Below are 72,089 nucleotides of genomic sequence, written 5' to 3' on the forward strand. Positions count from 1 at the left end.
ACAAGTATATCAGCACAAACACCTCATACCAAAAGATTGTAAGGTCTGTTTTGGGTTCTGTTTCATGTTCATGTTTTCATGCCTTTTATTTTGAAGTTTAGTCATGGTTCCTGTTTGTGTCATGCTTCCCTTGCCCTCATGTTTCTTTGCTATTGGTTACTTGGTTCTATGTGTCATGTTCTGATTGGTTGTTCTTGTCATGTGACCTACTTAGTTTTGTATAAGTTTGCTCGTTAGTGCAATTGTGCCTGGTCGTGTATTGTCGTTGTAACCTGCTGTCGGTGAGTTTAGTTTGTTCATGCTACGTCTGTCTCATGCCACGTCAAGCCTGTTGTCAAGTCAAGTCTGTATCTGTTTGGATCATGTTTGGACTATGGAAACCACTTTGTAAATAAACTGCACTTGGGTTCATACTACACTCGCCTTCAGTGGACTCCCTCGTTACAGAATACACGACCCCTACAATGAACCCAGCAGTTGGACGTCTCCTCTGCCTGCGTCAGGGCAACCGGGCTATAGAGGAGTATGTTGCTAATTTTTGTGAACTTTGCTATTTGGTGGATTTTAATGACGTGACCCTAAAAGACATTTTTCGTTCCGGTGTCGACGAACCACTTCGTTCCAGTCTGCCAGGGGGAACTATTTGTTGGTCACTGGAATGATACATTGACTTTGTTCTTGTGTTGGCCGGGTCACCACTGACTGTGGGTATTATGGATAGGGAGCCTACTAACGTCACATCTGCCATGCCAAAGCCTGTTAACGTCATGCCTGCTGCTCCAAGACATGCTCAAATCTTGCCAGGGCCTGATCACGTCATGCTGGCTAATCAAGAGATTCTGCATAACATGGCTGCCATTCAAGAGCTGCGTCGCAAGATGGCCGCCACTTAAGAATCTCTTCGGCAAATGGCCGCAGTTCTAGAGTCTGCTCACGTCATGCCTGCCCAGCCAGAGTCTGCTCACGTCATGCCTGCCCAGCCAGAGTCTGCTCACGTCATGCCTGCCCAGCCAGAGTCTGCTCACGTCATGCCTGCCCAGCCAGAGTCTGCTCACGTCATGCCTGCCCAGCCAGAGTCTGCTCACGTCATGCCTGCCCAGCCAGAGTCTGCTCACGTCATGCCTGCCCAGCCAGAGTCTGCTCACGTCATGCCTGCCCAGCCAGAGTCTACGGGGCCTGCTCACGCCATGCCTGCCCAGCCCGAGTCTACGGGGCCTGCTCACGCCACGCCTGAGTCCCCGGCCAAGATGGCCACCACCAAAAGTTCCCCAAGGAATTTTTTGGGGGGGGGCTATAGTACCGAAGCTCCTGCTAATGCGGAGCTTGGGTCTGGAGCTAATGGATGTATGGTTGGCGTATCTGACCTCCCATTGAATACCGCACTGTCTGTGATTGCGGTTGCCATTGGGTGCGTGTGGGCTGCACACTGTGCTCCTGAATCCTCGTCCTGCTCTGTCACGGCTATGGAGGCCGTGTGTGAATCCTTGTCCTGCCCAGTCATGGCTATGGAGGCCGTATGTGAATCCTTGTCCTGCCCAGTCATGGCTATAGTGTCCGCGCTTCAAGAGCGCCCTCAAGTGCCCGCTCCTCCTGAGCGCCCCGTCTGCTCTGCCCTGGTGGGCTCCGGTCCCGTCTGCTCTGCCCTGGTGGGCTCCGGTCCCGTCTGCTCTGCCCTGGTGGGCTCCGGTCCCGTCTGCTCTGCCCTGGTGGGCTCCGGTCCCGTCTGCTCTGCCCTGGTGGGCTCCGGTCCCGTCTGCTCTGCCCTGGTGGGCTCCGGTCCCGTCTGCTCCGCCCTGGTGGACCCTGAGCCTGCCTGCTCCCCATGGCCCCCTGCCTTGCCTGCTCCGCCATGGCCCCCTGCCATGGCCCCCTGCCTTGCCTGCTCCGCCATGGCTCCCTGCTCTCCCAGGCCCGCCATTGCCCCATGCTCCTAGTCCTGTTGCCCTTCACGGGCCTGGCCCACCATCCCTCCCCCCATTCTGCCTCCGCTTCACCACCCCCCTGGACTTTTTTGGGGTTGTTTTGGGTTTTTGTTTGGGCGTCGGGAGCCGCCCTTAGAGGGGGGAAAATGTAAGGTCTGTTTTGGGTTCTGTTTCATGTTCATGTTTTCATGCCTTTTATTTTGAAGTTTAGTCATGGTTCCTGTTTGTGTCATGCTTCCCTTGCCCTCATGTTTCTTTGCTATTGGTTACTTGGTTCTATGTGTCATGTTCTGATTGGTTGTTCTTGTCATGTGACCTACTTAGTTTTGTATAAGTTTGCTCGTTAGTGCAATTGTGCCTGGTCGTGTATTGTCGTTGTAACCTGCTGTCGGTGAGTTTAGTTTGTTCATGCTACGTCTGTCTCATGCCACGTCAAGCCTGTTGTCAAGTCTGTATCTGTTTGGACTATGGAAACCACTTTGTAAATAAACTGCACTTGGGTTCATACTACACTCGCCTTCAGTGGACTCCCTCGTTACAAAGATACACATGCTGGTGGAGGGTTGATGATTTTGGGCTTGTTTTGTAGCCACGGGACCTGGGCACCTCACAGTCATTGAGTCTACCATGAACTCCTCTGTATACCAAAGTATTCTAAAGTCAAATGTGAGGACATCTGTCCAACAGCTAAAGCTTGGCCAAGATTGGGACATGCAACAGGACAATGATATCAAGCACATCAGCAAATCTACAACAGAACAGCTGAAAAGAAAATAATCAAGGTTCTGCAATAGCCCAGTCATAGTCCAGACCTCATCCTGACTGAAATCATGTGGTGAGAGCTGTGTATAAACAAATGCCCACAAACCTCAATAAACTGGAGCAACATTGTAAAGAAGAGTGGGCCAAAATTATTCCAGAACGATGTGAGAGACTGATGAATTCATAAAGAAAATGATTACTTCAAGTTATTGCTGCTAAAAGTAGTTCTACAGGCAATTGAATCATAGGGGGTCCTAACTTTGTGACACATGGCTTTTCCATCTTGGCTTTGTTTTTGTTAATCAAATAATGACACAGTGTGATATGCCATGTGATATTGTTCATCCGACGCTTTATTTCCAAATTTTAAGACTTTCAAAGGACCAGATCATTTTTTATTATCTCCTGATATAGAGAATTCAACATTGTCCTAACTTTTTCACATGACTGTATGTATACACACACACACACACACATATATGTATATATATATAGAGAGAGAGAGAATATATATGAAAATATTAAATAAATACAAATGTAATTTTTTTTTACTTTAAGACCCAAAAAAATATGAAAACCAATTTTAAAATTGAACATATGTTCATATAGAATTCATTGTATATGATCATGATATAGAATTCAAATGTACAAATTGCATTTTTGAATAACCACTTATATATTTTTAATTCTAAAAAAATAAGGTTTATGTAATTGACCTACATAATACATATGTTCAATTTGAATGATTTTCTTTTGATCATCAAAGAGGGAAATGTAAGCCTTCTCTGTAATAGGCTAGTAATCTCATTGTATTGGATTTCCTACATTAAAAGGGGATTGAAGAGGCATGCTGTAAGATCATAACAATTAAAGGACGAGATGTATAGATGTGGGGGCACTGGCAACCGCATAGCTGTCTCAGGAAGTGCTTTCACACACAGGGTCATCCATCTCACACAGGGTTAAAAGGTTTAAGCTGCTGTGAACCTGTAGAGAGCAGCATTTGATATAATCACATGCTTCTATACCATCAGCTCGTCCTTACAGTAAAGTGGGTGGAGCGATTATAGTAAAACTCGTGTATTTTCCTGTTGTGGCAGCCGAAACCTAATCGTTTTCACACATAGACAAACAAAATATGTATTAACTGCCTTTAAGTGGATATATTCCGAATACAGGCTATTATTTTAACTAGTTCGTAGCGGTTTGAAAGGGTATCGCAACCCGCCGAAAGGCGATTCGCGACGAAGACGGCTGGTAAAGAAGACTGTTGGGACTTCGGTGGACCATCTCTGTTTTTGGAAGCAGTTTGTCTTTCGTCCTAAGGAAGTGGGTGAGTAACTGTCCTGCGGTCAGCTGTCGTGTTGAGCTTCTCACTTCAGAGGTGTCCACTTATGGTGCGCGCAAAGGCGCAGAGCTGTAACACATCTGCGGCGTCACTGCGCCGCTGCGCATGGTTTGAGGCTCTGCACTCTGCACGCGGCAAACGAGGACACCAAGAGAGGGATACTTACCAAGTTCTGGGTTAGCGCTCTTGTGGCTCGTGTCAAGAGTATATAACCATTGTAAAATGTACTGTTAATAGCATCCGAGATGACTGGCGCTGGAGGGCGAATTGTTCACCCTACTTCTCATGTAGAAACATTTACAATTTACAGAGGTAATATACAGTAAGGGTTTTCATTAAGAGTTATATATATAACTCTTAATGAAAACCCTTACTGTATATTACCTCTGTCCATATGGACGTGAAATATTAATTTGATTGGTTTTATCAAGTTCATTGTTGAGAAGGAGCAACTGTGTGGGACACATGAGGTGCCAATTATTATACAATGTTGGGAAACTCATTTTTCAGCAGAAATATTTGACCGGCCTGCAGTGACTGAGCAATCATATATTTAAATATATATGGAAGTGAAATATTGATTTGATTGGCATATATATGGACGTTAATTGTAGAGAAGGAGCAACTGTGTGGGGAACTCATTTTTCAGAAAATATTTGACCCTGCAGCGATTGTCATTAACCAATCAGAATCAAGTAATCCACAGAGCAGTGTACTTAAGGTGCATATTGAATGACTTGTCATTGCGTTTACTATTGTTATTTGTACATTATATGTTATTAGTATGTTATTTGGTGGGGCTTTTTTTTTTTTTTGCCTTATGATGGATTTTAGTGGCTTATTCATGGATGGCAAGGAATCAGTCAATCATTTCACCTTGATACAGGTTCAGTTATCAGGGCAGTTTTGTAAGTCTTAAATTTATAGGCCCCTTTGAAGAAAACTGTTATTTTAATATGCAAAGATATTGTTGCTGTTTCAACAGCTCAGTTGCAGTTATTACATAATCGCCTGATGATCTGTTGATCTAATTGTGATTCCAGTTGTATTTATTCATTGCTGTACAATAGAGGGAATTTTAAGTGAAGTGTGAAGTGACATTCAGCCAAGTATGGTGACCCATACTCGGAATTCGTGCTCTGTATTTAACTCATCCAACGCGCACACACACAGCAGTGAACACACACACACACACACCGTGAACACACACCTGGAGCAGTGGGCAGCCATTTTATGCTGCAGCGCCCGGGGAGCAGTTGTGGGTTCGGTGCCTTGCTCAAGGGCACCTTAGTCGTGGTATTGAGGGTGGAGGCATCCACTCACACTGGACATTCACTCCCCCCACCTACAATCCCTGCCGGCCCGAGACTCGAACCCGCAACCTTTGGATTACAAGTCCGACTCTCTAACCATTAGGCCACGACTTCCCCTTTTTTTTTTTTTAAAGTGAATTGAAGAGAAATTAAATATGAAATATTATTTGTAATATATTATTGAAATATTATTGTTTCTTTTTCCGGTGCAGTTGTGCATTATGCGACCAAACCTGAACCAAACTCACATATTTAAAGAAGTTCTGCAGTTCCACACTCAAGGCCCGTTCACACTGAAGAGGTGTCTAGATGTTATTCACTTGCAATGAGAGTTACTGATTTTTGGCAGCACAAGCAACGGAAGCATCAAAAGTTGAGTAGATATTAACTTTTTGCAAATGAGGGATCTGCCCAGATACAGCCTGAAACCAAGTGGCACAGTATGAAACCAACAGTAAACCACTTGTGACATCCAGTTATTTTATTGCTGTCATTGTGAATGGGGCGTAACAGTGATTAAAATGCTTTGCTTTTGGTTTCTCTTAGATGTTCCTACTGTGCCACTGTATCTGACTGCATCAGGGTGTGGCTCACTGTCTCCTCTCCCATTGCTATTTGATGCCTTGTGACCCAGATAACATTAGGTGACGCTGAAAATGACTGATGCCAGGTTGTTGTTTTTTTGCTGCAGTTTGCTGTCAGTGTGAATGTACACAATTATTATAAGACATAATAAGCATTGTAAATTAAACGTGTGGTGCTTTCTATTCAAGTTATTTTAAAGTTGCAAGGTTTAAGTGAATTAAATTATTTGAGAAGTCCTGTATACACCACTGGAGAGAAGTCATTTTCACTTTCACTGGAAGGTTCAGTCATGACATATTGATTACAAGGTCAAAACATGAAAAATGAAACATGCATGGTTGATGCATATACATGGTTGATTTGTTCACAATATTTTTAACTGTTGTAGGTCGGAAAAAAAATGAAAGTGAAAAGCTAAGAATTTATATTTGAGAAATATATTACTATTGCATATGCATAATATTAACAACAAATAATAGTAGTAACAATAATAACAATTTATATTATATTGCTGTCAGTCTAAATCAAGGGTGTCAGACTCAGTTCCTGGAGGGCCTCAGCCCTGCACAGTTTAGATATAACCCTAATTAAACACATCTGATCCAGCTAATATAATCATTTAGGTTTATTTGAAAACTACATGGTTTGTGTGTTGGAGCAGGGTTGGAACTAAACTCTGCAGGGCTGCCGCCCGGCCTCCAGAAACTCAGTTTGACGTTGACACTGCTGGTCTAAATGCAAAGTGGACTAAAGTGAACCCAAAAGAGAAATAGGCTATTTAAAACATTTCTTATTATTTTAATATTTAAAATTATTATTAATCATTCTAGTGGAATATTTGTTTACAAAGAGTTGCAGGAAATCATATAGCCTATTTAATTGTGGGACTTCTTGTGTATGGTATAATTAAACAACCAATCGAAATGATCTGTGACAACTGAATCATCATCAGCCAAAATGTCATAATCGCGGCAGCCTCAGCGGATGCAACACAGGATTGAATAAGAGCGCACGAGCTGATCTTGATGGTGAGAGGCTAAATAATTCAGAGCACGATGGGAACGCGCGTCCTTAAAGAACCTAGACTGTGGAACATATGTGATAAATAGTCCGCCAGCTCCAGTCTTCCTCAGGTTTCAGCTTCAGACAGCGAGGACGCTATTTACGAATAGGGAAGCGTACTTCAGTGCGACTCTGGGGCCGACGCTACCCAATACGACGTGTCCTGCATTTTGGGGGTGAATCGCCAGTGTGCGCTTATCGGGGAAGTAAAGTAGTTCAGTTGCATAACAGCGCTGACGTCCCGATCTGCATTCATTATATGTTGACGTCAGGCGGCAGGTCATATGAGGGAACTGCTGCTTCTCGCTCTCGCGCTTGCTCTGTCTGAACAGAATGTACAGAGGAGCTATTCGTCCATGTGCAGCGTTTCTGCGCCCTGTTTTAAACAGTCGTGGGCGCTTACCATACAAAATGGTGCCCTGTTTGTGTTTTATTTACAGTGCTTTATTTTTAGTGCTGTTTCTGGAGCGGGTTTCTGAGTGAACAGATTTAGCTTCCTGATCGTTTATAGCTCAGTGGTCATTTCTTTACGTGCCTGAAGCATGTAGAACATTGATTACAACAATAGAGACATAATGCCTGAAACTGTCAGCTGTTAGGTGTTGTAGTGGTCTAGGAAAAATAATCACAAGTAGCTTATCCTAATATAAAGTGCACACTTTCATATGCTAGACTTCATGTTTTGTAGGCCATTTAAAAGAAGATATTTTGAAGAATCTTCCATTAATTTCTAAGTCAGATTTTTGAATAGATTTGTCTGCATGTTGAAGTTTTTTATTTTATTTTATATAGGCCTAGCCTATATAAACAATGAGAAACGAGATAACATTTGAGCACTTTTGGTTTCACTGTCCTGAAGTCAATGGATTTTTTAAATGCCTGAAATAATGATAAATAATACAGAGGTTGTCAGGAACATAGAGATGCCTCAAAAGCTGTTTCTATTGGGCCAAAGCTGGTCCATGAACACTGAAGAGCATGTTAGCTGTCTGTATCCGTAGTTATGTACAGTATGCATATTTATATCTGCAATAGACTTCAGCAGGTGACTATGCTAAATTAACTCAATACAACAATTTGAAGGTGTTAGCTAACACAAAATTAGTATAGTTTAAAAACCTTTAATATTGAGTTAATACACATTAACACACAAATAAGCACATTCTCACCTGTGAAAGGTTATCCCATTTCTTGGGAAAGTCTTCAGTGGTTTTTACAATCAGAGAATGTGCAGTGTGGCATCTTGGAAGACACCTTGATTTCTCCTGTGAGTGATGTTATTAAAGTAACTTCTCATGTTAAGTTTTAAAAAGCTGCTGTTGTAATTTCCAGGTTTTATCCTGACTTCTGTTTGTGAAGACATATTGTCTTGACAAATTTCACTTTTAGGCTACCTCAGTGTTGCTCTGTTATTTTAGCCTAATCTTTAGATTAATTTTAGGCCTACTGTATCGCATGGTCAGACATATATTGTATCTCAGATGTTCTCTATTCAGTAGATCAGTGCTTCCCAACTTATCTTCACATGGGACCCTTTTTACATGTCATATGTTTCATAACATACCCCCCAAAAACAAACAAACAAATAAAAATAACATGCACTTCATTTTCACTTCATTTTGTGCACATATTTTATTGAATTACAAAAGGTTGAGAATTTATACTTTGGAACATTTTAATTTCTGCTCATTGAAAAGCCTTTGTTTTGATCAAAGCCAGTGTGCTGTGCTGGGACTTTTGCCTTTGAAAAGTATGGAGCTGCATTTGCTTTGCTCTTTAGTCCTTTTAATCGAATATTCTCTTCTTTTCAGTTAGCAGTTTTTACACTATTAGCTAATATGAGCTTCTGCAATTATTGCATGGATTAGTTGATATCTGTGAGTGAAGCTGTAATTGGTTTCTATGTTTTAGACACCATTTTCTCCCAGATCCTTTATAGGATCCATCACTATCAAATGTATTACGCATATCCATACATATTTCTGTACTGAATAAACAAGACCTATTGATCACTGCTGAGCAATTTATGGTGTGCCAAACAACAGGACACCAATGTTACTGCTAATTAGACTTTTTAAATGAAGTCAATGAAAGATGGATATGGTCCCATGGACACTAATGGCCACTGAGTTTCTCCTAAACCACAGAGGTCCGACCTCGAGACAAGACTTAATGAACAGCTATCATCAGTAATTATCTCAGCAAATCTTAATGGTTATTTTAACACGCTTGTCGTCACTACAAACAAGGATCTGTTGTAGACATAATTTGACATGTGGCGCATATAATTGATTTAATGACTTTGATTTAATGAGAATTTATTGTTATATGAAAACACACAATACTGTTCAAAAGTTTGGGGTCGGTAAGATTTTTCTTCTGAGTCTTTTCTGCTCACCAAAGCTGCATTTATTTGATCAGAAATACAGAAAAACTGTATTGTTGTGAAAGATTATTAACAGTTAAGATAACTGTTTTCCATTTAAATTAATATATATTAAAATGTAATTTATTCCTGTGATGGCAAAGCTACATTTTCAGCAGCCATTACTCTAGTCTTCCAGTCTTGAAAACAGTTGTGTTGCTTATTTATTTATTTATTTATTTTTGTGGAAACCGTGATACTTTTTTTCAGGATTCTTTGATGAATAGTTCAAAAGAACAGCATTTATTTGAAATAGAAATGTGTTTGTAACATTGCAAATGTCTTCACTGTAACTTATGATCAATTGAATGCATTCTTACTGAATAAAAGTATCATTTTCTTTGTTACTGTAGTGTACTTTACTGTAATTCAAAATGTTGCCAAAAAGTCCATCCCAAAAACATTAGGCCAAAACGCCATTTTTAGCTTTATTTAACAAATAAAGTGGTTTTATGTAGAAATATATTTATTTTCTTTTACACTGGAATATCATCTTCACATTTTATAACAGTGAGAACTAGGGCTGCACAATATTGGAAAAAAATTACATTGCGATATTTTTTTCCCAACGATATATATTGCGATATTGAGAGCCATCAATCCAGGCTAAAGTCAATAATTACCATTCCATGATATTAATAATTTCACTAATAAGCAAGCTTCATTACAAGTGACAAAAAGGTCACTTAATGTTTTATTCCAAAATTAGAACATTTCTGTAAACACAAAAGCAGAACACATTTTTAAATAAAACAGCAGCTTTACACCAACCCCCCTGATTGGTTTACAACAATATGACTTAAAATAAATATATTTTTTATAAAACAACTTATAAGCATTTTGGTTCACAATCTTTATGTGAAAAATATGTGCGGGATGTTATAACATACCGCCTGTCAAGCGTTCGGATCATTTTCTTAAATCCCTCTTTGGCGACTGTATTTAATGGCAACATATCTTTTAGCGATATGAAACGTTATTGCGTCTGTTATTTCTTTCTGTCGTTGAGAGCCTTTCTGGTAAGGTGTCACACTGGCAAAGGCATCACAAATATTTGTTTGTTTTGGTTGACATCCAGATTTGACTTTGTATTCGTCATAAAGAGCTTTGTGGTGCCGTTTTAAGTGATCAGACAAATTGGTGGTGTTTCTTTGTTTTGTGGCCACAACTTTATGACACTCCATGCAAAGTACCTCATTTTGGTCAACATCCTCCTTTTTGTAGCCGAAATAGTCCCAAATAGATGATTTCGACTTTCTTTTTGGTACGAAATATTTTTTTTGCGGCGGATCCTCTTCGTCGCGCATTTTTAGCAGTGAATGTTGGCTGTGCGCGTGAGCGGTGAGCAGCGGCACAGCGAACCAATCAGTGTGCAGGCACGGGGAACGTGCATGTCACCCCAGCAACAAGCCATACAACAAACTCGTGTTTACTGTGTGCTACCCTGGTGCTACCGTTCTCTTAATACACCATGGGCTTCTACCCTTCACATCGCATGTTCCGGCGATGTGACTATCGCTCACGCGCACATCGCGATGTCGATGTCAAAACAGAATATCGTTCAGCCCTAGTGAGAACAGAAAGTACAATAAGCAGCCCAGCATGTTCAACTGCTTCAAGGTCAAAAATGCATGTAAATAAGACGTGATGGCATTCCTAGAGGAAGTTTATGAAAACGTGATGAAGGTAGTTGTTAACGGGGAGGAGATAAGACAATCTAGTCATAAGATGTTATTATGCTACTATGAAACATCAAAGACGTGAGGCCGCAGTGTTTTATGGGATAAAGCACTTATGGGATATCACTACTAGTGGTAAAGTTCAATGAAGTAACAGAACCCTGATAGACCAGGACAAAATCACAAATCTAAGCTGATATCTAAATTTTAAACATGAATAAATATGTTCCAATTAAGGATTTCTCATATTTCTCAGACATTTAATAATGAAGAATCACTGACTTTCTTTTCTAGATGTAATCTTTGTAACAGAAAAACATCCTGAGGTTTTACCTTGTTCCTGAAACTTCAGTTCTCTATACACAGTAGATCTCAAATATGTGGGATTATGGTAGTCAATTCACTTTGTTAAAATGTTTCAGATTTAATTTCACAACCTTCTTTTCGTGTAAGATGTATGTAACTTTTGTTGGAGATCTATGTTTTATTCGATCTCATATTGTAGCACACACTTGTTGACAGTTTGCATCAGTGTTAGTACAGCAGAAGCCAGTTTGACAGTGTGACTGGAGGAAGGAAGTGGTTGCAGAGAAAGTTTTGAGTTCTGCAAAATAATTCAAATAGCACAAAACAGAAGAAGTTTGTGCTTTGTTGCAAATCAGGTGTTTTACATCTTCATTAGCCGCTTCCCTTCATGCCTACTCATTAATCATCTTACTAATATATGCCATGTGCGAATGCATTTGTGTGTATTTGCAGCTACACAATGTTCTTATTGTTTTGCAGTTGGATTATTTAAATATGTTTGGACTTGTGGGCATAATGAGCCAATATTAAGGTAACTTCTCACTTTCTCCTGAGCCCTGTATAACTAGCAACCAATAAAAAAACAAGAACAATAGAGAGAAAGGGACATTAATGTGCTATGTTCTCAGACCTAAAATATGAAATCCAATATGAAACACTGATGATTAAAAATGACCCCAAGTATGGGCTGCAGGTAGGGATGCACAATATTTAAAATTGGAGGTTTGTGTCAGTTTTTAGACCTAGAATAGATGCTCATATAATACTAATTTAAAGGGACAATGACATATTATTGCAGTGTTTTCAGTCTACTATCTTTTGAAGAGCACTGTCTCTTTAAGAGTGTATGTCATGAGTGGTTTGTGTGTCTGGTTTCATCCCTAGATGTGGGTCTGTTGTAAGTGTAAAGTCTCATTCTGTTGTATTTCATATTAAACCGCTGGAGGTAAGAGGGACTGGGGAATCCAGACAGGATGTAGTTTGGCAGCTTGCTTGAGGAAACAGTTTAGAGATGTGAAGTATTTTGGCATGAATGGTTCCTAAACATTTTCCAGATGTAAGAAGTGCGAACAGACTGTGTGATGGATGATAGCAAAAAAACTGGGCCCACTGAACATTTGGACACCCTTTTCAGGGTTAACTGCCAATTAGTTACCTCTTTAGTGTGGGTGAGTTACACAAGATTTTCTGCAACGGCACATTAAATTGATCAGGTGACAGTAAAGACATTTATAGTATTACAGAAGATTCTTATTTCAAATAAATGGTGTTCTTTTGAACATTCTATTCATCAATGAATCCTGAAAAATATTAATATTTCACAAAAGTATTAAGCACCACAGCTGTTGATAATAAGAAATGTTTCTTGAGAAGCAAATCATTTCTGAAGGATTGTGTGACTCTGAAGACTGCAGTTGAAAATTCAACTTTGCCAACACAGTAATAAATTACATTTTAAAATATATTAACATAGAAAAGAGTTATTTTAAATTGTAATAATATTTCACAAAATTACAGTTTTTACTGTATTTGTGGTCAAGTTAATGCAGCCTTGGTAAACAAAAAGCAGACTTATTTCAAAAACATAATACATTTTTTACCAGATTATAACATTTTCACAGTTCCCCCACATCACATCATAAGCCACAAGCCAATAAAATCAAAGTTATGTATTGTTGATCTATCAAGCCATGTGTTATTAGTGTGACTCATGTTAAACATTCGCTATTAACAGTTTGTATGACATGCATCCATGATAAATCAGTTATTTGCTGTGAGTCACATCTGAGGGCTCAAATCACTGTTCTCCTTTCGTTTATCCCCTTTGGCTAGAAAAGCCTCTCAGATGGCATGATCAGAACATATGCCTGATGTACAGAGAAAAAGATCATATTTCTTGACTGCATTGCTCACAGATGATGTCAGAATATCAGTATCAAACAGTTCTGTAAGCTTGCCAACAGATGACCTAATTTTTCTTGTTTGCTTTATATTTGCTTTCGCAGTATACATTCGGTTAGTTTCGTAATTCCTTGTGCTGTCTACATGCAGTCGACAGAAATGCACAAACCCCTCTTTTCCCAGAAAGGCTTACCAAGAATGCTTCGGTATATTAAATGCAGGTGTGGTACTCTGTGCCATAAGTGTATGAAGTGTCAGTGACTGTGGCAGCTTATGTAAAGAGCGGCACAGGTGCAGTGGAAATGTCCCCCTGGTCGGACCGTGACCCCTGCGTCTCCCCAAAAAGCCATTTCACATTACAGCAACAGCACTGTAACCAGAAGATTGAAGCGGATCGCGTTTCACTGGCCTCTGTCTGCCCCCTTTTTCACCTTGTGCAGATTGTTGATTCTGTGCGAGTCTGCATGTATATGTGAAAGAGGAAGAGAGCATGTATATATATATATTCCAGTGGCGTGATTTATGTGATTGTCAGGTTTGTTGTGCCCTCACCTCCCTGTTTTCCCTCGCATCTATGTGTTTGTCTTTCTGCTATAGTGTGACATGTGTCTGTTAAGTTGGCAATATAACTATGTGCTGCCACACTTAAGATGGTGCCACACCTTGAGCTCCATGGAGACACAGAAAAAAAAATAGGCTGACACAAGACAGACATAGAAACACATAGAGTACTCATTCATTATGAGTAACACAACTCCTAGATTGAGTTTACACTCATTTGTTTTTTATAATTGCTGTAACATAACAACAAAGTGCCACTTTTAGCAATTTTGAGCTGAATGACTGTGGCTATGTCTATCCAGATAAATCTGAAAATGCATGTTTTCTCTACATTTTGCCTTTCACACTGAAACTGCGTTTTTGTTTAGTGAAAACTGAGCTTTTTATTTTAAAACTTTTAAAAAATTTTACCCACATATATATCAGCCCGATCTCACGGCAATTCGTACATATTTTACGAGGTGGCTAGTTCGTACAAATTTGTACGACCTCATTTGTACAAATTCATATGATTTTTGCTAAATTGTACGTATTTTACGAGTTGCCAATTCCCCCGCCCCTAAACCTACCTGTCACTGGGGTTTAGACAAATTAGCCACCTCGTAAAATATGTACAAATTGCCGTGAGATTGCGTTGTATATATCCATGTTGTACTCCATAGAGCGCTGCAGTCGTGACGTTAAAAACGTTAAAAACCAGAAGACTAATTCACTGCTGGTTTACTCAAGTTTTTTCTTAAAGGTTTTTTTTCAATTCACGAGTAAAATAAAGCCTGTGGTAAACATAACTTGACGATACTTCTTGTTCTACGACGTAGACTGCGCACACTCACACCCGAAACATTCTTATCTAGCTGCTTATACATACGTTTTTAAAAATGAACATGCTTCAAAATGTGCTTTTTTGGTATATACAAAACGTCAAAGTATCATTATTTTAAGTTTACCAGGCACAGGCTTTATTTTATTCATGAATTGAAAAATTTGAGGTATCCAGCAGTGAATAGTCTCCCAGGTTTCGACGTCACTACTGAAGCACTCTATTGTTGTGCCTGCTGTTCACGTCAATAATGTTGCTAAATATATATTTTACTTTGTACAATCTTCATATTACATCAAGTCAAGTCTGCTTTATTGTCAATTCTTCCACATGTACGGCACATGCATACAGAGAATTGAAATTGCGTTACTCTCAGACCCTTGGTGCATACAGTTAACATTCAAGACACTGACAGTAGACGTTCTAATACAGATAAATACAGTTTAAACATATGTACATACAACTATACAGATATACAAATGAGGACATTGTAGAAAAAAAAAAAAAAAGAGATAAATAAAGTGGCATAAGGCACATGGCAGAATAGATAGTGCAAACCAGTTAAATAAAACAAAACTGTGCAGATATATGTGTGTAGTGCAAGAAGAGCTTATCAGTCTGTTAAAGTGACAAGAGAACGGTCTTTTTATCAGACTATCTGAAGAGGTAGTTTGCAGTCAATGCTGATATCAGGTCCACAATTTCTTTCCTGTGGCATGAGTTGCGTTGTAAACCGTGTGTAAACCAATACTTTCACTTTTGAGAGCTAGCGAGAGGATATTTTAGGAGCACATGTTTGATTATTACCTCAGTTTGTTCGGCTGTAGAGCAGCGTACACAATATAATATAACATAAAACAGCCTTGTAGAACTACTTCTGTGAAAAAGTAGCTTGTTATAGGAAAAGCTACACTGCTTTGAAAAACAGAAACAACAGGGGCTGCAAAAGGACTGAAACCCACCTGGGATGTTTACTGCTCAATGTGAAGTGAATTTAGTGTGTCCCCTTGTGTTGGTTTGTGTACATCAAGGTCCCTGCAGAGAGCTGATATCTCCCTATAGATCCATTTACACTGGTTTGTGCACTGATCTATATTGACCCTTAACCATGTTTGCTATACTGTGTCTCTAGAGTAAGAATATTGTGTACTGTACAAAACAACACTAGACTTTCACCAATTAGCAGAAATGTGATTTGTGTTTTTACCATGGAAAGTGTGAATATGCTCCTGATGTGATCTGAATCAAACATCCAATCAGACATGCACGTGAGACAGCAGAAAGGGAATGTGGTTTTGGTGATTCTATACACTAAAAACTTCAAAAAATTCTAAAATGTTGCATTATTCTGCAGTTAAAATATAAAATCTAACAATTATTTTGTTCATAAACTGAAAAAAAAATTATAACTTAAAAATGGTAACATAGCTAATTGACTGGTTATTATTTTTAAGTTGAAAATATTATTTAACATTACTGAATCAACATTTATAAATTTATATGAACATCACTAATTTATTTAGATTAAAAAAGTTATTGATTAAAAGTTGAGAATTTTTTTTAGAATTTTTTTTATGTACAGAAACTTTAAAAAACATTATTTGTTGTAATTGGTCTTTACTGTCAGTTTTGATCAATTTAATGCATCCTCGCTGAATACAAATTTTGTAAAAAACATAAAATAAATATATATATATATTGTTATATGGGCTCTTTAAGGTAACATTTAGTTACCTTTTCCCGTATGGCATTGGCACAGTTTGTATCTTGTTTACTAACATTTTTTTTATAATTTTGCAAATAGTCATGTGTAATTGACAAGGATCCCATACTGCAATATTTCATATTCTGGAATATGTTGGAATACACATCATAATATTTTTATTGGAATACAATACAGTGTCTTTCTCTTTAGTGCTGTAACCACCAAAGTGAACCAGTTAGTATGTGAACTTTCACCATAATAATCTTTCACATAATCTCCACTTTCAAATGAAAGACTAAAAAGCATCATGGCACTTTTGAACTTAAGAAGGAATGATCTTTATTATATAGTATATGCCAAACTGATAAAGCTCAGACATATTCAGCTATTCATTCAACTACAGTAATGGTTTATGTTAACTATTATAAAGATGAAATGATTAGTGTTTAACTTGTCAAAAAAAGCTTTTAGGCTATCATTGAGTATTCATCAAAACTCATTTTCATTTCTTAGTGTAAAATGAGGAATGAAGAAAGATTTCTCCCTTAATAAATACTGCTGTTTGTCACTATGTTCGACTATTTTTTAAATTATATTGTTGAATATATTTTAGAATATATTGCCCTGTTTGTGTGGGTTTTGTTGGAGCTCTGCGGGTTATAATAATTGATGGAACAAGTTAACAACAGTCCTGCTCAAGTTGGCTGTGAATCCGATGTTTACTGTGTAACCCAGGGTCTGTTCTTTTTTTACCTCTGTGGAGCTCTTGGGATATTGCCAGAGGACCTAAATTCAACACCTGCCCATCTATGCATTTGCCTAGAATGTTTTAAGCATGAACCTATTCCGGCAGATTATGTTTGTAACTTTGTATTCCCTAGGTTGCTCCCCCACGTGCTCTCCATTTCTTCCCCAGGAACAACAGTCCTGCTAAGCCCCAGCTAACCCCTAAATCTAATGCTTAGCTTGCTGCCATGGACCTCATGGACCTAATGCCTGTGTTTTGTAGACTTAGAGGGGATCAGGGGTTGTTGTGAGAGCAAATTCAAACATTGGATTTATGTTGCATTACCGCCAACAATCTGATTTGTCCTTTGCATCGTTAGCAAACAGAAACTCCGTGGCAGATTTACTTTAGGGTTAGCTGGCACTGCAGATCAAGGTAAGGTAAGGATGTGTTCCTTTACATCGTGAAAGGCTTTTACAATATTTATTTTAACTAACATGATCTGACACAGACACTTAATGCAGCTCTTTGCATTTTCTTACACAACCCTGTAACCTGATGGGAAATAAGGCCACACTGTATGTGACAGGTTAACTATGCTATTTCTTCTTCTCAAACTAGGGGCTCGGCAGCAAATTTTAGAGAAAAAGAGTAAAATATTACAAAATCAAATACAAAATCAAACACAAATGTTTTCATTCTGCTTTCAAAAGACACATGAGATTATTCATTATTTTATTATTTTTTTATATTGACAGCCATAGTTTTATTTAAATCTAATGGTAAATATAAATGGAAAGATAAGTAATATAAAATAAAAATAAAACATTTATTTAGCATTTTCACATTTATTTATTATTCTAACTTATTTGCTAAAGAAACTGTTTTGCTGCTTAATATTCTATAAGATATTATAATAAGATTCTGATTAGTAAAAATAACCATTTATTTGAAATATAAATTTTTTATCACTTTATAAATCTCTTTTACTATCACTTTTGATTAATTTTAAGCATCCTTGCTGAATAAAAATATTAATTTCCTTCAATAAAAAAAATCGTACTGACTTCAAACTTTTGAACGGTAGTGTTTTGTTCTCAAGTTCTTCATACAGTTACGAAAATTGACCATAGTATCATTGTTATAGTGTGGTTATGCCATTTCTCATTTGGTATTCAAATTGAGCAATTATATAGCTTATGATTCATATCCAGCTTAGTTCCATGACCTAATGCTAAAGGTCAATACAAGATGCTGTCATCATCATACACTCAAAAGGTTGTATACAGACAAATGCACCTAACCTTAAATCTCTTCTAGCTTTGCCATAGCTATATGCATCAGCCGCAATCATTTTGCAGAATGTATTATTTGACATCAACATTGTACACTGTAAGTTGTTTTCGCCATTTGCTATGCAATTAAAAGTGCAATCTTAAAGCACGCAATAGGTCTTTATATGATGTGACCGAAGGCCTGGTTTATTTTTTTGACCCAAATGCAGGGTTGAGCCTTTTGGGGCCTTTTTTTGTGCTATTTTTTCAGTGTTTGGGTAGTTTTTGTGTTACCCATCCCCTGGATCAGACATAACAACCTAATGTTTGGGTAGTTTTTGTGTTACTCAGATCCTAGTCTCGTGTAGCCAGACCTTCAGACTGACGGCTGAAGGTCTGGAATCTACGGTAGCTTTCATTGGCCAAGGCCCGCCCATGAGGCCATTTATTATTATTATTTTAATAATATTTTATAGCACTTGCTATTCAATTCTTTATATTATTGTTTTTAAGGAATTATATGTAGTTGTTTAATTGTATAAACTTAAATATTGCCCTAACCCTAAACAGACCCATTGGTAAGCCTCTTGAAATATTTAACCTCATTTATTTCAGTATATTCTATATATTCTGGTTTTAAATTCAGTTTTCTTGGACAAAATACTTGTGTCTGTACGAGACTTCAGTTAATTAGCCGCAGCGCATCTCGTCTGATATGCGACCCACTTGAAGTGCAGTAAACGGTAAAACAATTGCGGTACAAATTAGTGTGATTATTAGTACGTCAATAAATGTAAAATAATTTCAATACAAATACTAATTTACAACATCCAGCAGCACAGTGCACTGTTTTGCACTGATAAAAAGGCTAAATGGAGATTGCTGACGCCCCCTCAAACAGTTTACGCTAGCTCTTACATCATAAATAAGATGGAAAGATAACAAATGAATAGTTTCCATGGATCTAGTCTTTGCATCTGTTTGTTTGATGTTTGAATCAGGTCTCCTCTGTTGGAATAGATGGCGCTGTCCCAAAAAGTAGGGTCCTATGTAGTCCTAGAACTGCAGCCTCCGGTATTGCAGGAACATTGGGTTGTTTTTTGTTCAGACCAATGCGAAAATTGACCCATGTTTTCACCCTGCAAACACGCAGAGCTGTAAATGTGAACTGGTGGATCGACAAGAAGATAATTCATTGTAAAAATCTAAACAGTAAAATGTGTTTGTATGTTATTTAATTAATATAATAATTTATTGATAAATGTTTAAATTAATATAATAATTAATACTTTTGACTCATCCATTTTCTTAAAAAAATGGTTTAAAGGCTGAAATGTGAAGTGTATCAATAAAACTTTTTGTTTTTGTGAAAACTTTTTTCTGAACTGTAAATTATGCTTTTTACAGTCATTTTACAGTTTAATAGTTTACCATAGACATTGCCCTACCCCGCTCATATGGTATTGATTTTATGCAGGTCTTAAAAAAGGTCTTAAAAAGTCTTAAATTTGAGCTTAAAAATCCTGCAGCAACCCTGAATGAAGGCAGTCGCAGTACATTTCGGCGATGAGTGAAACGCAGGGTGGCGGTCTTATCCGTGAGTAGTTCCCCACTGAACACAACTCCAGCTCGGGTGCGAGAGCCAGCGCCGTTACGGTGGAAACAGAATTATAGAGAGTGGTCGATTTACTTGTGAATTGCTTCTGTTTAATGGTTAATTTTTTCTTCTAATGTTTGTTAAACGAGATTAAATAGGCAATATGTATAGCCTACATAAAAACGATATAAACAATGCTGTAAATGAGAAATAAAGGAAAATAAAGGAAGTTATCATGCAAACCAGTGGTTTTGGAGTATTTTACAAAAGTTTAGAGGATTTAAATTAATCTGTAAACATTATTTCATGTATAAAGTAAAAAATAATCTAGTATTATAATAAAAATGAATCAACCCTTTATTATTGGTTAAATAAACAACCCAATTTGCTGGGTAAAATTAACGCCAAATGTGTTCTGTCCTATATTTACCCAGCCCTTGTCTTAAAAACAACCCAAATTGGGTTGTTTTTAACCCAGTGTTATTTAGAGTGAGTGAATTTATACTGCAATCGCAAGTGTCTCATTGAGTTGCTGGTTGTCAGCTCAGCTCTGCACTAGCAACTTAATTAATCACAATGTCAGGGATAAATCGGATTCTTCATCGCGCTCGTCACATTGCCTCCTCGTGAATTTTACATGCTGCTCTGACTCATGCAAGGGTTCCAGTGCTCACAGTCACAGCAAAGACACAGCAAATTGTTATGGACAGTACTTAGAGGGGATCGAGCATACATTTCATTCATTTGTTTTCAACCCTCTTGACCTCAGTTGCCATTTCCTGAAATAATCGCTGAAACAACAATATTCTGTTCTTCACTTGTTGTTGAAGGCCAAATAGGAGAACTGTTACCATGGTAACAAGCTGTAGATTTGATGGTTTAAGAAGGCCTTGTAAAGACTGTTTTACTCCATCGGTAAGGCACATTATAAGCATTCACACTGAAAAAAAAAAATATATTTGTCTTGTTTCCAATAAAAATATCTAAACATAATTCAAATAAAACAAGTTGAGAAGCAAAACTATGTAAGATAATAAGACTTAATTAAAAGAATAGTTTGAGTATTGTCAGTTTTTTTCTTGTTTCAAGATCTTCTTTAATTTAGCTTTTCAAATAAATTGATCTTGTTTAAAAGATGCGGTTTAAAAAAATACTAATTATTATTATTTAAAATACAAAAATGGTAAATGTAAATAAATCAAAATAAAGCTGGAAATAAAGACATTTTGAGCTTCACTCATAGTTTTGAAATATATTAAATCATGACAGAAATGTAGGGCCCTATGATTTCCGTGAGGTGGAAAACCTTGCAGAATCCAGTCATAAAAATGGAATTTATTGTACAATATGAAATGTCACGAAATTTACTAAATTTTGGATGAATACATCAAAAGTAGGTTTGTACACTTAAAAAGTGATATAGTATCTGTGAATATTTAGACGCAAAAAAATACTATTTAAATATGTCCTGCATGTTCTGCGTGTCTCTGTGTGAATGCAGTGTTTCGCTCGCAGTGTCTGCCGCCTCAATATATGAACATGTAAACAATCTCCAGAGTCACTTCATGAGCATTTCATTTTGATTAAAACCATCATATACAAACAGAAATGTAAAGGTTTTCACAGCAACTCAAAATAAATGTTTGGTTTCACTTGAAGAAACTGACAGAAATATTGCTTAATGTAACTGCTACTACTAATACAATTATTATTAAAACATAGTTTTAGAGTAATATTTACCAGAAAAATTATTGACCAAAATTGAATTAGCAGAAAAATGTAAATACAAAACAGAATAAAACCCCCGCCCCCAAAAATCAGTTAATTGGAGATGATTTTGATTATTAATATTTCATGAAACCATTAAAATGGAATCCAGAAAATTAATGGAAAACAGAATTTGGTCAAAATAATAAAAAAAAAATTTAACCATTAAAACAGAATGTAGAAAAATTAAAAGGGAAACCAGAAATGGAAATGAAAATGGAATTTGGGAAAAAATAAAGCAGATTTTATACGGCCCTAGAAATGTCACCCTTTACTAAGGGTAAATTCAGCTCTTGTGGATTTGATTGGAAAATGAGTCTTTTTCTCCTCTGTAATTGTGTTGCATGTACCCAACCCTACCCACCTTACGTGGACTTTAAAAACAATTCTCGTCCACACCAGAGCACCTCAGAGACGATGACTTGATTGATTTACATTTCAGTTTGGCAGGTACATTTACATCTCATTGCATGTCAGCAGTTTGCATTCTATGAACTGATGAATGCCTGATGAGGGACTGAGTCATCGAAAGCGCATGACACACACATTAGCATGCTCGTGCCTTCTGGCTCACTGCATGTTTCACATAGGCATCATTGCCAGATGCTTAAAAAGTCATTCAGTAAGTTTTGAGATAAAATCAGGCATGCCTTAAAATGAAAACATGTCCTTAATGGCTTCAACTGGTCATTGATTTCAACTGTTACAGAGTTATTTATAAATGTTGGTATTTTTTAATAGCTTGTTTATTTCATTTTTAAGATATGAATAAAAGGAGCTGCTGGCTCCATATTCTTCTTTGTCAGCAAAAAATAAATAAATAAAAAACAATCACGACTAAAAGATTTCCTAGCTGTTTCTTTAGTGTCATAGATGACATTTAATTTAAATAGATATATTTTTTGTCAAAATTTTGTTTTTAATCATTTTTTTACAGAGAGAAGGATACCCCTTCAGTTTTACAGTAGAATTAAAAAATTATGGAATATCAGCATTTTTTTTTTTTAAATAGAAGAGTTTCTGTAACACCAATTTCACACATCAAAGTATGTCGAAAAATATGTGTGACAGGATGGAAAGATAAATAAAACAGAAGGAATAAGGGAAATAATAGAAGTTAATTACTGACATCAATCCCTGTTCATACGATAGATTTTCTTTACAAAGGAACATTTTGCATACAATGTTGTTATTGTTATGAATAATAAATCCATTAGGCCATTAAAGAACCTACTCAAAAATGCCTCTTAAAACCTGTGACCAGCAACATTTCTATTTGAAGCACTTATGCAAATGATCTATTGCAACTTAAAAGTGCCTTATGAGACATGCTGATCAGATGGCTGTTATTATATCTCCTGGTATAGGTAATGCAAAAGAACATTTCATAGTCAAGAAGCTTTTGTTTTGATATCTGATTTTCTGCAGATTAGATGCAAAGATTTTGTTGCGCAGTGCATTCACCATAGTATACGGTGTTTGTTTGCTATAAGATCTTCTCTCATTTACTAAGGGCTTCGGTTGGCCAGTGTCTCAAAGAATGTTTTAAGCAGTGTGATCTCATTTCATCTGCTTTTGTAAATAGATAGAAATTGTGTTTTTTTTTGAAATTTCTCCTTAACACAAGTAGTTTTTGAGGTGTCTCAAACAATTCAGTTGTGACCACACAGGAAACTAAACCAATCCACTATAACGGTGTTTACAGCTGTCACGTTTTCTGCTTTTATCATACTTAGAAAGCTTAAACTCCCACACAGCATGTCAATACTCTGTTTCTCTCCTTCCTCTCAGTTATGTGTCGTGAGAGATGTAATGTTAAACTGACCTCAAGATAACTGTTAATTTCATCCCAAGTGTGAGTGTGAATCATAGTACCACAACATAATCCTTTAGAGTCTCTCTTTTGTGTGCCATTAACAACTTTTTAAGACTGTCTTTACTTGCATAGGGGAAAAATAAAGATGAAAGCATAGTTTTATGTGGACAGAGTTTCAATTAGATTGTCTTGCCTTCAATTAACTATAGTGAAAGACTCATCCCACATTCGTCCTTGACTTGAGACCAAGTGTCCCAGTCAGTGTGTTTGACTTTGCTTTTTTAATGGTTCAGTGCATTAAAGCATGAAGTAGAGAGTTTAAAAACATCTTCTTAAAGTGTATTTGACAAATCTGCCACTTTTCCGACATGGTTTTAGTTTTAATAACCAAAGTACAAGGATGGCGCACACCACTTCCCTAATGTACAGTACCTAAACACTCATCATTACGTGCAAAGTGTATATCGAGCAATATGCTTGTTCTCTTTTCCCTAATCAAGGAGAGAACGAACTGTAACTCAAATACACAGCCAACTAAGTGTTAAACACATTGCATCAAAGAATAAGACACAAAAGACTTAATTTCAGCAAACAAAGCGTACACAGACACACAGCACACCAATCAAGCACAAACGAGCTTCCTTCTGAAGTTCGCGGGAGGACCTTTAAACCAGCAGGGCGAAAGCAAATTCGAAGAGGACGACATCACATTGTTGATCAGCAGGTGACACGTCCAATCAGGAACCTGAGAGCAAGCAGCAGAGCAATAACAAAAGAGGGAGGGATGACAAAGAAAACAAGCACACACACCTATGCGCATATCACGTAACACCCATAAAATCATGAACGAAACAGACTCAGCACTCAAGGCACTTATTTTGGTTTCTGTTATTTAATTCTAAACACACAATGCTGGTTTCCTGTTTCTGCTCACTTTATATGCCCATTGAAAATAAATGAGAGATGGAAAACAGGGCGAGTGGTCCACTTCACCAGGGAGGAATTGAGAGAGGTCAATTTTGTTTTGCAAATACAGTCATTTTCTTGGCATCCCAAGAGCCCTCTTCTGCCAAAATCTGTTTTAGCCATATGGACTGCGTGGATGTGCTGTATACAAATGTATGTCCTCTGTCTGTAATTGAATGGTTTCCAAAGGAGCAGCATTGAAGCTGCTTTCGTTCTGCTTAATTTGTTACTGGTTTTACAAATAGCCATGTAGCTGACTGAATCAGGACACTGTGGTCATCTGAAATACTGCTACAGTTTTTTTTTTTAAGTTTTTTTTTTTCTGAATGTTTAGAGTGTGTTCAAGGCTCTATGCTTGAATCAATCAGATTTTAAGAATAGATTTCCTGAGGGAAGGTTATGTATGCAGCTGTGGCCAAGGCTGTTGCAATGCCTGCTACACACACACACACACAATCAGATTGTTCCATTAGAGTGACAATAGAAGCTATTGACCAGAACTATTGACTGGCAAAAGTGCAACTACAGTAGCTTGCTGAACAAAATCAGTTGATATTTTGATTCTATACAATGTGCGTGTAATGGCTGAACAAAATAAAACAATATATCCTATAACCTAACAATAAAAATTGTTTTGTCTAAATAAAAGCTTGTTTCTGCCATGTGATTAACAAAAACTTTTCATAGAGATATAAACTCGCAATTCTGACTGTTTTCACCATTAACTAACTATTAACTACGATTTGTGCCCCAATTAACCTAGTTTGCTGCTTTTTAGTTGTTAGTAAGGTTGTTGTTAAGTTTAGGTATGGAGTAGGATTAAGGGATCTAAAATATAGTCATGTAGAATAAGGTGTTAATTGCAGAATAATAAAGTATTTTATGTATAAAGTACTAATAAACAGCCAATATGCTAGTAATATGCACGATAAGCAAAGTTGTCCGAATTTGTCCCTAAACTAGTGTTTATATCTTAGTGAGTTTATATCTTGCAACTTGTTATGACTGGATTCCACAATTCCATCCACGTTTTCTGCATCGCAGAAGTCATAGGGCCCTACATATTATTTGTATTAATGTAGTATAACAGTGGTTCTCAAATGTTTTATACCAAGTACCACCTCATAAAAAATTTGGCTCTCCAAGTACCACCATAATGACCAACATTAAAATACAGAAGCGTGATTGGCCTAATTATTCAGCTACAGCTCTGCACAGTTAAAAAACGAGGCAGTTTTATTCCTAATAAGAATATTTATTATGGTCAGCCACTTTAAACATTGTAAATACAGTTTGAACATTAACACTGCACTGTGCTCACATACAGATAAATAAAAAACTTAAATGATTAAATTAAAATGTACTGTACCTAAAAGTTAAATAAAAATTGTACTGTACTTAAATGTAAAGTAAAAAATGTACTTGATCAAAAAAATAACCCAGGCAGCATTTAGCCACCTTGCAAACTTTAAAAAATGTTTTAACATTAATTTATATTTACAGTATCTCACAGAAGAGAGTACACCCCTCACATTTTTGTAAATAGTTATTATATCTTTTCATGTGACAACACTGAAGAATTGACACTTTGCTACAATGTAAAGTAGTGAGTGTACAGCTTGTATAACAGTGTAAATTTGCTGTCCCCTAAAAATAACTCAACACACAGCCATTAATGTCTAAACCGCTGGCCACAAAAGTGAGTACACCCCTAAGTGAACATGTCCAAATTGGACCCAATATGTCAATATTTTGTGTGGCCACCATTATTTTCCAGCACTGCCTTAACCCTCTTGGGCATGGAGTTCACCAGAGCTTCACAGGTTGCCACTGGAGTCCTCTTCCACTCCTCCATGACGGCATCACAGAGCTGGTGGATGTTAGAGACCTTGGTTCCAGTAATCCATGTCCTTAGTCTGCTTGTCTTCAGCAAACTGTTTGCGGGCTTTCTTGTGCATCATCTTTAGAAGAGTCTTCCTTCTGGGACGACAGCCATGCAGACCAGTTTGATGCAGTGTGCGGCGTATGGTCTGAGCACTGACAGGCTGACCCCCCACCCCTTCAACCTCTGCAGCAATGCTGGTAGCACTCATACGTCTATTTCCCAAACACAACCTCTGGATATGACGCTGAGCACGTGCACTCAACTTCTTTGCTCGACCATGGCGAGGCCTGTTCTGAGTGGAACCCGTCCTCTTAAACCGCTGTATGATCTTGGCCACCGTGCTGCAGCTCAGTTTCAGGGTCTTGGCAATCTTCTTATAGCCTACGCCATCTTTATGTAGAGCAACGATTCTTTTTTTTCAGATCCTCAGAGAGTTCTTTGCCATGAGGTGCCATGTTGAACTTCCAGTGACCAGTATGAGAGAGTGAGAGCGATAACACCAAATTTAACACACCTGCTGCCCATTCATAACTGAGACTTTATAACACTAATGAGTCACATGACTCCGGGAGAGAAAATGACTAATTGGGCCCAATTTGGACATTTTCACTTAGGGGTGTACTCACTTTTGTGGCCAGCGGTTTAGACATTAATGGCTGTGTGTTGAGTTATTTTGAGGGGACAGCAAATTTACACTGTTATACAAGCTGTACGCTCACTACTTTACATTGTAGCAAAGTGTAAATTCTTCAGTGTTGTCACATGAAAAAATAAAATATTTACAAAAATGTGAGGGGTGTACTCACTTCTGTGAGATACTGTAATTCAATGATTCCTCTGTGTACCACACTTTGAGAATCAGTGTAGTATAATGGTCATTTATTAGTGTCAGTAAGCAACAAAAAAAAAGAAGTTTTATTTTAATTTGCACAAAAGTTAACGGACACTAACATAATAAGTATTATTTCATTTTAAAAAACAACAACAACATCTCTACTTACTTTATTGTAGATTGACTAATCTAAAGCCAGAGTCTCTAAAATAAGAGATTCAGCAGGTTATTGTGTTTGTCTTCAGGGGGTGCCTCATGTCTGATCTTGTCTTGGGTGCCGTCATGTGAGTCACCACTTCATATATCACACTGATTCAGATTGAGGTACTTTTATTGGCTGTTTAAGAATGTGAGATCCTAAGGTGTGATTTGCAGGTGATAATGCATGTCAGTGCAGCGAAAGAGCGAGATCCATGACATCCTTCACAAACTAAATCTCTATGATCTTTAAAAAAAAAGAAGAGTAAATTAATCCCAAGATGCAATGATCTGCTGAATTATTAAACACTGAGGTCAGCCATTATGGAATAACCCAGTTCAGCTTTCCTATAATTAGATAGAGGCGGAGTGGTTGCCTTGGAAACGGCAGATTTATTGACCTTGCACGCTGAAGCCATATCGGCTTCAGAGCAAGAATGGAAAAATAACACACAGGCGTGAGGGATGTGCATTTATCATCTGGCCTTTCCCTCTAATGAGAGCAGCTTGGCCTGAGATCCGGGGGCAAGAGTTCAGACAGGATGATCTGGTGCGCATGTGCACCACCATGTGTTGAAACAGAGTCACAGCTGCTTTACAAATGAAGTTTGGGGCTGCCTCTAGAGGACAGGAGCAGGGAGGAGGTGATTTGATTAGAGAATTTCACTGTTTGACCCTCTTTGTGCTAATTCAAGACGAATTATGTGTTTCTTTGATAAAGGTGTAAAGGCGTTTGATCCAGAGGCAGAAAACACGCGGGGGTCTGTCACCATGAGCCGTCCAATAGCAGCTGACTGATACTCACCCTGCGTATGCTGAGCAGAGCGGCAAGGGTCGGGTCCGCCTCAGTCTCCTGTGATTGGACGCTGGATGGAATCAAGGTGAATGGAACACAAAGAGCAGGAGCTTAACCTGCCAGAGGGAGATGAGACACGGTGAGTTATCCTGTGTGCATTTATAAAATATGTCAGCTCTTAAAGCGGCAGTTCAACCAAAAACAAAAATTCTGTCATCGTTACTCACCCTCATGTCGTTCCAAACCTGTGATATATTGTGAGTTATGTCTTAATGTTTTTTGTTTTTTTTGATGATAATGAAAGTCAATGGTAACCAAAACTGTTTGGTTACTAAAAATTATTTTATGTTTAACAGAAGAAAGAAAACCATACAGATTTGAAACGACATGAGGGTGAGTAACGATGACAGAATTATGATTTTAGTGTAAACTGACTGACTTTATTGACTAATCTGCTGGTATTTGTCCGGGTTGAGATGACCATTTACTGTATCTGCTTGATGAAATAACAGAACTTTTAGAAAACATATATTTTGTACGAAAGATTTTGTTATTTAGTAATGTTAACCATTTTATTAATTTCTACACCGACAAGGTGCTTCATAAAAAAGTTTTGATAACATATAATTTTAAGGTGTCATAATACAGAGTAATTACCTAATTAAGTACTTAGTAGTAGCCGTTGTACTTACATTAAATAAAATGTACTTACCATGTAACTAAGTAATGGCGCAGCAGCCTGTAATTACAGTTTGTAATTATGTAGATGTAATAGGCAGCTACTGTTACACATATGTAACAGACCGAGTCTGTTACACAGCTACTAGTACACTTAAGTACAGTCTTGATACACTTTATTTTAAGTAGCTTATGTCTGTGTACTTACATTTATAATTACGCTGTATAAAGTCTGCAACACATATGTAACAATCTTTTGGTTACATAAGTAGCTGTGTAACAGACTCGGTCTGTTACATATGTGTAACAGTAGCTGCCTATTACATCTATATAATTAAAAACTGTAAGTACAGGCTGTTCCATAACTTATTTACATGGTAAGTACATTTTGTTTCATGTAAGTACAATTGCTACTACTAAGTACTTAACTAGATAATTACTCTGTATTATGGACACCTTAAAATAAAGTTTTATTTATAAATATGAATTTAATATATAATTTTATTTAAAGTGTTGTTTTGATAAACCCTGGGTATATTTTGCAATAATGAAGAGTTGACTCAACATAATCCAGAATACTACACTTACAGTTTACCAAATTAAGTAATAAATACTTTTACAGTTTTTAGATAAATAATCAAGTAAATCTGCGACTTTTTTTGTACTTTCATTAAAATAATAAAGCTTCCCACTCTTAACGTTATTCCGACACATTCATAATATATATATATATATATATATATATATATATATATATTTATAATAAATATAATAAAATCAAATATTATTTTTATTATTATTTTAAAATTTATTATTATTATTATTATTAACGTATCAGAATAACAGTTAGAAATAATAATAATAAAAATAATAACAAGTAACTAATATTTATTTATTAAAAATATTAAAGTGTTAAAGTATATAAATAATAGTTAATTATTTAATTATTTATTAATGTTTATAATTATGAAATATTCAAGTTGAATGAATCAAATCAGAAGTGTTTTTACTAATTGTCACTCTTACAACTTAACAAATAAAAAATCTAATGGGCATGAAATACTGATTTTAAATTATTTTATTATGTGATATGAAAGGCCTCGGCGTGATAAGAGAGTCATAAATCTAGATTGGCTACCAGGAACAATGGTCAATAATACAGTGTGGTGTCATTATACAAACATATTTAATCACTCAATGCTTTGACTGATCAATCAGGCTCAAGTATATAATAAAATCAAACATAAGCATTATTATAACATTTAAACTGATGTAAGGAGTCGTTGCAGCACACATCTGCAAGAAGCAAGAAGTCTTTGACATCACCTAACTGAATGCAATTGTAATCCAGAGTGCTTGATGATTCATCTAAGTGTGTGAAGTGTTTTACGATTAGATGATACGATTAGATAATGGAATAAGACAAATAGAGAGTGAGATTATAGTGCATGAGAGAGAGAGGTACATAAACCAGATGGGGCCACTGTGTAGCAAGGGACAATTCAGGACAGAGTCATTACGACAGTCGGTGGATTGTCTGTGACCAGTGTGTGTCATTGAGGCAGAGTGTATATGTGTGTGTGTGTGTGTGTGTGTGTGTATTTGGAGCATCCAAGCACGTGTCTCTCACATGTGCTGCCTCACAGTCACGCCCTCCCCCAGACGTTCAGTTACTGCATGCGCACCACCGCACACACTCTCACACACAGTTCCAGGGCCCTGTGGGTCAGTTGTGGGATTATTATGCAGCTAGAGAAGTTTCAGATGGTTCCCTGAAAGGCAGATTTGTCCTGTGCCCTACCTCTCCCCGCCATTTAATTACGCCTCTGTAATTTGATTAGCAGAAAGTGTGCGTGAGTGAGCATTTAAAGGCTTATTCACTCTCAGTCTCTCAGTGCCTCAGCTCCTCTCTCCTCGAAAGCATGTGCAGGAATTAAAAAAGAGGAAGTGGAACTTTGACGTGGATTTTGCTTTGATGTGTCATCCGCTCACGTGTAGCTTTAGCCATGAGATTAAAGAGGATAGGAACTATCCTTTTTAATTCGTTTGTACTCAAAGAAATGCAGCAGGTGTTAAAATATTGCTTTTTTTTATTATTGATTTTCTAACCAGATGTGTGCTAAAAATATGCAGTGAGGTGCAAAGGCCCGAGGAATAAAAACACATCTCTTTGATTTAAAATGTTCAAAATCATACAGCTTCTTTTAATAACATTTTGTTGACGTTTTTTTAAAAGATTTGGAACCCAGATTTCCACTGTATATTTGTATGCATAAAAAGGTAAACCAGAAAAAACATTATTGTTGTTATCAAACGTGTTGACATAAAATTAATAAGAAATATTTAATGTTTTTAACTCTCATATTCATGTTAATAAAACATTAACAACCATAATTTTTATTGAGGTGAATGTTTTTTTTGGGTTTTTTTTTTTTGCAATGTATTGTTTTAAGTGTGATGATGCAGTGGCTGTATTTTGAGCCCAAGACGAATTTCCAATTCAATAAAGTAGACCTTAACCTTAACCTTAGTAGTCATCATCGTCATCATCATCATTATTATTGTAATTAATATTGTTTTTGTTTTATATAATAAATAAAAATGTATTATACATGATTATAGTATTATATATTAGCATTATTATTTGTATTAATATTGTTTTTGTTATCATTGTTACATAATAAATTAAATGTTTTATTATACGTTAGTAGTATAGATAGTAGTATTATACTAAACCCTCTCTCTCTCTTTCTCTATGTGTGTATATATATATATATATATATATATATATATATATATATATACACTCACCTAAATGATTATTAGGAACACCTGTTCAATTTCTCATTAATGCAATTATCTAATCAACCAATCACATGGCAGTTGCTTCAATGCATTTAGGGGTGTGGTCCTGGTCAAGACAATCTCCTGAACTCCAAACTGAATGTCAGAATGGGAAAGAAAGGTGATTTAAGCAATTTTGAGCGTGGCATGGTTGTTGGTGCCAGACGGGCCGGTCTGAGTATTTCACAATCTGCTCAGTTACTGGGATTTTCACGCACAACCATTTCTAGGGTTTACAAAGAATGGTGTGAAAAGGGAAAAACATCCAGTATGCGGCAGTCCTGTGGGCGAAAATGCCTTGTTGATGCTAGAGGTCAGAGGAGAATGGGCCGACTGATTCAAGCTGATAGAAGAGCAACTTTGACTGAAATAACTACTCGTTACAACCGAGGTATGCAGCAAAGCATTTGTGAAGCCACAACACGCACAACCTTGAGGCGGATGGGCTACAACAGCAGAAGACCCCACCGGGTACCACTCATCTCCACTACAAATAGGAAAAAGAGGCTACAATTTGCACAAGCTCACCAAAATTGGACGGTTAAAGACTGGAAAAATGTTGCCTGGTCTGATGAGTCTCGATTTCTGTTGAGACATTCAGATGGTAGAGTCAGAATTTGGCGTAAACAGAATGAGAACATGGATCCATCATGCATTGTTACCACTGTGCAGGCTGGTGGTGGTGGTGTAATGGTGTGGGGGATGTTTTCTTGGCACACTTTAGGGCCCTTAGTGCCAATTGGGCATCGTTTAAATGCCACGGCCTACCTGAGCATTGTTTCTGACCATGTCCATCCCTTTATGACCACCATGTACCCATCCTCTGATGGCTACTTCCAGCAGGATAATGCACCATGTCACAAAGCTCGAATCATTTCAAATTGGTTTCTTGAACATGACAATGAGTTCACTGTACTAAAATGGCCCCCACAGTCACCAGATCTCAACCCAATAGAGCATCTTTGGGATGTGGTGGAACGGGAGCTTCGTGCCCTGGAAGTGCATCCCACATATCTCCATCAACTGCAACATGTTATCCTATCAATATGGGCCAACATTTCTAAAGAATGCTTTCAGCACCTTGTTGAATCAATGCCACGTATAATTAAGGCAGTTCTGAAGGCGAAAGGGGGTCAAACACAGTATTAGTATGGTGTTCCTAATAATCCGTTAGTTGAGTGTATATATATTGTAACCATACTGTTTGTGCATTTAATTGATGCACTGAAGATTTATAATGCTGTTTTCTGCTCTAGCACAGTTCTCTAGATGATTTACTGAATGCATGAATGTATTAATATGCTGAAAAAAAACCTTAACATAGTATCTGAAGTATATGTAAATGACAACACTGCAGATGGCAGAGGGTCCTGTGCAGCGAGAGAGTGAAGAGGAAGATGAGAGCAGAGGGTCAGTGATGCAGTAGAGGTGGGGCTCACAGGGCTGATGCACAGGAGCCGTGGCAGGAGGAGGAGTGTGTGGAGAGTGAAAGAGGAATGGGATGGGGTGAGAGAGAGAGAGAGAGAGAGAGGTGTCATCCTACCAGCTCAGAGTCCCTGTTACCACAGATAGATTGCTGACAGCTTTGCGAGAAGAGGGAGACGGCAATCATGCACATTTTACAGCCCCATTATTTCAACAGGTTAGAATATAAGTGTTCTTTCTCCATCCCATTCCCTCTGTTTGTTCAGTCATGTCTGTTGATGTACGGGCAGATTGTCAGTTGGACTTAATACTGTGCTATCCAATAGAGAAAAGCCATTTCTTTGTTGTCAGTGGTTGGATATCTTGTGTGTGTTTGTGTGTGCAAATCCCACGTGACTGATAATGCGGGATTGCATTAGAATATGTTGCATTTCAGCTATTTGTAATGTTTGCAGGCATGTTGTAGGCTTAGTGGATTAGTCATGTTTTGGTAATTTGTAGCACTATCTTCATGCAGTGAACTAATAATGTAACACTCGTATATAAACTGTGTTGTTGTGTTGAGCTCTATACACACAAGCATTGCCTCACATCAGCTGGACTCTGTGCTGGTTCATGGAGGTGTGTCAGGTTCATGCCGTACACCGCTAGTGAGTTCATAACCTCCATATGTAGACAGAGACTTCTGTTGTTGTTCACTACGAACTGAGGAACTTGCATGAAAGTGTTGCTTATGTATTTTATTGTGGTTTTGGAGTCATGAAGGCAGTCACATGAGTGTAACACATGACACCGGTTTGTGGTTTAGTTTCTGTTGCTGTTCCTTTAGTTGTACATGGTGACGCAACACTGTTGATAGACAAATTATGGCGGTCAACTGAGCTGAATAATGCAGTGTGAAATTATTTTAAACAGTGGCACCGTGTGGTCACCACATGCATTTATTCTACCCGCTTGCTTAAAGGGATTGTTCACCTAAAATGAAAATGCTGTCAGCATGTATTCACCCTCATGTTGTTTCAAACCTGTGTGAAGGACTTTCTTATGAGGAACACGAAAGAAGATGTTCCGAAGAATGTTGCTAACTAAACAGTTTTGGTTACCATTGACTTCCACTCACAAAAAAAGGACACATTTCTCAAAATATCTTAATTTATGTTCCACAGAAGAAAGAAAGTGTTTGAATGTTTTAGTGTTAAAATAGTGTTGCGGGAAGTCGTGGCCTAATGGTTAGAGAGTCGGACTTGTAATCCAAAGGTTGCGGGTTCGAGTCTCGGGCCGGCAGGGATTGTAAGTGGGGGAGTGAATGTACAGCGCTCTCTCCACCCTCAATACCACGACTGAGGTGCCCTTGAGCAAGGCACCGAACCCCCAACTGCTCCCCGGGCGCCGCAGCATAAATGGCTGCCCACTGCTCCGGGTGTGTGTTCACGGTGTGTGTGTGTTCACTGCTGTGTGTGTGCACTATGGATGGGTTAAATGCAGAGCATGAATTCCGAGTATGGGTCACCATACTTGGCCGTATGTCACTTCACTTCACTTCACTTAAAATGTCCCTTCAGGGCTTAATATTGGATTGGATTGGATTATGCAGAAACAACTGTAGAAAGTCCTTCATTAACACTGTCTCTCATTATTGTGGTTGCACATTCTGACTAGCCTGACAACAGTAGCTCAACAAGTGGTGTGAGTTTGGGGTGGACTGTCTGTTTGTCTGACCGGTGACAGACAAGTGGGGTGTTTGGGCATTATTCCGTTTGATGATTTCCATTTTTACTGTTAGGCCTTACGATACATACTGTAACACAATGGAATTAATAATGAAATGCATGTTACACTACCTTTCAATAGTTTATGGTCAGTACGGTTTTTTTTTTTGAAAGAAATAAATACTTCTAGATAGCAAGGATACATTAAATTGATCAAAAGTGACAGTAAAGACATTTATAATGTTACAAAAGGTTTCTGTTTCAAATAAATGCTGATCATTTGAACTTTCTATTCAAAGATTCTTGTATCATAGTTTTCCACAAAATTTTAAGCATTGGTTTTTCATTACATTTAAAACATATTAAATTACAATATAAGTTAAAATAAGTTATTTATAATTCTAATAATATTTCACAGAATTAGTGTTCTTACTGTATTTTTGATCAAATAATTGCAGCCTTGGTGAGAATAAGAGACTTCTTTCTTTGAAAAATATCAAAAATCATATCAACCCTAAACTTTCAATGATTGTGTATATACAGTAAGAGGTTTTTAATATTTAATATTTAATATTTACTGTATACTTATTTCCCCACTTCTCTTTTTCTCTAGGTGGCCGAATGGAGTGAAGAGAAAAAGAAAGAATAGTCAATGCTCTATGAAGAGCACGTCTGGTAAGGAATTTGGATCCGGTGTCACGGCAGTCTAAACCCAAGCATTTGTGCCTGCGATGCCCAAACATGCCCTCTGTGTTTTGAGACAAACAGATTTTGAATATAGCTATCAAAAATAAATCCATCCATCCATTATCTCCCGCTTATCCGGAATCGGGTCGCGGGGGCAACAGCCTAAGCAGGGAAACCCAGACTTCCCTCTCTCCGGGCACTTCATCCAGCTCTTCCAGGGGGATCCCGAGGCGTTCCCAGGCCAGCCGAGAGACATAGTGTCTCCAACGTGTCCTGGGTCTTCCCCGAGGTCTCTTCCCGGTGGGACATGCTCGGAACGCGTCCAGGAGGCATCCTAACCAGATGCCCGAGCCACCTCATCTGGCTCCTCTCGATGCGGAGGAGCAGCGGCTCTACTCTGAGCTCCTCCCGGATGACTGAACTTCTCACCCTATCTCTAAGGGAGAGTCCAGCCACCCTACGGAGGAAACTCATTTCGGCCGCTTGTATCCGCGATCTCATTCTTTCGGTCACTACCCACAGCTCGTGACCATAGGTGAGCGTAGGAACGTAGATCGACCAGTAAATCGAGAGCCTAGCCTTTCGGCTCAGCTCTTTCTTCCCCCACGACAGATCGATGCAGCGCCCGCATCACTGCTGACGCCGCACCAATCCGTCTGTCGATCTCCCGCTCCATCCTTCCCTCGCTCGTGAACAAGACCCCGAGATATTAAACTCCTCCACTTGGGGAAGGATCTCATCCCTGACCCGGAGTGAGCACTCCACCCTTTTCCGGCTGAGGACCATGGTCTCGGATTTGGAGGTGTTGACCCCCATCCCAGACGCTTCACATTCGGCTGCGAACTGCTCCAGTGAGAGCTGAAGGTCCCGGCCTGATGAAGCCAACAGAACCACATCATCTGCAAATAGCAGGGACCCGATCCTGAGGTCACCAAACCGGACCCCCTCAACACCCTGGCTGAGCCTAGAAATTCTGTCCATAAAAGTTATGAACAGAATCGGTGACAAAGGGCAGCCCTGGCGGAGTCCAACCCTCACAGGGAACGAGTCCGACTTACTGCTGACTATGCGGACCAAGCTCTGGCACCGGTTGTACAGGGAGCGAACAGCCCTTATCAAGGTGTCCGACACCCCATACTCCCGGAGCACTCCCCAAAGGAGTCCCCGAGGGACACGGTCGAATGCCTTCTCCAGATCCACAAAACACATGTAGACTGGTTGGTCAAACTCCCATGCACCCTCCAGGACCCTCCTAAGGGTGTAGAGCTGGTCCACCGTTCCACGTCCAGGACGAAAACCACACTGCTCCTCCTGAATCCGAGATTCGACTATCCGACGAACCCTCCTCTCCAGCACCCCTGAATAAACCTTCCTGGGGAGGCTGAGGAGTGTGAACCCCCTATAGTTGGAACACACCCTCCGATCCCCTTTCTTAAAGAGGGGGACCACCACCCCGGTCTGCCAATCCAGAGGCACTGCCCCCGATGTCAACGCGATTTTTCAAATGCGTGTCAATCAAGAAAGCCCCTCAACCTCCAGGGCCTTAAGGAACTCCGGGCGGATCTCATCCACCCCCGGGGCCTTGCCACAGAGGAGCTTTTTAACCACCTCTGCAACTTCAGCCTCGGTGATGGGAGAATCCACCCCTAAGTCCCCAGACTCTGCTTCCTCAGTGAGAGGCGCATTGGTGGGATTGAGGAGGTCTTCAAAGTATTCCCTCCACCGACCCACAATGTCCCGAGTTGAGGTCAGCAGTGCCCCATCCCCACCATATACAGTGTTGATGCCGCACTGCTTCTCCCCCCGGAGACGCCGGATGGTGGACCAGAATTTCCTCGGAGCCGTCCGGAAGTCATTCTCCATGGCCTCTCCGAACTCCTCCCACACCCGTGTTTTTGCCTCAGCGACCACCAAAGCCTTCCGCTTGGCCTTCCGGTACCTGCCAGCTGCCTCCGGACTCCCACAGGCCAAAAAGGCCCGATAGGACTCCTTCTTCAACTTGATGGCATCCCTTACCGCCGGTGTCCACCAGCGGGTTCGGGGATTACCACCACGACAGGCACCAACCACCTTACGGCCACAGCTCCGGTCAGCCGCCTCGACAATGGAAGTGCGGAATACGGCCCACTCAGACTCAATATCCCCCACCTCCCCTGAGATGTGGTTAAAGTTCTGCCGGAGGTGTGAGTTGAAACTCCTTCTGATTGGGGACTCCGCCAGACGTTCCCAGCAGACCCTCACAATCCGTTTGGGCCTGCCAGGTCTGACCGGTTTCCTCCCCCACCAGCGGAGCCAACTCATCACCAGGTGGTGATCAGTTGACAGCTCCGCCCCTCTCTTCACCCGAGTGTCCAATACATGCGGTCGCAAGTCCGATGAAACAAGTACAAAGTCAATCATCGATCTGCGGCCTAGGGTGTCCTGGTGCCAAGTGCACATATGGACACCCTTATGCTTGAACATGGTGTTCGTTATGGACAAACCATGACGAGCACAGAAGTCCAATAACAGAACACCACTCGGGTTCAGATCAGGGGGGCCATTCCTCCCAATCACGCCCCTCCAAGTACCACTGTCATTGCCCACGTGAGCATTGAAGTCCCCCAGCAGAACAAGAGAGTCCCCAGAAGGAATGCTCTCCAGCACACCCTCCAAGGACTCTAAAAAGGGTATATACTCTGAACTGGTGTTCGGCGCATAGGCACAAACCACAGTTAGGGCCCGTCCCCCCACCCGAAGGCGAAGGGAGGCTACCCTCTTGTCCACTGGGGTAAACCCCAATGTACAGGCACCAAGCTGGGGAGCAATAAGTATGCCCACTCCTGCTTGAAGCCTCTCACCATAGGCAACTCCAGAGTGGAAGAGAATCCAACCCCTCTCAAGGAGATTGGTTCCAGAGCCCAAACCATGCGTCGAGGTGAGTCCAACTATATGTAGTCGGAACCTCTCAACCTCTCGCACCAGCTCAGGCTCCTTCCCCACCAGAGAGGTAACATTCCACGTCCCTAGAGCTAGCTTCTGCAGCCGAGGATCGGACCGCCAAGGTCCCCGCCTTTGGCTGCCACCCAACTCACACTGCACCCGACCCCCATGGCCCCTCCTATGGGTGGTGAGCCCATTGGAAGGGGGACCCATGTCCTCTTTTCGGGCTTTGCCCGGCCGGGCCCCGTGGGTATAGGCCACCAGGCGCTCGCCATCGAGCCCCACCCCCAGGCCTGGCTCCAGAGGGGGACCCCGGTGACCCGCGTCCGGGCAAGGGAAAACATTTCTCCATGATCTTTCTCTTCATTAGGGGTCTCTTGAGCCGCTCTATCTATCTATCTATCTATCTATCTATCTAACTATATATATTTATATATATATATATAGAGAGAGAGAGAGAGAGAGAGAGAGGTAGAAATATATATATATGCACACACACACATATATATGCTGCCCTATGCACCTTAGGCGTTACGGGCAGTAAGTACGTACATATATGTTTTTAAAAAGGTATTTTTCTGACAGACAACATGTCTCTATTTGGACAGTTCAATTGAGTTCACAGTCCAACATTGTCTGATCTATTTGGAATAAACTAAAAATACTGTTATCATCTCCTCACCCTTATGATTCTCGAAATGCTTATGACTTCCCAGAACACAAAAGGAGTTATTAACAATATGACAGTCAGTGTTGGTGAAATGGTATCTCAGGGTTGTAGAGGTAATGTGTGTGTGTGTGTGTGTGTGTGTGTGCGTGTGGTCCTGGCATTCCCTACATTATGGGGATCAAATGTTCCCTCAAGGATGGTAATACCAGTCATTTTTGACTTTGTGAGGACATTTTTTTTTTTTGGTCCCAATGAGGAAAATAGTTTTAAATTAAGTTTTTTGAAAATCTAAAAATGAGGGAAGTTTTGTGTTCAGAGTAGGGTTAGGCTAAGAGGATAGAAAATAGAAAGTTTGGACAATATAAAAACCATTACCCTTTTGAAATGTCCCTATACAACTTGGCGTGGATGTGTATGTGTGTGTGTTCTGCTGTAACAGCCCATCTCCTCCTCTTCTAGTGAAGATCATCTCTGTTCCAGGGTATGTTCCCAGCTATCTGGAGAAAGATGAGCCGTGTGTGGTATGCGGGGACAAGGCTACTGGCTACCATTACCGCTGCATCACATGTGAGGGCTGCAAGGTGAGATTTCCAACCCCTGAACCACTTGATAATCAAAACCAGTCTGTACTTACGCATTAATCTGGTTTCTTCTACTCCCAGGGTTTCTTTAGGAGGACAATACAGAAGAATCTTCACCCTTCCTATTCCTGTAAATATGACAGCTGTTGCATCATTGATAAAATCACCCGCAACCAGTGCCAGCTGTGCCGCTTCAAGAAGTGCGTCTTGGTGGGCATGGCCATGGACTGTGAGTGTTCACACAAACACACATGCACACACACACACACACACACACACACACACACACACACACGTTCGTTTGGTTAAATGAAGACATACTGTAGTTTCTTTTTATTTTTTATATTAAGTTAATAAAAATGACTAAAGACTAACCCAAACCCAAATATTTTATTTTATTTTATTTAGAATATTTATATTTTAATATTTTTTTAATATTGGGACCAATTCTCACTGTTAACTAGCTGCTTATTAGGATGCATATTACTAGCAAATTGGCTGTTTATTAGTATTTATAAAGCACATATTCTGCATGACCATATTCTACATCCCTAATCCTGCCCAATGCCAAAACTTAACAACTACCTTACTAACTATTAAAAGGAGTTTGAGGCAAAAGTCAGAGTTAACAGTTAGTCAATAGTGAGAACTGTACCTTAAATTAAAGTAAAAAAAAAATTATTTAATTTTATTTTAAAAAGTCTTATTATTATTATTATACATTTTTTATTTTGTGTTTTTTTATTTTTCAATTTGATTTTATTTTAGAAAAGACTTACTTATGTTTACAATTTTTATATTATAAAGTATAAAAACATATATGTCTACATGTATGACTTTTTTTCAATAGTTATTAATATATAAATCCTGCAAAAAAAATTTTTTTCAAAGTATTAATTCAGCAGAATCTGATGGTGAGATTTCTGTCTCTGTAAAAATCTTTAAATGTCTTTAAATGACATTGTTTCTCAAAAAATAAATATATAAATCTGGCCTTTGAAAAAACCTGCTATGATCTTCTGACACATAATAACATAATACTTAGCAATGCCTGTCATTTCCTGTTTAGTACTGAGAGTATTAAATGAGTGATTGTGCGAGTAATTCATGTCCCTGATAGTGGTGCTGGATGATTCAAAGCGTGTGGCCAAGAGGCGTCTGATCGAGGAAAACCGGGAACGGAAGAAGAAAGAGGAGATGGTTAAAACACTGCACAATCGGCCTGAGCCCACCGTCTCCGAGTGGGAGTTGATTCGTATGGTGACGGAGGCTCATCGCCACACCAATGCCCAGGGCCCTCACTGGAAACAGAAACGCAAGTTCCTAGTAAGAGGCCTGGTTGTGTCTGTATGTCTGTGATCGTACAGGTGGTTGGGTTCTCAGCTAGATTACTAATAACCTCCAGCTCTTGTCCTTCTGTCAGCTGTTCTTTTGAGAGTCACTTCTTCATCATGGCAATTGTGTTTCAATGTCAGGGGTCAAAAAACACATTACCTAGCAACCAGTGTTGTTACACAGATTGTTCTGTCAGGATTTGAGAGTAGCTGACAATGACCAAAGAGCACTGGATTGGGCCTCAAACAATCAGACAAATCAGTTTGAGGATAGATGGATGGATTCTTTTGTAATCAGAGTTTGGTTATCTGTCTGGTCTGTGCTCTAGTGGATCGTACCGAGTTTGCTTTTGTTCAGTTTAACCAAATGTGAAAACGGCCTTAGAGTGGGTTGAGAAGTGCAAACAAATCAAAACAAAAAGAATTGTAATTGTTTTTTAAAGAAGTCTTTTATAATCAAAATACAGGGAAAAACAGTAAAACAGTAATTCTGTGAAATATTACAATTTAATAACTGTTTTCTGTTTTAATGTTTAAAAATGTATAAAAAATGTATATGTAATTTATTCCTGTGATGGAAAGCTGTATTTTCTGCATCATTACTCCAGTCTTCAGAGTCACATGATACTTCAGAAATCATTCTAATATACTGATTTGCTGTTTAAGAAACATTTCTTATTATTATCAATGTTGAAAACACTTGTGCTGCTTAATAATTTTCTGGAAATGGTGTTAATTTTTCAGGATTCTTTGATGAATAGAAAGTTTAAAAGAACATTATTTGTAACATTATAAATGTAATTACTGTCACTTTTGATGCAACTTAATGCATCCTTGCTGAATAAAATATTATTTTCTTTCAAATAAAAAAAAAAAACTGACCCCAAACTTTTAGTGTTTTAAAATAGTAGGCTAGTAATTTATTTATTTACTTTTTAAAGAAAACATACATAATCTCACTTATACAAATGTTGGTAAAATGAGATGTATTTCTTATGGTGTGGGCAGTAAATATGTAAAAAAATGTGATAAGCAGGAAAAAAACAATCAATAGCAACATCTGTCAGATTTTTTATTGGATTTCTATATTGGTTTGTCTTTCAGCCAGAAGACATCGGGCAGTCTCCAGCCCCCACAACAGACAACGACAAAGTCGACCTGGAGGCCTTCAGTGAGTTCACTAAGATCATCACCCCTGCCATCACACGAGTTGTGGACTTTGCCAAAAAACTGCCCATGTTCTCTGAGGTCAGTGTCTGTGCTTTCAAATACTGCACACAAACGTCTCCGTTCTCCACCGCGCCTGAAAAAGACTCTCTGCAGCTGATGCTTATTCCATAAATACACATTTTCCTAAACAACACCATGCTGCATTATTACATCAGTTGTCGAAAACCGCTGTGAAAGAGCAATTATGTGCTCAGCTCCAGCTGTCACTGTACTTTGTGAACCAAAACTGCATGTCTGTGTTTGTGTGGGAATGAAAAAGGCTGCCTTGCTACTGCATTTGAGTAATGGCCTTATTAAAACATTGGGCTGTGATTACAGGCTGTTGCTGTGCTTTGAATCACTTGTTATTTTGCCACTCTAATTGCTCATGTGAACACATAATGATCACAAATCATCACTTGCTGACTTGCTACATTGGAGGACATTGAAGCCTCTAAGGGAGATATTTGATTGTGCTAGGAATCTCAAAAGACCGTTTAAAAGACAGCAATCAAATCATGAAATCAAATCGTTTGTGCTTTATTGTATTTCACTGGTGTCCAGCTGCCCTGTGAAGACCAGATCATCCTGCTGAAAGGCTGCTGTATGGAGATCATGTCTTTGCGCGCAGCGGTGCGGTATGACCCGGAGAGCGAGACGCTGACCCTGAGCGGGGAGATGGCTGTCAGTCGAGAGCAGCTGAAGAACGGAGGGTTAGGAGTGGTGTCTGATGCCATCTTTGATTTGGGCAAGAGCCTGTCACAGTTCAACCTGGATGACTCAGAGGTGGCTCTGCTGCAGGCTGTACTGCTCATGAGCTCAGGTGAGATGGACTGACAGCTGCTACAGCCATATGTGTGCCTTATTAAGGTCTTGTTGTTTCAAACCTGGATGACTTTTTCCTTTTCTCCCATTGAACACAAATGGAGAATTTGTAAATATGACATTTTGAAGGTTATTGTTCACTGATCATCTTGCCCTCCGCTGCAGCTTTCAGATGAAATATGGCATCCTTAATATCACTGTTTGATGTACATTTGAATTGGGAAGGAGGTTTATCTGAAAATAATAACTCTCTGTTGGTTCCTCAGACAATTAGTTTGTATATCCTTTCATTTTCAAGTGCTTAATATACTGTACCATTCAAATGTTTGGGGTCAGTATGATTTTTTGGTTACACTTTATTTGAAGGTGTCCTTGTTACAGTGTAATTATACATTTAAGCCCTGAGTAATATTAATTAACTACATGTACTTACTATATGGTCAGGGTTAGGATTAAGGTTTGGTTTAGAGTTACTTGCATGTAATTATGCATAATTTACTGTTATTATAATAGAAAGTACATGTAACAAAGATGTTACCGATTTTTTTTTTAATGAAGAAATCAATTTTATTTAGCAAGAATTGATCAAAAGTGACAGTAAAGACTTTTATAATGTTTAATTATTTAATTTAAAATGTATTTTATTTAAAATTATTTATTTTATGTTTGTTTGTTTCAAATAAATGCCATTCTTTTGAACTTTCTTAATCAAGGAATCTTGAATAAATGTATTACTGTTTCCACAAAAATATTAAACCGCACAGCTGTTTTCAACATTCATTGATAGATAGATCGATTATATAAATATATTACAATTGTAATGTAATAAATAAAAAGATTATAATTAGTTACATTTAAAATGTTAATTGTGTATGCTAACTGTTTTCAACATTCATTCACTGATAGATAGATTATATAAATATATTACAATTGTAATAATGTGGTTAATAAAAAGTTTATAAATGAGTTAAATTTGAAATGTTAATTGTGCTAATTGTGTAAAATTAAAAATTCAGTTATTTATAATTCTAGTAATATTTCACAATATGTTTGTTTTACTGTATTTTTGATCAAATAAATGCTGCCTAATTGAGCATAAGAGACTATTTGAAAACATGAACTGTACTGTATATGTAATCAGTTGTTTTCTTTAATATTGTGTCTACTGATAAATGGCACCATCTAGTGGTTGAAAATCATAGCCAAAAAGGCATTACAATTATCTTATTTAAAATATTTAATAAAGTATTAACCTTTTTATGGAACATCCATTCATGCTCAAATGAGATGCATTACAGAAATGCCTGATGTATAATATTTTAAATATAACACTAGTCTGTTAAACAACTGTACAAAAAAGCATTAATATAACCCTTATTAAATATTGGTTCTCCATTTCAGTTATCAGACACAACAAAAATAAACTTAAATAACTGTCAAGGAATTTTTCTTTTGTGTTCAGTGGAAAAAATGACGCCAAATGGGTTTGAAGCCTATCCTGTAACCTTCTTTTAACTTTCCTGTTGTGACCTCTGAATTCTGTATTTAATATTAGTTTAATCTTCTATTGCACAGATCGTTCTGGACTCACGTGTGTGGAAAAGATCGAGAAGTGTCAGGAGATGTTCTTGTTAGCATTCGAGCACTACATCAACCATCGCAAGCACAACATTTCGCACTTCTGGCCCAAGCTGCTGATGAAGGTGACGAACCTGCGCATGATCGGCGCCTGTCATGCCAGCCGCTTCCTGCACATGAAAGTGGAGTGTCCTACAGAACTCTTCCCCCCGCTCTTCCTAGAGGTCTTCGAGGATCAGGAGGTGTGATCAAGAGCCACAGGGGAACTCGGGGAGGGAAAACTGATCGTGAATTTGTTTTTGCAAAGCATTTGTTTTTTGCATCCTCATGCAACGCCGAGCCAGGACATGTACTTTATTTTGCACCGTCAGCTTTGTCTAGGATATGTTTTGGGTTGTTCGCCTCCACATCTTTCAACCCTACAGTTACTTGCCATTCAGATTCCTCCCACAGACGGACAAAAACCTAGCATGCATCAACCTACCTCTCGTACCGACATACCTCCCAACCTCAGAAGGAGCTTATTTTAAAAGCGTGACAAAGAAACCCACACATTCAAAAGCTCTTTCATAACCTGTTTCGGAAACGCTAGCTGTTGTTGTATGTACAGAGGAAACATCTATGAGCAACATCGAACACCTACATTTGGGCTCTACACGATTAACCTAATTTCCTCTGATTACAGTAGTATTTCAGCATTCTTCTTCCTCTTTGCACGCATTGAATATCTCCTTTGTGAACATAACTACCTGTGTGCACTCATACACTCTGTACATACATTAATATGTTGTGTGAACTTCTCATACCTCATATACACCAGCATACATTCATACATGTAGCAACATTTCCATACATGTATATATGCGTACTATTCTACATATTCTACATGTATTACAATGCAGCATCTACAGTTCTCACATACCTTCCTATCTACCATATCCACTTGTATGTTACTTAAGTTGAACATTTTGTGACCTCATTTTCTGAATAGCCTCTTGTTACTTTCTGGCGTGTGACCCATATAGCTGTCGTAAGGTATTTCCTCCTGTATTCATCTGTCCTAGTGTTGTCCATTTGGGCAGACAGACTGATGTACATGTGCATTGATGTATTAAGCCATATGCTGTGGTTTGAGACACATCCATCTCCATATTATGGCCTCCAGATCGCTCATTGTGCTCCAATTGACCTGGCTCATCAGATGGTACTATGGTATTACATAGAACTTCAGAGAATACTATGGTATTATTAAAAAAACATGGTAGTGCCATGGTACTTATTTTAGGGGAATATTACCCTTGAAATCCATCCATCATGCCATTTATGTGGACAAATTAGAAGTTCAGGGTGGTAAATGATTCCTGAAAATCAGAATTTGACAGATGATAACAAAAACAGAAACTAAGGGTTAGATCACGAGAGTAATAGGGTACATTGGGGCTAAACATCAAAATAACCACTTCAGCAAAAGGCGTTGAACAATTTTCTGTTTAATTAATTGTGTTGGAAATATGATTACATTTTTTATTTTATTTTTTGTATCGTATTTAAAAAATAGTTTTTGCCACATTGTTTCACACATTAATCTCCATTGTTATTGGAGCAGTCAAGTCAAAATTCAAAATTTGAAAATTTTGTCAACATTTACTCACCCTCAAATTGTTCCAAATCTCAAGTTGTTCCTGTTGAGCACAAAATAAGATATTTTTGGAGAATATTAGTAACCAAACAGTTGACAATTCCCATTGACTTCCATATTATGGGGAAAAAAATACCCTGGACCATCAACTCTTTGGATACCAGCATTCTCCAAAATATCTTCTTTTGTGTTCGTCAACAGAAACTAACTCACAGAGGTGGAAGGTGGGTAGATGATGACAGAATTATATTCTTTGTGTGAACTGTCCATTTAAATCAAATAAAAAAGCTCCAAGATAAATCACAACATTTCAAACTGAAATTTCATCAGTTAACAACATAATTGTAGGTTTGTTGTGAAATGTTTATACAGAATTACAGTTGGCATGAAATGAAAATTCACTACATCTGTTTTCTAAATGCACGTTATTGATGATTTTGTGAACTATTCATTTGTGCATATGCATTTTTGGCACTGTTATGTTTAATCAAAATCATATACACTCAGATGTATGTCACAATACAGAAGAAAAGATTTGTTGCTACTTTCGTTTTATCACAAGTATTTACCTAATACAACATTTTATTTTCATTCAAAATTCATTCATTTATTAATTGCTAGTTTGCTAAAAAAAACTGTTGACTTAATCACTTTCAACAAAACTGAAAAGTTTTTGTTGCAAAATATATTATATAATTTCAAGGATTCTCCACATCTGCAGCATTTACAATTTAAAAAGAAATAAAATAATAAATGACTTCAAATAAACCTTATTTATTTCACAGTGAATAGCAACAAACAGGTCCTTAGGGAAGTTCTGTAGTTGTGTTTGTGACTATTCATTTTCTGGAGAGGGAAATGAAAAATAGAAAGGACTTTTAGCCCCTTGTACCCTACATCTTTGCTGATTTTGAAAGTAGAGAACTTCCAATCTACACAACCTTCTTGCAAGAGGAAATGAAATGAGTGTCACTTACCTCTCCATGTCTTTAAACAGACTCTACCTCACCCCTCATCTGTGCATCACCGTCTACAATGCACTTTTTTCCACTCACCTGCTCATGCATATACATTCCTGCTTAAACCTGTACATAAACATGCTCACATTTACACTAAAAAGTCACATAAGTGTGATAGCAACCTCACTCGTGTGTGTGTGTGTGTGTGTGTGTGTGTATGTGTGTGTGTGTGTGTGCGTGTGTTCTGCTTTCCCTTTCACTTGTGATGTGGGACCAAGTGTCAGTCTTGTTCCCTGTTTCTGAGGACAGTAAGAATGTGCCAGACTGAGTGAATTCCACTGTGCTGTGACAGAGCTAATCGACTGCTTAGCAGATTATTTTGCTTTAAGCAAGCACTGGAGAAGCAGCAAAGGAAGATGGCTCCTGTGTAACACGAACCTCATTTTTTGTCAGCCCAGATATGTGGTCCCTGTGCCTCCAAACATGACCTGTTCACGTGCACCCGTACATCTCACACAAGAACTTTTCATCAACTCTTCCCCAGCAAAGGACACAGCCAGACCCCCAAAGTAGTTTAACCAGCTTAATTTTTCTGGTTTAAGACGCATAGCAGGGTTTCAATGTCCTTTTTGACTGATACTGTGTCAGTATGGCTCCAGGAAATGAGACACAGCCTCCATTTAAAGTGACACAGAGGAACAAAATGGCAGAAAGGACAAACTCACTGTGACTAGCTAAACTCAGGCACGGAGCTCCCATGAGGCCATGCATCTGACTCAGGCTCTATCTAACCCACCAGCACTGCAGACATGCACTGCCCACAGTCACAATCTACTGCACCAGCAAGGGTCAGCTCCCACAGACCTTGTTGTTGGTAACGGGGAATCAGGAAGCCATTTGTTTTGCTGGACGTCCAAACCTGGTTTACAGCACTTTTATTAGAACAGAATTCAGTCCTTTACACCTAGCCAGATCATCAATATGTTGATTGAGAATTTGACTCTTAAAGGGGTCATATCATGATATTTTGAAATAAAAGTTCATTGTACTATGAAATCAGACTCTATGCTGTCCAAATTTAAAGGGCATTTACTGAAACTACACAGCAAAAATGTATTTTTTTCTGAATATTAACACATGACCACCAGCATTTACATATTAGCAATTCTTATTTGGAGTCTACTCACAATGATATAGTAGGTCATTTTATTGTTATAACACCAAAAGGATAACAATTGAAGTAAAATGTTGGATATTGCATTAAACTTTGTGCTTTTCCAGGCTGTGTGTAGCACCTAAAGCTCTGCGGATCTTTCTGTAGCATCCCAGTGTTGAAGGAATTGTTCACTCATTCTCATGTTGTTCCAAATCCATAAGACTTTTGTTTATCTTTGAATACAAATGAGGATATTTTTTATATATTCTCCTAATTTTTGTCTATTTACATAAAGTCCATGCAATCGAAGGTTTGACATCAAAAAGTACAGAGACATCTTAACAGTAATCTATATGAATCAAGCAGTTTAAATCAAGTCTTCTGTAGGGGCACAAGTGCTTTATATGTTAATATAGGATATTGATTTTCAAATATGAACATATATATATATAACCAAATATGGTTTTTACCATTTTCTGTAAGAAACCTTAACCGCTAACCCTAACCCTAAAAAAAAAAAAAGGATGGGAAAGGGAAAAAATCCCTTAAATTAAATTTATGATCACATGTTTTTCATTTTTGGGTGAAATATTTCTTTAATCATTTTTAAGGTTTCAGTGCACATTTCAGAGCAGACTGGATCTAGTTTACAGATGCGTACAGCAAAGCCCTGTTGTTCATTTCACATGAAAATAAACTGTTTATGACTTAAAGGCAAAAAAGCCTCTTCAATGCTGAAGATTAGCAACAAGATATAAAAAACTACATTTTGACTATTATCAGAGCAAAAAATTAGACCTTGTGGGAAATTTTTTAAACAACAGTAATAATAATATGTATGATATAAGTATGTCATAAGATCTTAAGATAAGATCTTAAGAAGGACATAGTCTTCTCAGCAGCCCTCTGGAAAATTCACAGACACCAATAAATCCCATGTCAACATGTCCACAGTCTGCAATGTAGCAAGCCATATTTGAGGTCTAAAAGTTCAAGTGTGAAAAGAAGACCTGCCATTTCTTAAAAAAATTAAAAACCCTGTCCATATTCTGATGAGAAATGTAAAAACTAAAAAAAGACAAAGCACTCATTCTTTTGTCAGAATACTACTGAGTGGACATAACACACTTGCAGGCTGTGAATTTTAAGTGAGCAGATTGTGACAAGCAATTGTTCGAACAGAGCAAAACTAACGTTCATTTCAGACACTGTGCTTTGTTGTACATGCTTTTCAATCTGAACTATACTGTGGGTGTGGAAGTGCTCAGTGTGGACAGCCATCGTGCTTCTCATGTGTTTAGTTGGTTTGACACACTTCATTCCTATTTACTGTCTGTCTCCCATATCAAGATTCGCTTGTATTGATTTGATGATGAGCACTTCTGTTATTTCAAACCTTCATACCTCACATGTGAACAATTTAAGAGGATGAGTTCAACATAGACTTATTAATGTCACATTTGTGTCAAACACAGCAGTTTTCACTCCAGTATCTTAGATTGCCACAATGTGATCAGGCTGGAATTAATGTAGTTGTAGGTCTGACAGTTTGGAAACAAGATGCCAAGATCCTTATCCAGTCACAAAGAGACTTCTGCAGCAGATCTGTGTTTCTTTGAGAAGTTATCCATTGTCACCAGTACCTCAGTCTACAGTATTCAACAGTATTCAAAACCATTTGTAAACCCACTCACTGCAATAGACCAGGGGTACAGAACTCAGTTTAGTTCCAACCCTGCTCCAACACATATACAATGTAGTTTTCAAACCTGAAGGACTTGATGTTTAATTGGGGTTGAAGCTTAAATCTGCAGGGCTGTGAACCACCAGAAACTGAGTTCTGCACCCCTGCAATGGACCATATTTTTATGTTCGACAAGTGATATATAGCTATATTTTTCTTCTTTAAAAATGATTCTGTCTGTATTCTCTCTATCACAAATAGCTCTCTATAATGACAAAGACAATGATGCTTGCACAAATGTTTGTCTGTGTCCTTTTCTTGCTTGTAAAGCAGAATCTATGTGCTTTTACTCAATTTTGAACACTATGCTTATATGGGAAGTTGTTAAGGTGCCCTCTCCTTTATGGGTCGGTGATACACCATCTAGTCCAGTGATGCAGAATTGCTGTTAAATCATCCTTTGTAGCATTGTACATTATCCTTCAATGAAACTGTCCTAGTACCAGCCTGTAATGGATGTGTAAGGCCTGTGAGGTTTTTCCCCTATACAATGCCTCTGTTCAGTGAGTGCAATGCAGACTATGTTTATTTTTTCTTCTTTTTTATATTTCAACTTTACTTGAAGAAAAAAAAAAAAATCAACAATTTTAACTGATTCTCAAACCGCTGACCATCATTGGACTTCGGCTTGGTCAATATATATATATATATATATATATATATATATATATATTATTCAAGATGTTTGCTTTGAGCAATTATATTTGCATGTAGTAACTAATTTAACAGTTAAGATCATATTTTCACATGCAGGAACCAAGTGAAGACGGTTAATAATAAAATGTCCTATTTGCAGCTATTCAATCAAAAGATATATGTGTGTTCAATACAGAAAGCAGAACGTGTGGGAGGGGTTTAAAAGTAACTCAGGTATGTGTGCTACTTTTCACTTTAAAAATGTTTAATAAATGATTGTTGCCTGTTGTGAAGACCTCTTGTGTTTGATTATTTGGGACAAAGCTGTAATTATCATTGGCTAAAAAGGACAATTTTATCCTGATTTACTCTCCCTCATGTCGTTCCAAACCTGTATGAGCTTCTTTCTTAAGTTGAACATAAAAGAAGATATTTTGAAGAATGCTGGTAATCAAACAGTTGATGGTCCCCATTGACTATAGTATGTCTGTCACTACCATGGAAGTAAATGAAGACCAACAACTGTTTGGTTATTCAAAATTCTTCAAAATATCTTCTTTTGTGTTCAACATAAGAAAGAAACGTACGTGGAACAATTTGGGGTGAACTATTCCTTTAATTTGACACTTTGTACTGCATAAACTAGGATTGCCAGTACCACTAGAGGGCAGAAGATTCCAAAGAGATGGAGGAGCATCTCACTGCAACCCACAAGATCCAGGGGGTGTGGTTGCATCCAGATCCAACTCCTCCCACCTTACATATACCTAAACCTACCCATCTCCACGCCCTGATCCCTAAACCTACCAATCTCCACCCCTTAGATATGGATCCAACCATGCCCAATGGATCTTGTGGACTGCAGCGAGCCCTACTTGGAGGGATGCTGAAACCAATTACTCACTGGAATTGACTTGCCATTTAGATGATAAAAAACAGATTAAGTGAAAATTGTAAACATTTATTTAGCTATTAATCACTTCAAATTTATATATTTAGGTATTATCAACACACAGCCTTCCTTCACCTTCCAGCCTGTCGTTCAGCTGGCAGAGCTGGCGCAGGAATCCATCATTGGGCCCGATCTCGCGTTTCTCTCTCACTGTGGCCACAGCAGCTCGTACATTCATCCTGTGCTGCAGCATCAGGTGTGCGATAACTAGAGCAGGCGAACGACTGTAATCTTTCTGACAGTGTACATACACTTTACCTGCAGAAAAATGAGAGACTGTGACTATTTTATTGGATAACATTGAGCGCAACATATTCAATTCTCAAAGCAACTGTCAAGATCAAGAGACCTTGCTGAAAACAAACAAACAATAGAAACATCAGAGAAATAGGCCTACTAATGGTTTCCACTACAAATACCATTACAAACATTACAAACCATCAACTTTTAACCATTAAAACCATTTCCTGTAGTGTGTTTTGGGAGATATTCTAATAAGATTTAGTGGTTTTAACAAGCCACCAATAGAAAGCAACCAATTACGAGTAGTATAGACCAACAGGGTCCAGTATAATTTCCATTAAAACCAAACCTATTCCAATAACCAATAAAACCATTACAAATTTTGCCATGGTTGCTTTTTTGTTTTGTTTTTTCAGTAGGGCACTGAACATTGGGTGTGGAAAAAGCAACAGAAAATATAAGTATTTTATGAGTTGATGATTTTGTGTGAATATTAGAATGTAGAATTGATGTGCAGAACTACTGTGTAGGAAAAGGTCAGATTTTTAGAAAGCTAACCCTCAAACATGCTCCTACGGTGAGGAACTATCCCTTTAACAGAATGCTTTATTAATAAGCATCTAGCTCTGAAGAACCAAATGCAGTAGGCCTACAACTGCCAACGAACAAGGGATGAGAAAAAGAATTCAGTCATTTTAAGTACTTCTATTTACCAAGACCCTTCAGACCTTGCATTGCCAAAGCTCTTTCAATGAAATTAGAAGCCTCTTCAAAATATACGCTGAGGCCAAAATGGTCGGTGTCAAAGGCTGGTATCCCACGATAGTTGATCCCTGTGTCTGCATAGAACTCCGCATCCGTGTTCACATGCATATCTGATTGGTCTTCTGCAGCATTGAGAATGTGTGTCAATCCCAGCTGATGCAAACATGTCACATTTGCAGCTACAGACCTGTAATATAACAGCTATATCAATTCAAGTGGTGTTTTTCAATCGCACAGTCATTAGAGCATTAGACGGCGTCCTTCACACATGGAAAATAGGCCATGTTTATTGAAAGGCTTGCCCTTGAGAATTTGCAACAGGATACATGAACATGTTTTGAATCTCAATTTATCCGATAAGAGAGGCTAAACGTATGATTGCAAAATGTAAATGTTTGTTGAGCGCTGCTGCTATAATACTTATAATTAAGGGTATGAAAAAATAAAATAATCCACCCTTTACATATCTGGAGGCTATGTGAGGATTTACTCATTTCCCCTGGTAGACTTCATTAAAATGTTTGGAGGGCATACAGAAGTCTCCATTTTCATATGCCAACAGATCCCTGTGCTGCTGAACAGACACTACATATTCTGTCATGTTCACCTCAAGATAAATCGCCTTTCAAGTAGAAAATGCTGTTCCTCAGGCCTCAATGCCGATGTGATTTTATTCAACTCAATAATTCTAAAGTGGTTCACATTCATCTGTTAGTTGTTTTTGTTTGTTAGGCCTAGGGTTAACTACAGCCAAACGCTCAAAGCTGATACCCTCTTTATGTGTTTCAAACCACTAGGTGGCATCAGACAGTCAATATACTTAACATGAATATAAATATAGCTAAGCTTTGAAAAATATAATATTTTTAGACTTTTAGAGGAAATCAGTTTGGCATGTTTACATGTCCTGTGCATGTACATGTCCTATATATATGTTCTATTTTTTTTAAAAACATCATTCTGTTAATTATTTTATAATTATTATGCATGCAACTTTATTTTTCATTTAACTTTTATTTATTTGTTTGTTTTGTGTTTATTTTGGATTTATTTATTTTTTTGTATCAAACTTAGAGTCCACATGGAATAATTGTAGTTTTAAAAATTCATTGTTACATGGCAGGGACATAAATATAATTTCTAAAAATGAATCTGAAATTCCTGACAATGAAATATTGAGCACATTATATTAATGAAATGTCAAACTGAGAAGTTTGGAAACCAAAGCAAGATTTCAAGACTGCTATTGTAACGAAGAAGAAGAAAAATGCAATAGACTGATAAATAGTCAAGAAGAATTACTGAGGTTGCAGGCTTTGAAATACAGGATAGACGTACATGGCAATCAGACAATGGCATTTTATTCAAATTTACAAGAGTTTACAAAATCCATGTTTAGGTTAGGTTGCTTATTCAGTCTTTAAAGAAAAAAATCCACCACAAAAAAACCTGCAAGCAAAAATGTCAGCATTGTAAATCTTCATGAAGAAAATACTGGGGAGGAACTTGAAGAAAGTTTGGCTGTGAGTAAACAGTGCTAAAAAAGGGCTGGTGTGATCTGAAACAGAGCGAACTGGTCGAATCAGTAGAGGGTTTGCGGATCCAATGTAGATTGTCCTAAACATCCCGTCACATCATCTGAGTTCTGGCCATTGGGTCTTGATGATGACCAGAGTACCAGTGCCCAAAAGAGTTCATATATCCTCCAGAGTGGATGGGGGCACCTTTGGTTGACATGGAAACATCCCACAAGGGTGGCATTCCTGGTGAACATTGTGTTGCAGAAGCTGCTTGAAGGTGTTCTCCTTCTGGTCCACTTGAGCCATGCTTCATGATCTTTTTGTACTTGGAACGTTTGTTCTGGAACCATATCTTTACCTGCAACATTTGCATTTGGATTAGTATTTGTTATTGCAACACATGTTTTAATCTGTTTACAAGTATATGCTGAACTTTATTGTTATTATTCATAACACAAAAGTCAAGAAAGATTGGAATGAATTATCAAAATAAATGCAGAACAGTAAGCATTGTTTGAGTAGGATGTGTGTATGGTGACGTTTCAGATATTGACCGTATATTTCAACTAATAAAATGTCAATGAAAAACGTAAAATAGAAGGCCCGATGATGATACTGTATAAAGTTGTCATCAAAATCAGCCATTCAAATAAATTCAGAGAAACACATAGACCACAAACATACTGCTGTAACTATAAACAATATACAATGCAAATAAAACACTCTGATCACAAAAAACAAGACATATACAGTAACAAATTAAATAAAACAATTTAAGCAAATCTAATGCATCACAAAAAGATTTCAGAGCCTTTTTTTCAGTGCAAAATTGTGAAGTAACTTATTTATATAAGTAAATAAAGTACTGTAAAGCCCCCCCCCCCCCCCCATTTGAAACCACATTTTACTATAAAGGGACATATGTTATCTTGTTAAATACAGGTTTTCACAGTAAATTGTTATATAGTTCTTTTTAAACAACAAGTAAAGTTTTACAGTAAAATGACATGTATTTTCCTATTAAACTACATTTGTTTACTATTTAGTGTAAATTAACTTAAAGCATGAACAGATTTAACTCGACCATTTTTACTTTTTTAACCACAAATTACTAAAAAAATATATTTTTACTAACATTTTATTAACTTTTACAGTATCAACCACAACGAAGTCAGATTTTTTCATCTTTTTGTAGTCGTGGAGGTTTTCAGTATCAGAAGATTAAGCAGAAGAATTTCTGACAGCTTTGAGTCAGCATTCATTTTTTTTTTTTTGGCACAAGATTTCTGCCAACACCAGCTGCAAGTGAGAAGGGGGGAAAGCTTGACAGTTTTTTGGATGAAACAAAACTCCAAACGTTATTGCTGTTACTTAATCACTCCAAAATTGTACCCAGAACTCTCCCTTGCACAAATTTCTGCATGGCTTTTTTTTATTTTAAGAGTATATGATATAAACAAGCCATGATATTATACTTATGGTGTTTTTAATTTCTTAATTGTGTGACCAACGTGGAAAATTCACACTAATTGTGAATTTACAATCAAAGTGACACCCACAGAGCTGTAAAATCTTCTATAATGAAACAATTAAAGTGATGTTTTCCAAGAGACTTTTAAGCTGGATAAAAGTCTAATTACCCTTACCGTTTTCTTTGACACCCAAAATAATTATTCTAATTTAGGCTTTCATAATTTTTTTTAATGTGATGTTCATCTTGCCGCATTCAGAACACTTCTGTTATGTGGTGATGCTTTCATTTTTATCACTAAAATTATGTCTGCATCAGAAAATAGATTAAATGAGCCGCCTGGACCAAAGAGCAGGAACAAGTGCCAGAGGCAACATTCAACACTTTTTGACTGCAGCAATGACAGAATCTCAATTGCTAATAAAGAGTATTTGGCTCTGCAAACTGGCCACACATTATCACGCACACACCTTTTTGATATGTTTTGATATGTGTGTCAGTTCTGCTGAATATTTGACCTGCTGAACAGATAATTATCTGTAAATGTCCTCAAGAGAAAACAATAACACTAGTCAATGAAAAATATGTTTCCAAACCAAGACAACAGAGTATTTATAATGTAATTGTATTGGAGATTTTAATATATGCTACTCAAAAATAATAATACTGTTTATTTAGAGTTAAGTTATGATAGTAAGAGCATACACACACACACACACACACACACCAATTTATGATTCACTAAATTGTTTTCTGAGTTACATAAGTTTTCATTGTTTCGAAGTTAGACTTAGTGTGTGGGTGGATGGTTTGTAATTTTTCTAGAAGCTTCAGTGTGTCCTTTCATTAGAGTTACTGAAATGTAGGGTGAAGTCAGGTAAACTGGGCCACCTTGTAAAATGGGTCATATAAGGTTGGAGTAGGGAGGAGTTGAGGTGGGGGGAGGGGTGTCCTTTTCAAAAAGATATATTGGTGTTGTAAGTTCAATATTTGATTTAATGATGGATTTTGGAAAATGTTTAGTTTTGCTCAAATTATGATATGATTTATATGTTGTTGCCCATATGAACTTAATTCTAGAATATTTTTTAATGTTTCCTTTCAATAAATCAGTTAGCAGGCATGTTCACACATAACAATTAAAAACAAGTTTCAGTATGTTACTTAATGTGGCTGAATATAAAACAAGAAATAATTCCTATGACTTTAATAAGTCAGGGTTCCAGAAATATTGGTGCTCTAAAGAGATTAACCCTAGAAAGCATGCTTGGAAAAAATTGAATGCATTAGATGCATATTATTTCTAAAAACACTGTCATGAGAATAAAATAATTTAGAATAAATGTGTGTGCCTAACACAGTCATGTAAGGGAACTGTTACTATGTAAATCACTTTGGTTACAATCGTCAACTACTGTAAATGACATTTGGATATTTACTTTCTTAATATAAATCTGAACAAAAAAGTAGGACTATTCTACATATGGGAAGTTAACGAGTTATTCGTACAGTTTTCCTGTTATCTACTACTTATCTACTTTACGGTGAAAACCTTTTGCATGATCTTATATTAATTGCATAAGAAGTATTAGCTATTAAGAACAGCATATATCATACCTCGAAGTTGTGCTTATCAACGTTTGTGGGGCACAGCTCATGTCGTTTTTTTACAAAACGGTTTTTTTTTGTGTGCTATATTTACAAAACACTTAGCTAAATATACGCAAGTAGACGAAATATATTTTTATATGTATATACATAATAATGCAAACATTATTATCGTTTATTATTCGTTCTTTTGTCCCTGATAAATGATTTGATAAGTGATTCGACATTTTATGAACATTTTTACTTAGGCTAATATTTAGCCTAGATAACGATGCATTTGGGAGCGTGCCGTTTAAGGACGAAGCGCACTTTACGCGCTAAACGTTCTGCTTTCTCCCATACAATCCTATTAGGTCTACACACCTTTACCTGTTGAAGGCGTCACGTTGGTTTGCATATTTCTTAGACTAGACCCATCCTTCTGATATTTATAGAAAAATAACTACCTTTTATTCCCTATTGTTATTATGAACCATCTTTCTTTTCAGAACGGACCCCACACACAGATACACACATCATGGCGTAAAGACGGAGTTTTTTTCTATCTTTGGTTCAGGGTTGTCGTATAGCCTACCTGTGTTTGTGTCAGCCCCAGCTTGGCCGCCAGATCGGCGCGCTCCGGCAGCGCGAGGTACTGGGTCTGTTGGAAGCGCTGGTTGAGCGCCTGCAGCTGTAAGCTCGAGTAGATCGTGCGGGGTTTGCGAATCTTCTTCCCCTTCCCGTTCAGCCGTATCTCTCCACTTTCAATGGAACTTTGCTTCTCGGAATCTTGAGTAAGAAGATTAAATATTACATTTAATAAATATTAATAAAAACAATTTTTAAAAAGGCCTAGGTTAAAAATGTAGGCTACTAATAACTGCTAAATGAATGAAATAAAATAGCCTAAATAATTGCTCAAAAATGTGTAGGCCATTCTGTCAGAACAAAACGTTTGTCAACCGCATACAAGACATTAGTTTAAAACAGTCATTTTCACTAGATCAAATATCTGTTCCTGTGCGTTAGGCCATATTAATAATTTGTAACTTTAAAGTCAAATTTCAGTTTAATAAAAAAGGTTGGCCTATGCTAAATAATTATATAATTATTAAAAGTTTGTCACATGAAGACTAAAATAAGCCAGTAATTATTTATTTTCTCTTTTTTGATCTTGCAATCTAAAGGTTTCAAAGACAGATCCGTGTGTGTGTGTGTGAGAGTGTGTGCGCGCGTGCGGGGTCCGACAATACTTGATTTGTTAATTGGAGTCATTACAGTAGCTATATTAATCCATATTGCGAAGCCAGTAAAGTTAATGTGACAATAGAAAAAAAATCTACAAAGTCTCCATTTAAAGTTGAGTAAAACTAAAGCAAATATACTCACTCTTAAAATAATCGTTAAATCCATAGAGCAGCCTATAATTAAATTTGACAGTGATTTAACGATTTACCGTGTATTTTCAATCTTCTGTCTTTATACTGAGCTTTAAATGAGCATTTCCATTTCTCCAGGATTTTTAATGCGTTCAGTCCGTTTTAAAAATTGTGAAGATATAAATCTTTGCAATAAATCTTTGACCTATTTCACAATGGGAATTTAAACGTGTTGGCGCGTTATTAATTAGAATTGCTTCGGCAATTAAATTAGACAAATTTCAGGAGCAATAATCGTACATGTCAAACCCAAATTCTTCATTTCTGTCTTCAGAAAACAATCACGAACAGTTTAACTTTGGCGCAACACGGAATTTAGTAGCTAATACGTTTTTAATCTGTAGGCGAAGGAAAGCGCACTTTACCTGCATCCTCTACTCTTGAATGGCCGACTGCGTTGTTGTGTTGATACTGTAGGTAAGCTCCGGGGTGGTGATGGGCTGTGGGATAGTGGTAAGTGAGCGGGCGGCCGTATGAAGCTGCGCCCGAGGAGAAGGCCGCGTCGTACTGAGAATGTGCGCCTTGATGCAAACCGTGCACCGGATAGTGCGCGTGAGACACACCGGGCGAATGCTGCTGGTGAGACTGGTAACCGTGACTGAACTCCAGAAAAGCCGATTTTGAGGGGTCTGAAGCCGCCAAACTTTCAGACAGTGAAGTCATAGTCATTTTTTAGAGTTATGTCCATTAGACCGATGCACCATAAAAAAGCAGCATCTATTTAGAAGATTTATGTGATTTCCATCGCTTAAAGAGGTCCATTAGAAAGATCCATGACCGTGAAAACGCGACGCTCGTGTGTTTGCTTTCGTTTTGGCTGTGATTGAAGTCTGTGAAGTTCATCTCCAGAGTCTCTACAGCACGTACTGGAGTTAATTCCAGCAGCGAGAGCGCGCTCTCTTATTGGCTGCACGCGCCGCTCCCGTCATTTCTTTAGAAGCAGTGACATCACTAGTGTAATATGTACGGAACAAGTTTTCAGCTTTTGATGTATCAACACGATTTATAAAAAAAATCGTTTGATTCGCTGGATTAATACAATTAATACCAATAAATAAAAACAGGGTATTTAAGAAACTTCTCAAAAACGTTAAAGCCTAAACGACAAGATTCATAGACAAGGTTGACAAATAAAATAAATGAGTGTGCCGTGGATATGCAAATAGGCTATGTATAAAACTGTCAACCTAAATGTATGAGTGACAACTGTGGTTGCCATATATTTATCTTAAATGTTCCAAGCATCACGGGGGATTTTGGGAATCAACATATAGGCTATCATTCTAATAAAGTCTTTTTCTTTTCTTTTTTCCACTGAGGAAAATAACATAAGTGATGTGGAAAGCCACATAATTAGTTATGAAAATTTGTTATCAAACTGATATTAATACAGCATACGTGAACATAAGACGAAACACTATTAACACACGTTATATAGGCAACTAAAATCATGCAATAAACTTTAACTAACATAAAATGTAGGCTAATATTAAACAATTTTGCACAAAGGGAAGAAACGAACTTATTAAATTGTATTAAATAAAATTAAACAAAAAGTGATGGTAAGCGAAGGGAATTTTGGGAACTGCATTAATAATGAGACATTTTTACTTCTAAAACCTGTAAGACCAGCCCGCCAATTTTTACTTACATAAAACAGCTAATTTAATTCAACAAAATTAGCCTAGGTAGGCCTAATTCTATTTTAATCTCCAAACAATATATAGCCTATATTTGTTATAGCTCGATTTTAAACAAATATTTTACAATTGCATAACTTACAACTATTAGTCTATCTTAAAAAAAACCGTGTGGATGTAAGATAATTTGCAGTAGGCTATTTCTAATTAAAATGACTAACGTTAATATTTTGAGGCTAGGCCTACAGGAAAGTTTCGACAGAAACCCGATTGAGTTATTTTAGGCAAAACGTCTAACAGTTCTCAAGCTAATTATAATTAGATAACGAAGTGAGACAAGACAAAGTGATTGCAGCATCCCACGGCTAATTAATCCGCCTTGTTTGATTTCCGTCAAAACTCATTTTTTTGATCGCGGTTGAGAGGAGGAGCGCTGAAAAGAGCCGCTATTGATGAGCGAGGCTTTTACTTGTTTTGGTTGAAGGACACGTGTTATTAAACCAAAATAGTGACGTGACGAGAGAATTACACAAATTATAGGTGCTTTTATCGAATGCCAACATTCCTCAACAACACATACAGGTACAAACAACCGTCCCGACACGCCCAGCCTCGATGCGCAGTCCTGAAACCTGCCTGTCCAGACTGAAACCTGACTTAATGGCAAAACTCGAGGAAAGCTATAGAGAGTGATACTGGAGTTGTGTTATATGAGAACATGACAACCTCAATTTTATATTAGACCAATTTTAACACAATTTTCACAATGCACTAATTCATCTTGTACATATCAACTAAAAGAGATTTGAATATTGAACTAAAAATATTTTCATTTCCTTAACATTTGGTGGTATTTGAGCTAAACAGTTTAGGCCTATAATCCTCTGTGATTGGCTAAGCTAGCAAATGTGACACAAAAGGGCAGAGAAGGAGAGTGAGATAACGAAGAATGGAGAAGGTCTGACAGGGATAAGTGTGATAAGTCCATGGGCCACAATAAGAGAGAAAGAGAGGATAGCACGAGAGACGCAAAGAAAGAAAGCATTCTCCATCACAGTCTGTAATTATGTGTACATTATAGAGGAGAACATAGAACCCCTGAAGTCATAACACAAGGATATAGCCTCACTTTGGTTTTCATTCACAGTGGGGGAAAAGAGGTTAATAACAATACTTCTTGTCTTAGGCCAGACTAGCCGGCGTCACACTGTGTGTGTCTTCTGGTGCGTATGTATGTATATTTCTGCACTCTGTTGCCCAGAGACTGTGTATTGTGTAGGTGTGTTTGTGTCACCTATGATTTGAGGATAATGCTATGGCACGTGCTTCACTGACTAAAGCTGACAAATGCTCTCCTGATGTAGGTTAACTCCAGTGGATGAGGAAGGAATATATAGGCCTATCACAAGCCCTGTAATCAATACAAAAAGAGTTAAGGAGAAATGTGGAACAGAGTTTGCTTTAAAATATGTGAGATGGCATAACAAATTAGATAGGCCTAATTTGTCAAATTGACAGGCAATCCAATTCTTTGAAGTACGTTGTAATTAGCTTAAGTGTAGAAGCTGTTCATCTGATGGGCTAATAATGTCTTGTAAAAGCAGATCCTAAGAGTGATACAGAAATATGACATCCAACGCAAAAGTACCTAAAAGTCCGTTCACAGTTGTAATCTTTCATTGTCAATTAGTTGAATGTAGCCCAGTCGTCATTTATCAATGATCAGTTACCCTTATATCAACCTATTTTAAATCTGTTTTAAAAAGAGAACTAATTGAAACCGTATTGAAATTCAAAAAAAAAATATTATATATATTTAAATATTTTTTTAGAGTAAAGCAAAAATGTCCTCTGCAGTACGGAAATGAGGAATCCTCCAATGTCCCAGGAAGGGACACAAACCACTTCTGCTAACAACCATTTCGCTTAACCATAATAGTAGCGGTTTTCAAACATTTTAAAATAAAATGATCTCACAAAGGTCGCTTCATGTGCGCTTTTGTTCTGGTTATATCGCAAATGATAAAATGAACCTGCAGTGAAGACATTAATGTGTATGCTTATGCAAATAAACCTAACACCATTTCAACGTCCCGAAGATTTATCCTCTTATCCATCATTTCAAGACACAGGATGTTCTCGTGAACGAATTCATTTCGGAATTAGGTTTTATGAAACAATCTAATAACTTAAAACTTATATATAGCCTAATTTATTATAAAGACGTGAATTATTTTTGTCTGAACCGTAGCATATTATTATTGTTTTAGCATTATTTATGCTGTCTGAAATGACTGTAGGCTAAATAAATAAATAACCCACATGCATAGTGTACATATATGAATGAATGCTGTCAGCATGTGAATACAGCCAGACCGGTATGCTATATTATGAATGATTTGTAAACAGATGTGAAATTATATCTCCAGCATAGTTTGGTAACTTAATTTTGGAGTGTGTGTTTTTACGTTTTCTCGTTAAGTCAGCATGTACTCCTAAACAAATATAGACCAAAATAGTAGATCACTTGCATAAACGCACTATTTATTTTAAGTTATAAACCATAAAGAATCTTGATGCATTTTTCCCAAGGCACTTGTTTGAGGGATTTAATCCTTTCTCATTTGTTTCTCTTTTAGTGTAGTGACGGTGTATAAAAATAGCATTGGATATAATGTTGGTTATGTGTTATCACAACAGAAATAAATTAAAAAAGTAAAGTATACAATACACAATATATATTTTCTGACCCTCCTTCTGCACTTTTCCTTGGACATAGGTCCACAGGTTGCATTTCAAGATCATTTCAATGCATGGATGTGGAGTTTCTGATATGATTATCATGTGAATTTACAGAAATTATGTTGCACTCTGAATGACCAAATGACTCTGAAGTAGTTTTCTATACATCACTAGGTTAAATCCAACTTTTGACACAATAATCACAGACCTCAATACATACAACATACTTGAATGGTCACGAAGCACAATTGGATGAATGAGTGACTTAACATTCCCTATAAAAAGCAATTAGTTTGAACAATCATCCAGATATTCAGCCTTTTGTCAGTGCTAAATGGTAAAAGTGAATATGAGAGGTGTCAGCATTCAAGACTGACCTGGTGACTCTGAACCTCACTGCGTCTCAGGTGCCTTTAACTGTCAATGTAATTAAGGTGCTTGATGAGCATGTTTCAGTTGGTGAGTGTGTTTTAAAACTAGCTGCAGGGTTTTGGGTGGTTTAAGGCACTGCTCAAGCTGGGCGGTTCACCAGAGAGACAGATTGTCTCCTTCTGTCTGGCTGCTGCCAGCAACATCAAAAGTGTTGATGTGAACTCATTTTGCCTTTGAACTTTGCCGAAGTTCTCTCTACCTTACACCGTGTGCTCATTTTATTTCTATCTGCTGTCTCCCTCTCTGTGATCTGGCATCTGGGAGCAGGCTCTGGCAGGTTTACCCAAGCCTGAGGCAGCTATACGGAAAGTAAAGAGGGATGTGTGGGTAGATGGCAAAGCAAGACTGTGAAGGGCACATTTGCGAAAAAGGTCTGACCTACTAACCCTGAGGATTCTGTCCATAAAACATATCTAACACCTGCCCATCCATGAATCCATTCATTCATCCATTTAAGATATGTTGATAAAATATTTTAAAGTGATTTTGTATGTTTGCCCACTGACAAAGACATTATCAGTCTATAATTTTAATGGTAGGTTTATTTGAATAGTGAGAGACAGAATAACAACAACAACAACAACAACAACAACAATCCAGAAAAACGCATTTAAAAAAAGTTATAAATTGATTTGCATTTTAATTAGTGAAATAAGTATTTGATCCCCTATCAATCAGCAAGATTTCTGGCTCCCAGGTGTCTTTTATACAGGTAAAGAGCTGAGATGAGGAGCACTCTCTTAAAGTATAAAACACACACCTAATTTTAATGGTAAGTTTATTTGAACAGTGAGAGACAAAATAACAACAACAAAAAATTGTTTTTCAAAAAAGCATTTCAAAAAAGTTATAGATTGATTTGCATTTTAATGAGTCGAATAAGTATTTGATCGCCTATCAATCAGCAAGATTTCTGGCTCCCAGGTGTCTTTTAAAGGGAGTGCTCCTAATCTCAGCTTGTTACCTGTATAAAAGACACCTGTCCACAGAAGCAATCAATCAATCAGATTCCAAACTCTCCACCATGGCCAAGACCAAAGAGCTGTCCAAGGATTTCAGAGACAAGATTGTAGACCTGCACAAGGCTGGAATGGGCTACAAGACCATTGCCAAGCAGCTTGGTGAGAAGGTGACAACATTTGGTGCGATTATTCGCAAGTGGAAGAAAAACAAAACAACTGTCAATCTCCCTCGGTCTGGGGCTCCATGCAAGATCTCATCTCGTGGAGTTTCAATGATCATGAGTACGGTGAATCAGCCCAGAACTACACGGGAGGATCTTGTCAATGATCTCAAGGCAGCTGAGACCATAGCCACCAAGAAAACAATTGGTAACACATTACTCCGTGAAGGACTGAATTCTTGCAGCGCCCGCAAGGTCCCCCTGCTCAAGAAAGCACATGTACAGGCCCGTCTGAAGTTTGCCAATGAACATCTGAATGATTCAGAGGAGAACTGGGTGAAAGTGTTGCGGTCAGGTGAGACCAAAATCCAGCTCTTTGGCATCAACTCAACTCGTCGTATTTGGAGGAGGATGAATGCTGCCTATGACCCCAAGAACACCATCCCCACCGTCAGACATGGAGGTGGAAACGTTATGTTTTGGGTGTTTTTTTCTGCTAAGGGGACAGAACAACTGTTCCGCATCAAAGGGACGATGGATGGAGCCATGTACCGTCAGGGCCAGGGCATTGAAGCCATCCAGGGCATTGAAAATGGGTCGTGGATGAACATTCCAGCATGACAATGACCCAAAACACTCAAGAAGAGCATAGAAGAAGCACATTAAGGTCCTGGAGTGGCCTAGCCAGTCTCCAGACCTTAATCCCATAGAAAATCTGTGGAGGGAGCTGAAGGTTCGAGTTGCCAAACGTCAGCCTCGAAAACTTAATAACTTGGAGAGGATCTGCATAGAGGAGTGGGACAAAATCCCTCCTGAGATGTGTGCAAACCTGGTGGCCAACTACAAGAAACTCTGACCTCTGTGATTGCCAACAAGGGTTTTGCCACCAAGAACTAAGTCATGTTTTGCAAAGGGGTCAAATACTTATTTCACTCATTAAAATGCTAATCAATTTATCAATTAACTTTTTTCAAATAAACCTACCAATTAAAATATAGACTGATCATTTCTTTGTTAGTGGGCAAACATACAAAATCAACAGGGGATCAAATAATTTTTTCCCCACTGTATTTATTTATTTAAGAAATATATATATTTTTAATTTGAGTAATAAATGAATAGTAAAATAAATATTAATTAAATTTTAGTTTGGGCTCTGTTGTTAATTGTAACCTTAGTAGGCCTAGGCCTAATGTAAAAGGGCTCCTTATCGTTTAGAGCTGAGGTAAAAATTTTATAGATTTTTATTTTATTTTGAGGTAGATTTAAATAAAATGTTAATTCTGATAGAATTTATTTAAAGAAAGAGCAATTTGTTCAGGAAAACATTGTTTAATTAGAAAAAAAATATATGTCTAGTATTTTTTTCCTCCTGCTGTACTGAAACCATACCGAACCATGATGTCAAATCTGAGGTACGTACCGAACCGTAATTTTTGTGTACCATTACACCCTTAATTAGCACCATATTTAAAAAAATACATTTTGATCCATCCATCCAAAATATATTGATAATTATATATATATATATATATATATATATATATATATACACTTTTACTTACTTTTACTTTTGTCATTTAGCAGACGCTTTTGTCCAAAGCGACTTACAAATAAGAAAAAGTAACTAAAACTAAAAAGTTACAACTCTATAAATACTATCTACCCACATATTTAAGAAAATAAAGAAATTAAATCAAATTAACACATGCATATAACAACAACATTTCAATAATAAACATATCAATGAAAAAATTAAATAAAAAGCTACTACTATCCCTTGCCGGTGTCCCTGCCCGGTGGAGTCGCACGGTAGAGTCGATGGTCTTTACACTCTTTGGTCTTCACACTAAGAGGGCTTCACACGACGACTGCCGCGACCACTGCAGCGGTATAATAACCTTTATTATACCAAACCAACAAATGATCATTTCAATTCAGCTGGACCCACTTTCCTGTTTATCAACTACAAATGGCCAAGCAAGTGCACACACTGACAAGATACACGATACAGTACGAGACCAAACGCGATTTCAGCAACTCTCATCCTATTAAACAAAATAAGCGTTTCCTAGCAACGGCAAATGCGCTAAACACTGAGACAAGTAAATACACTTACGAGCTGATTTTAAACTTCCGCTGATAGACTGCTTCTCTTAAAGACCACTTCCATTACACTGCCTTCTGCTGGCGCTTGAACCCACTTTCCTGTTTATCAACTACAAATGGCCAAGCAAGTGCACACACTGACAAGATACACGATACAGTACGAGACCAAACGCGATTTCAGCAACTCTCATCCTAGTAAATATCATATATTTATTTCTACTATAAATATATTTCTAAAAGATTTATATTTATATAAGATATATATTTCCCCTTTAAAATATATAATATACAACCCCAATTCCAGAGAAGTTTTGTAAAATGCAATAAAATCAAGAATTTGTGATTTGTAAATTCTCTTTAAATTTGATTTAATTGACAAAAGTACAAAGAGAAAATTTCCAAAGTTTTCAATGACCAACGTAAATGTATTTTGTAAATATTAACAAATTTTGTTTTTGACGGCTGCAAAACATTCCAAAAAAGTTGGAGCCGAAGGAAAATAAAAGTGAAACGGTTATAGCATATTTAAATGCTTACAAAATATTAGAAATACCATTAGAATTTCTGTATGGCTTTTTGACCAGGAACAAGGAAAACTCAGCATAAATAAAAGTGCTATTAAATATGATTAATGACCTACATAATACGATATCAAATGTTCTTATGCCAGGTTTGTTAAAATGAATGATTATTATTCAAAAGATCTTTTTCCACAAGCATTGAATATGTACAGTAAATGAAGGGCAATGTCAGATTGTTTGGGTACAGAACACACTCCCTGTTCTTTCGTGTTGGCTGAACTGCTGTTACTCCTATTGGGGAATCGAATGCTGTTGTAAAGGTTTTGAATGATATCCAAGAGGTACATCTCTGTAACACTCAACTGCTCCACACAAGTCTCACAAATAATCAGCCAGAGGAATGTAGCCCAGCTACTCTGGCCCATTAGCCAAATCCACTTTCAGCAGTGGGTGTGTCCGTGTCCTGAGGCTCCTGAGAGGAGACTCGAAAATGTAGGAGAATCAAAGATGGAAGATTCACACCTCTGCCAGGAGGAAACACCCAGTAGCCACCTTGCAGGTGGTAAGAACATAATCTCCCAGTACACACCCTCTCACATACTCAGTTTTAAGGTCATCAATCATTTAGGGGCTAACATTACAGCTGAGTGTCAAAACAAAAACGTCATGTAAGAGGATAAGAGCAGAGGAGAGGAAGACGGACTCCAAGTTTAATAGCTAGACACAGAAAGCACATAAATGCAAGCACTGGAGCATCTGTTATAAAGAATTTGGTCAGAATGTAACATTGAATAATTATACAACAATCAGTTCTTTTTCATTTGATCAGTCTTTAGGTCTTTTTTGACCCATTTTTTGGTGAAGGCAATATAGGCCAGACTTTTGTTGTTATAACCAGGCTTTATGATAATGTCAAGAATGTCTAAACAAATTTACCTATCTCTGACTTCATCACATTGTTAGACACATATTGGTTTATTCATATTTTTGTTTTGTATTTTATGCAGCAATGCCATAAAAGAATAATTTTGGGATCCCCAAAGAACCTTTCATTGAACAAGAAATATTCAATATCTCAGTGTGAAGAATATTTTAAAAATCTAAAGAAACTATTGGCACTATAAAGAACCCTTTGTGTGATGAAAAGATTCCAAGTAAGTTAAAGGTTCTTCGTAGAACTGTAGATGCGAATAAATAACTTTTATTTTTCAGAGTATATACCCTGATAGCCTACACTGTAAAAAACAAATATTGTAAATTTTAAACAGTGAAGTGCTACAGTAAAAACATGTTAAATGGTTAAATAAGTTATCTTATATAGTGACAAATTTTAATACATTCTAATGGAACATTTAATTTCATTTTACAGTAGAATACTGCTTAATTTTTATTTGGAAGTGAAAAAGAACAAGCCATTGAATCTTCAGTGAAAACTGTTAATGGACATTCTCAAAATTTCCTGTGTGGCACTTCACATTTGATAGTGTATTCTTATATGTACACTGTAAATCCTGATAAGTAAACAGAACTGATTTCCTCAAATCAGTTTTTGCCTCAAACCTTTTTTTGAGTTAATAAAGTTAAATATTTTGATTGCAGTTTAGTTAAAGTTTTCTCAAAGTCTAGTCAAATATTATAAGTTATGACTCAGTTTTCAATCACTTAATAATCACTTTCAATCACCCATTGTAATAAGTTAACAAAACTTTAAACTCAAAATCATGTGGCTTAAAACTTAAAAAACTTTGTGGCAACTGATTGCCTCAAACACATTAAGTACAACTAACTCCAATTACTTGAGTAATGTCTTTTATTGAACAGTATTTTCTTGTCCTCTTCCATTTAGCACAGTGCAAATTATTAAAAATACAATAATATAATACTATATTGTATTATAATATTGTGGAACTGTCAGAGAAGTCATGTTGTCACAGCCTCCACCATCACCACAGTCATCAACTACCGCTTACACCTGATCTCACTCACCTGTGTTCTAATCACCTGCACCTGCCAATCCCCATTTAAGTCACCTTCAAATGCACGCTGCATTCAGTCTATCACTGGCTGGCCTACCGTTCACTACCCCGAACTGTGCCTGACTCCCTTGTGCTACTAACCTGTTTATACTTACCTTCCAGTTTCCTGATGATACTCCTGTGTTACTCCAGCAATTCTCCCACGTTGCTCCCTCTCATTCTCGGACTCCTCAGCTCCAGCTATCCTGCAAAGATATGGACTGTCAGTATTCAGCAAGACTTTCTAAGGACTGGTTTCAGTATTCACACTCACCTGCCATGCCAGCTACCTATGCGGGTGACGCAGCTGACTGTGGCGGCTTCCTCCTCCAGATAGCGCTCTTCATCGAGATGCAACCAGCGAAGTTCCCACCGAAAGGTAACATTTATGATTTCTCTCATTTCTGGTTGAGCGCTACTTTGGGCAAAAGCAATATGGAATGCCAAACTGCCATAATTAATTCCTTCGATGCATTCACTAACCATTTCAAAGAAGTCTTCGGCTCTGCTGCAGGAACCCTTTTGGTGTCTGACCATCTGCTTTGTCTGCGCCAGGGTGCCATGTCCATCATCGAATATACCGTGCACTTGCGGACGCTGGTGGCGACCAGCGGGTAGAATGAGGTACCGTTCCTCAGCGCCTACCGGCAAGGCTTAGATCCCCGCATTCTGTATTCAGATGGTGATCTATGACGATTAAATTGGACTAGAAAGCTTTATGCAGAAAGCCAATCGCATTGCCCAATGCTTGTCAGCCTGCCATACAGGGGAAGCCGTTCACCAGTCTGGCGCACCCGCCACCATTCCTCCAGTGCCAGAGCCCATGCACTTGGACTCCACCAGACTCCCTCATGCGGAACGTGGTCGCTGCCTTGCGGCAGGACTCTGCTTATATTGTGCCTCCTCAGACCACTTCATCGGAACCTGCCCAATCAGAGCCTCACGTCCAGCGGTGAGTACTTTAAAATTGGAAGCAGCCATTGCTTCCCTTTCCTTGTTATCAGTACAACTATTCACTTCAGAATGCTCTGTTAGAGTCTCAGCAATTGTCGACTCGGGCTCCTCGGGCTCCTCGGGGAACTTCATCTCTCAAGACCTTCTAAACCATCTTCATCTGCCCCTAGCCCGCCAAGCCCGAGTCGAAACCATCCAAGGGAAACCGCTTGGGCGTAGGCGGGTGAGATTTCGAGCACCTCCCGTAAAGCTCAATATTGGCACCTTACATGAGGAAGAGATCACCTTTCTGGTACTGGAGGGAGCCACGGTGGATGTAATCCTGGGACGCCCCTGGCTCATTCTCCACACTCCAGAGATCAGGTGGGACTCGTGTGAGGTTACTCACCGGAGCGAGTACGTTTGTGGTGGAAGTGGATGCCTCCACCACCGGAGTGGGGGCCGTGCTCTCACAACAGTTCAGTGAGCCTCCAGCCTTGCTCATACTACTCCAAGAAACTGTCCTCGGCGGAGAAAAAATATGATATCAGAAATCGGGAGCTACTTGCCATCAAGCTTGCCTTGGAGGAGCGGCGGCATTGGCTGGAGGGAGCCAACCATTTGTGGTAATTATCAACCATAAGAATCTCCAATATCTTTGTGACGCCAAACGGCTCAATCCCTGCCAGGCCCGCTGGGCACTATTCTTTACAAGATTCCACTTCACCATAACCTACCGTCCAGGGAATCGTAACTGCAAGGTGGACGCCCTTTCCCGCCTGCACTCCCCCGACACACCATCCGATCCTGAGCCAATCCTCCCTCTAGCCCTAATCGTGAGCCCTATTCAGTGATCGACAAGGACATCCGACAAGGACATCCAAGCTACCACTCTGACTGAACCCGCTCCGCTGGGAGGCCCAGAAGGGAAAACGTATGTTCCCACTTCACAACAGCAATCCCTTCTGGGCTCGGTTCACCAAGTACCGGGCTCTGGACATCCAGGTGGCCAACAGACACTCTCGCTCTTCCAATCCCATTATTGGTGGTCCAGTATGTCCCGTGATGTCATCAGGTACGTCCGTAGTTGCTCAGTCTGTGCCCAGTCCAAGACTCCTCATCATGTAGGCAAGCTCATGCCCCCACCCATTCCTCTACGTCCGTGGTAATACATCGGGATCAATTTTGTAACTGACTTACCCAATTCTGAAGGAAACACTTGTGTTTTTGTAACAGTGGACCACTTTTCAAAAGCCTGCAATCTGGTTCCTCTCTCAGGATTAACAACCACCCTAGAAACGGCTGAAATCTTGTTCACTCACGTCTTTCGGAACTACAGAATCCCCGAAGACATAGTCTCGGACCGAGGCCCGCAATTCATTTCCTGAGTTTGGAAAGCCTTCAGACTGCTAGGGGTCACTGTGAGCTTGTCCTCCGGTTACCATCCCCAGACGAACGGCCAGACTCAGTGCAAGATCCAGGAACTGGATCGTTACCTCTGGGCATACTGCCACAGGGACCAACACAGCTGGAGTGTTGGTTCCTTAAACGTGTCCCTCCTTAAACCTTCCTCCCTTGGGCCGAGTATGCACAAAACTCCCTCCGGCATAACACCACCAGCCTCACGCCCTTTCAGTGCATGCTCTGCTACCAGCCACCACTCTTCCCTTGGTCGGGAGAGCTGTCGAAGGTGCCAGCTGTGGATTATTGGTTCCGGCCTTCCGGGAGAGCAAAAGAGTGTGGGGCTCTGCTC

General features: G+C 38.2%; 2 protein-coding genes and 1 pseudogene across 6 annotated transcripts; 1 reads left to right on the forward strand and 2 right to left on the reverse strand.

Moving 5' to 3' along the window:
• Positions 1–3,727: 3,727 nt before the first annotated feature.
• thraa (thyroid hormone receptor alpha a) lies at positions 3,728–48,361 on the forward strand. 4 transcript variants are annotated; one of them, XM_079415161.1, is made up of 9 exons: positions 3,728–4,017; positions 28,174–28,387; positions 35,518–35,579; positions 39,643–39,764; positions 39,846–39,993; positions 40,885–41,090; positions 42,203–42,346; positions 42,872–43,130; positions 44,708–48,361. In XM_079415161.1, the coding sequence occupies exons 2-9, from the start codon at positions 28,338–28,340 to the stop codon at positions 44,956–44,958; spliced, it is 1,242 nt and encodes a 413-aa protein (XP_079271287.1). In that variant the 5' UTR covers positions 3,728–4,017; positions 28,174–28,337; the 3' UTR covers positions 44,959–48,361. The 4 variants fall into 4 exon arrangements, with proteins under 4 accessions (XP_079271287.1, XP_079271289.1, XP_079271288.1 ...); XM_079415163.1 differs by having other exon boundaries at positions 39,664–39,764; XM_079415162.1 differs by lacking the exons at positions 3,728–4,017; positions 28,174–28,387 and adding an exon at positions 33,335–33,412.
• Positions 48,362–51,839: 3,478 nt separating this feature from the next.
• Positions 51,840–53,405, reverse strand: LOC306861304 (dual specificity protein phosphatase 3-like; annotated as a pseudogene). The gene is made up of 3 exons: positions 53,295–53,405; positions 52,768–52,991; positions 51,840–52,054 (listed from the first exon to the last, which is right to left on the reverse strand). The product of its transcript is annotated as a dual specificity protein phosphatase 3-like (transcript).
• A 460-nt stretch (positions 53,406–53,865) lies between these two features.
• On the reverse strand, positions 53,866–59,725 carry LOC306861726 (homeobox protein Dlx4a). The gene is made up of 3 exons (XM_079404148.1): positions 59,187–59,725; positions 57,978–58,171; positions 53,866–54,682 (listed from the first exon to the last, which is right to left on the reverse strand). The coding sequence occupies exons 1-3, from the start codon at positions 59,488–59,490 to the stop codon at positions 54,434–54,436; spliced, it is 747 nt and encodes a 248-aa protein (XP_079260274.1). The 5' UTR covers positions 59,491–59,725; the 3' UTR covers positions 53,866–54,433.
• Positions 59,726–72,089: the final 12,364 nt, after the last annotated feature.

The sequence above is a fragment of the Barbus barbus genome, assembly GCF_936440315.1.
Source record: "Barbus barbus genome assembly, chromosome: 4".
NCBI lineage: Eukaryota > Metazoa > Chordata > Actinopteri > Cypriniformes > Cyprinidae > Barbus > Barbus barbus.

What these genes read in the sequence shown, in the direction of transcription:
- thraa (XM_079415161.1), top strand. Translation starts at nt 28,338, where the DNA reads ATGGAACACAAAGAGCAGGAGCTTAACCTGCCAGAGGGAGATGAGACA. An exon ending in TCACATGTGAGGGCTGCAAG is followed by an intron (nt 39,765 to 39,845) that starts GTGAGATTTCCA and finishes TTCTACTCCCAG; the next exon opens with GGTTTCTTTAGGAGGACAAT. An exon ending in AACAGAAACGCAAGTTCCTA is followed by an intron (nt 41,091 to 42,202) that starts GTAAGAGGCCTG and finishes TTTGTCTTTCAG; the next exon opens with CCAGAAGACATCGGGCAGTC.
- LOC306861726 (XM_079404148.1), bottom strand. Translation starts at nt 59,490, where the DNA reads ATGACTATGACTTCACTGTCTGAAAGTTTGGCGGCTTCAGACCCCTCA. An exon ending in TTCAAGAGTAGAGGATGCAG is followed by an intron (nt 58,172 to 59,186) that starts GTAAAGTGCGCT and finishes TTCTTACTCAAG; the next exon opens with ATTCCGAGAAGCAAAGTTCC. An exon ending in TGGGGCTGACACAAACACAG is followed by an intron (nt 54,683 to 57,977) that starts GTAGGCTATACG and finishes CAAATGTTGCAG; the next exon opens with GTAAAGATATGGTTCCAGAA.